This window comes from Bactrocera tryoni, unplaced genomic scaffold, assembly GCF_016617805.1.
Source record: "Bactrocera tryoni isolate S06 unplaced genomic scaffold, CSIRO_BtryS06_freeze2 scaffold_105, whole genome shotgun sequence".
Taxonomy (NCBI): domain Eukaryota; kingdom Metazoa; phylum Arthropoda; class Insecta; order Diptera; family Tephritidae; genus Bactrocera; species Bactrocera tryoni.
In genome coordinates this window covers 1-72,089 of record NW_024395819.1, presented here as the reverse complement: position 1 = coordinate 72,089, position 72,089 = coordinate 1, and the positions used below count along the sequence as shown (strand labels likewise).

The 72,089-nt window shown below is 37.5% G+C and overlaps 3 protein-coding genes across 3 annotated transcripts; 2 read left to right on the top strand and 1 right to left on the bottom strand.

The window, feature by feature from the left end:
• Positions 1-29,575: 29,575 nt before the first annotated feature.
• On the bottom strand, positions 29,576-61,850 carry LOC120779417 (nucleoporin nup211-like). The gene is made up of 5 exons (XM_040111617.1): positions 60,840-61,850; positions 37,660-38,926; positions 37,341-37,587; positions 34,376-34,489; positions 29,576-29,944 (listed from the first exon to the last, which is right to left on the bottom strand). Exons 2-5 carry the CDS (start codon positions 38,448-38,450, stop codon positions 29,576-29,578), a joined length of 1,521 nt encoding a protein of 506 aa, XP_039967551.1. The 5' UTR covers positions 38,451-38,926; positions 60,840-61,850.
• LOC120779415 lies at positions 35,236-37,190 on the top strand. The gene is made up of 2 exons (XM_040111615.1): positions 35,236-35,483; positions 35,603-37,190. Exons 1-2 carry the CDS (start codon positions 35,236-35,238, stop codon positions 37,188-37,190), a joined length of 1,836 nt encoding a protein of 611 aa, XP_039967549.1.
• Positions 61,851-70,185: 8,335 nt separating the features above from the next.
• Positions 70,186-72,054, top strand: LOC120779416 (T-complex protein 1 subunit eta; the record flags this gene model as incomplete). Its single annotated transcript, XM_040111616.1, has 4 exons — positions 70,186-70,307; positions 70,715-70,975; positions 71,032-71,851; positions 71,920-72,054. Coding segments are annotated over exons 1-4 (1,219 nt in total), but the record flags the coding sequence as incomplete, so codon positions are not given.
• Positions 72,055-72,089: the final 35 nt, after the last annotated feature.

The window sequence follows — 72,089 nt, the reverse complement described above, 5'->3', positions numbered from 1 at the left end:
GGTCCGACATCGCAGCCGATTGGACTTTGCACCACGACAACGCCTTGGCTCACACTGGCTTTCTTGTGAACAGCTACCTAACCTACAGCCCAGATGTGACGCCCAGACTTTTTTTGGTTTCCTTGCCTGAAAAGGCCGATGAAAGGTAAGCATTTTGAGACGACAGAGAGGATCCAAGCAGCATGCATCTCAGCTCTAAAGTCTATTCTGGAGAATGCCTCCCGTGACGCCTTCATTGCTTGAAAACCACGCTGGCAGCGCTGCATCGACGCGGAAGAATCCTGTTTTGAAATTTTTAAGGAATTGTACCGAATTTGTAAGCTAAATTTAATCTATCACCTAGTAAATAAACAAGTTTACCATACAAGCACTTGATTCCGATGTTAAGACAGCTATACGATTAAGTTATTGTTCTTATAAGTTCTTGAGGAAAGAGTGGCGTGTGCATAATTTCTGATTGATAACTCAAAAATTAAGGAGGTCACGCAAGTGGTGAAAGTTCTCTGAGCGCCGTTTACTTGGGAATGGCCAGAAACGATTATTTTACATATGTCTCAAGCAGCTCACGACTTACGATCTTAGACCAAGTATCCTCTGGGTAGCCAAAGAACATCCGTTTGAAGGCGAGCTAAGTGAGAAGGCGACATACCATCCACAGGGTTGTGCGCTGGGTTTGGAACCCGCCATCCCCCCAATCAAAAGGAAATAACAGTCTTCGCTGTTGTTAACTCGACTATAACTGCCTAAGCGGTGTCTACACCAATAAAGAAGAAGTTCAAGTAAATACATACAGACGAACGGATAGATTTACGGACATGGTTTAGCCGACGCAGCTCGTCGCGCTGCTAATTTAGATAAATATACATATGTATTTTATAGGATCTCTGACATTTCCTAGTGGGTATTACAAAGTTCGTGGGCAAATAAATATACCTTCTTCAAGATATAAAAAATTAAAAACCTTCGATATACTTTACAAAATAGTAGCACACTCAGTAGCCGCATTTTAATATGCACTCTAAATCGATCTGCTCCGAGTATTGATGCTACCTATACATTAAATAATGTACCAGACAATGCAGTTCAATGGAGTTTGAACGCCACTTAATGTCACAGTTCAGCACCTCTGCCGGGGAGGAAGAGTGAGTGAGAGCGAGAGTTTGACTTCAAGTAAATCTCATAATTATTTTCACTTTCCGTTACCAGCAGAAATTGCTTTTACAGCGAAAGTATTGCATTAATTCTAGCCTTTGTCTTGGCGGCGCTGTTTTCTTGCTTCATCACAACAACAATGATAGATTTACTTTTTCCATTTCGTTTTTATTGCCGTCTCTTCTAAGTAACTTTTGAACTGCTGCATCGTGGCTGCGACTGCAATTAAGCATAATTACAAGCTTACGACGACGTCCACAAATCGAAGCGGCAAGCAATAGCTCGCATTTGCTGCTTGCAACCAAGCGTTGCAACTTTTACTTTTCGTTCATTTTAATACGTTGTTGAGAAATGCAAGCAAAAGCAACGTTAATGAAAACTCGAAGAGAAAAAATATTATAAAAACAACTTGCTTTGCTGGAGGGCAGCGCAGCGTACGCTAAATTGCGCCGAAAATAATCAATGCTGAAGCAATTTGGCCGTACAATGTCAATAAATCTGTGCAACATTGTAACTCGTGCGGCAGCGGCAATAAAGTAAAGTGCGCGGCCGCACAGCAATCAAGTAAAATGCGCAGCCGCACAGCCAACGCGGTGCCGTCATCGTTGTTCGCACGCTTCACTGTTGAACTTGTGCCGCGGCCAGCAATTTTTTGTTGTTGCGAATATTCGACTATTGGTGCGAATGTAGCATAAATGGCGACTTTGAGTCTCACATTCGTTCAGCGGCCGATGCGGGATTCAACTGAAGCGCTTGTAAAATTGTTGAGTTGCAGAGCGGTGCTGCCTTCCAAGAGACTTGGCAGTTGAGTAGCGGAATCTGCGCTTTTGCTTAGTAAAAATTGCATAATAATGTTTTTTTTATATATGAATGCTGGCATTATGCATAAATTTGTTGTTGTTTTAATATTTTGAAAACAAAATAGTGGATTTCAACATTTTCAATTAAAATTATTAGTTTCAACTTTTTCTTTGACATCTTAAATATTTATAGTATTAGCAGGGTAAGAGCCCCTCTTTAGAAAATTCACAAGTTCTTCTAAAATCAGACAGACACAAAATTCATTTACCCGTTTATATAGAGGGTTTCTGTTGTAGGTTGTGGATTTTTCAATGGAAACAACATAAATTTCAATGGAAGAAACATAAACATAAAAATTTGTGCAAAATGAGATTACAAAACGAATTAAGGGGCCTTATGTACGCAGTTGAAAATTTCAAAAAATTTATTTATTTTATTTTCTTAATCTACATATATTTAGGAATACACACAGAAAATTTCATATCGTTCCGATAAATATTTTCGAAGTTACACGCAAATTTGAAAAGATGTCTCAGAATGCTTGGACCCCTTAAAGGACACAGCAAGTGTGAAATTAAAAAAAAAGCAAAAAAAACGTTAACTTCGGCTGCACCGAAGCTGATATACCTTTCACAGGTGCATTTCTCTTTGTTCAGTTTATATGGAAGCTATATCCTATAGTAATTCGATTTGAACAATTTTTTCGGATATTATGTTATTACCTTAAGCAGTAATCCATGTCAAATTTCGTGAAGATACTACGTCAAATGCGAAAATTTTCCATACAAGAAATTGTTTCCGATCGTTCAGTTTGTATGGCAGCTATATTATAGTAAGTCGATCTGAACAGTTTCTTCGGAGATTACATTGTTGCAGAAACAGTTTTTGAGTTACAGCCTTCTAAACTGTAAGCGCACAGTTCAATGCAACCCATGAGATTAGCTTTATAGACCAGCATAAATAATTTTTGAAAAAAGGAATTCATATGTAGTAGATTGTTACCCATCCGAAACAAAATAATAAATAATAACGAAATAACAAACTTTATAGGAAAAACAATTTACAGTCGGGAAAAGAAAGATAAGGGGCGTGACTGAATTTTTAGGGGTTAGGAATTGTTTTTCTCGATTTGCGGTCAAAACGAGCTCTGTAGAAAAAAAATATATGACAATGTTGTACATAATAAGAAGTTGTATAACTTTTCTGAACGCACTTTTTACACATAACCTAAAAATTTATGTAAAAAACTCAAATAACCCTGTTTTTGTGTTTTTTATTTTTATTTTTTACAAAAAAAACTTTTCGTCTTTTCTTTAGCGTAATTTGATGGAAACTTGCATTCTTATGTCCCACACATATTGCATATTGAAATCCTACTTTTCAATAAAAATAAATCTCAAGTCAAAATATCAATTTTTTTAAAGGTCAGATGGCTTTTGGAAGTCCATACTTTTTGGTGGTATACAAAATATTGGATAGTCGAAAAAATTTTTTCGTATTTTGTGTCATACTACATATATAGTGTTGGAAAGTTAACATTTTAAGTTTAATTTAACAAAAAAAAAATTCAGGGAAGTGGAAAAAAGTTACAGCTGTTCAAAAATGAGTGAAAATCATGAAGAAATTCGAAATGAAATTTTTGTATAAAAAACGGAAGAATGTCATGCAAGCCACCTATGAAATTTGTAAAGTTTACGGAGACGATGCTGTATCAGTTTGTGTAGCACAACAATGGTTCGCTCGCTTCCGTTCTGGAAATTCCGAAATTTCGATTTACACTGATGAAAGTTTTACACTGAGGGAATAATGCGTCTAGCGGAAAAATGGCAAAAAGTGGTCGACCAAATAAATATTTGTTATTTATTTATTAGTATAAATAAAAAAAATAAATTGAAGTTCGATTTGAAATACGAAAAGACTTTTTCGACGAACCAATACTGTAACAAAAATTATTTTTTTAGATTTCATCTACGAAGAACACCAGTACCAATGCAGCAGTCGAGCAGCTTTTTGAGCGCCATCGAAGATTGCGCGCAACTCGCAAATTATATAATATATATATAAATTAATTTAAATATATCGCTAAACTATAATTTAAAACAATTGTTTCACTAGCATCTTTCCCTCAAAAAAATCGGATTTTTTTTTCTTAGATGTGCTTAGACACCATTTCTCTCCACTTCCTTAAAATAACCGAATATGTGCGTGTATATATTATACTATATCCTTATGGCTACATTTGTATTAAAAAAAAACAATTTACCGTCAGCGCCTACTTTTTACTTTGTAATCTCCATACATTTCCCATGCATTTCCATGATATTACGAAAGACATTTCTTCACAGCCAATTTGAAAGGAAATTGCGAAGATTATGGCGAATGAGCAAAAACGTAAAACTCAACTGAAATTGAAATTGAAACTGAAAGGAAACAATCACTTTCGCGACGTCATAAAATAAAAATAAATGCCATATTTTAAATTTAAATAAATATGCTGCAGCAAAGGTAAAGTCAAAACTTGTTAAACGAGGACGTCCGAACGCGCAGCAAGCAATATCAAAAAGATATTATAATTATTTGTTTCGTTAGTGATTTGATGGCTTATATTGTATGGAAAATTATTAAAAAGTTTTATAAAATTATTGTTTATTTTATTTATTAAAAAAATTTTCAGTCAATAAATCATAGTCTGATGGACTAGTTCAAACTTTAGTGTATAAAAATAAAATTTCCGAAGATTTCATTCTAACACTCTCTCGCTCAGCAGCCACCAGTTACAGTGCCGTTAGTGTTCATTGCCTTTTAGTAGTGAAAAAATGCATTACCGAATTTCTATAACGAAAAATGTTCGACATATCAAGTTGGCACTGTATATTCGCGCACTTTACTACATCTGGTGCATACATACATGCGGCTTGAGTTATTTGCATTTGTTTATTTGTACGCACTTTGTTTTCCAAGAGCCAGACAATTACAGATTTTAAGTTCGCCATAAAATTCAAAATGTTATTTGCATAAAATTGCAATCTTTCAAACACTTACATACGTGCACGTACACTAGCCTTCACGTAAGCTTAAATATCTACTAGCACATATATACATACATATGTGCGAGTAAGTACATTTCTGCAGGTGCCGCGCACGCAAGCCACCGCCAAGCATAGGGAGCAACGTGCAACACGCTCGCAAAACGTGTAATTACTGTTAAAAATAGTTATTTATATATGTATATAAATACACATATATACATATATACATACATACATGCATACATTTATCCATACTTAAGGTATATGTACACATACTTGTGTGCTATATGCGGTCATACTTTCGCGAATTCGTTAGGAGTAGATCTGGTGCCCTGAGTTGTGGCACAAACGAATGGTTTTGGTTGTCTTTTCTTTTTACTATGAGAAAAAGAGGGACGGAAATGAGAGTGACTGAGCTAGACATAAAATGTGTTTATTCGAAAAATAGGTACAACCTACCGGAGAAATGAAATATTTTTTTTAGCTGACAGTTTTTTTGTCACCAATAAAACTTAAATATTCGTCTAGGCATATGGTGATTAACTGCAAGAGACTCGCTGTGGATAGACGCACATTTGTCATTTGAAAAGTCCCCTTTCTGCCATAGTAAAACACAGTTTTTTTGGAAAAAATAATTTTTTACATTTCCTTCAAGAGGTATACTCTAACCCCCAGCTTTTAGTTACAATATTTTTAGTATGATTGGTTCCTTTGAAATAGGCTTGGGTTTCGGGGTTCACCTCTTTGACGCAAATTTCTTCCCAGCGGGCGTTCTTTTGAGATCTGAAAACAGGAAATAGTCGCTAGGGCTCAGATCTGAAGAATACGATGAGTTCCGAACTACCGCGAAGCTCACTTCATAGTTTTCTGTCATCGTTTTAACTGACTTGTGACACGGTGCATTGCCTAGCTGAAACAGCACTTTCTTTTTCTTCAAATGCGCTTGTTTTTCGGCGATTTCTTCCTTCAAAATATCGACTTGTAATAGTCACTGTTGATGGTCCTACTTTTTTCAAGGTAGATAATAGAAATTATTGCATGCGCATTCCGAAATACCGACGCAATAACCTTGACTTTTGCGTTTTTCCACGCTTTGGAACGGGTTCATCGCGTGCCGTCCACTCAGTTGACTGTCGCTTTGACTTCGGAGTGAAATGATGGAGCCATGTTTCACCCCTTGTCTTATATCCACGCAAAAACTCGGATTTATTGCGCTTGATCAACGCCAAGCAGTGCTTCAAATCATCAACTCGTCGTTGTTTTTGGTCAAAAGTGGGCTCGCGCGGCATTCCTTTTGCACAGAGCATTCTCAAACCCAAATATACGTGAATGATATTATGTTTACATTCAATTGATAGCTTTTGTGTGTCTGCTATCTCGAGAAACTTCACTTTACGGTCATCGAAAATTATTTTGTGGACTTTCTTGATGTTTTCGTCGGTAGCAACTGCTCTTGGGCAACCACTGTATTCACCGTCTTCGGTGCTCATTTTACCACGTCCAAACTTAGCGTACCAACCATTGATGGGTCATTTTCCTAGAACAGTATCCGCAAACATGTCTTCAAACCAAGTTTTTACTTTAGCTGTATTTTTTCCCCTACAAAACGCAATATTTTATCAACACTCTAAATTTTATATATTAATTATTTTTTTCAAATTTTTTTTTTTCAAAAAATAAATAGTATTCTATAATAACAAAAATTTCTTCACTAAAAATTATATAATTCATAACTAATGATCCGACAGCTGTCAAATTTATACACGTCTTTTGAAGGTTAGGACTAACTTAAAATCATATGGATTTAATTCTAGTAGCGCCATCTATGTGTCAGGCCGGTTACTTTTCAGTTGCCTTGTTATCTATACACGAGTAGCTGCAGTTGTGTTTGTTGGTGTTACCAAACTTCACCAAACTAACAATTTGACAACTGACATAATCGCCGCCGCCTGAATGCCCCCCACCACCAAACAACTAGGTTATCGCATCAGACGCTGAAATTGTAGGCTATCTATTTTGCATTTATTAAGTCACAATTTTCACAGCAAACGTGCAAGAACAACAACAACAACGCAACAATGCAATAGCCTGATAACAACAACAAGAAAATCAAGATCGCGTTAGTGACACAACAACTTATTTACCATATGGACACCCGTGGCACAACTATAAGCATGCATATGCACATATATATTGTATATACATATGTAGTGTATATATGTAGATATATATATATGCCCACATCACACCACACAAAGCAGCAATGCAACGCTGCTAACGGTTGAGACTCCCACGGCATCACTTGTCAGCGCTTTGACTGCACAACTTAGCCTATGGCGCGAGCGCTAGCGTTGATATTGTTACAGTTAATGTTGTTTTTATTGCCTATTCGCCGCCTAAATTTAAACTCAATGCTTTTGTGCCGCTAATGACAGGCAACTAATTTGAATAAATTGCATGCGTGCGGGCAACGGGCTGGAACTCGCGTAAGTAGCACACACACACACGCGCACACTGCACTGATATGTGCATATGAAAGCTTTTATCGATGGCTGCGTGCTATTGCGGTTTATGTGCGTCTTGTACGATTGCATGGAAAAGTCATAGCCGCATTACGAGTTACGGATTTCGCATTTGACGCATATGCGTGCCGCGCATTACGAAACGGCGGCAAACCGGCAAGCGGTGGCCACTCGTGTAACCACTTCGCCAAAGCCACAAACAGTCACACACGCAAACACGCACACATATACTTCGCTTAAGCTGCATATCGGCTAACTGTTTCACACGCTGTTCACTCGATTTAGATCAACGACAAAATGACGTACAAAACAGCGCTCGAACCGTGCCATTCCAGCGCTGCGCTGACCAGACCAAATCGAGTATTGAACCTCTAATCGCCGCGCCATTGGCGGTTGCCTGCCACGGCGCCCGACAACTTGTCACATAAATTTGCATAGACATGCGTGTAGTGCCAGCAACAACAAACCGCACAAAGTACTGCAACAGCCGGCGGCTGACAGCAAATTCATTAAAGCAGCATTGCCAACACTCACCCCCATAGCTGGGCCACAAATACCTACCAACTGTGCACCAATTCGTGGTTAGAAGACAAGTCCCAAAACAGCCGAGGCACATATTTAACTTCAAGTACGAATATATCTGAACAGGCGCAAAAGGGGAGTGTACGAGTACATTGACATGAATAAATATACAAAATTTGACAACTCACTATTTGACATTTAGTAAACGTCAAGAATTGTCTCACCAAATGAAACGAAAATAAGAAACCGTCAAATATTTTTGCATGAAACTCAACGCATTTAAACTTTCAAGTTAAAATCAATTGTCATGCGTCCCTTCTCCCAGCAATACATCTAAGAAGTTGATTAATGACAACTTACAAGTGACAGCGGTTTAGCCTATGTTCTATAAAAACAGCTTTCGCTGCCTGTTTGCTGACAACAGCCGTAGAAAATCAAAGCTAAAACGGGAAAGTGTGCACCGCAAAAAGGTGCTAAGTAAGTTTTTATGGTTTAACTTTGCATTGCATGCGGGAATTCATATTTCCCTCATGTGTTCGTGCTATTCACTTTTATTTTACAGTGCGAACTCAAAATGCGAACCAACAGGTAAAAAAAAGAAAAAAGTACAAACAAGTTCTGTTTTAAACAATGCGCCCTGTAAAACTCGATTCCACACAACTCCATGCGCTACGCGTAGCTGTTTGTGTGTCAAACTTACGAATTTCGTCATACGCCACTCCGGGCAGGGGCCAGCAAGGCACTTTTGCAGGTCAAGTGCAACTATTTTTGGTGAAAAAGCTGCGCTCATGACTTTTACTATGCGCTGTGGATTAGTCAACAAGAGCAATGAACTTTAGTGACTTGCGACTCCAGCTGATAATCATATAAAATTTAAACTGTTGCTACTTACGAACTCACTTAGTAGAAATATGAGAGAATATGCACTTTACTAGCCGAAGTTCAATTAAAACTGAGCTGCTTACCTGCTAATGGGTTTTCAATAAGGACGCTACAAAAGTAGACAGATAGGGACAGGAAATGACACCATATTTTTTCCCGCTCTTTTGACATTTCTCTTCAATTAGGACTGCCATTTCATAATGGAAAAATACACGATCCAACATCGAGTCAAAATTATTAAAATTAACTACAGAAATTCGGAGTCAATGACCTGTTTTGGGAGCGCTACGACCAATTTATGAACGTTATAATCGTCCTATCAGGTCAGCAATTGAGCGTCTAGTGGAAACATTTGAATCCACCGGCACAGTACAAAATGTCAACATGCCAGTAAGACAAAGAAGTGCCAATATTGTCGAGAATACTGCTGCCGCTAGCGCATATATTAAAGAAGACCCAAATCAGTCTCTGACATCTCTCTGGCATCTCTGTGATGTCGTTGTGGCGAATTTTGCGAATTTTGCGAAAAGATCTTGGCCTACATCCTTACAACATCAAATTGACGCAAGATCTGAAGCCACTTGAACACCAGAGTCGTCGTATGTTCGTGAATTGGGCTGAGCAACAACTTGAAAATGATCCGGATTTTCATCGAAAAATCTTCTTCAGCGATGAGGCTCATTTATGGCTGAACAAAAATATTCGTTATTGATCAGGCAGCAATCCACACGTACTCCATGACGCCACCACTGTATTTCGAAAAAATAACGGTTTGGAGCGGTTTATGAGCCGGCGGCGTCTTTGGGCCGTACTTCTTCCGTGATAATCAAGACCGGAACGTTACTGTGACTGGAAATCGCTAGAGCTCAATGATAACCGATTATTTTTGTCCCAAATTGGATGATATGGATTTGGACAATATGTGATTCCAACAGGACGAGGCCACAAACCACACAGCGAATGTAACAATCGATTTATTGAAAACCAAGTTTGGTGAATGTGTTATTTCACAAAATGGCTCAGTCAATTGGCTGTTTCGGTCGTATGATTTGACGCTGTGAGATTATTTTCTGTGGGGCTACGCAAAGTCTATGATATATGCCAACAAGCCAGTGACGATTGTTGAACTTCGCACTAATCTCGAACGTGAAATTGCAGCAGTATCGGCCAATTTATGCTTGAAGGTCGTCGAAAATTGAGTTCAGCGTCTGGACTTCTGCAAGCGTGCCCGTGATGGCCATGCAAAAGAAATCGAGTTCCATATATAATGGCAACGAATGTACTTTCACAGGAATAAAGAATATCTTCGATGTCTGAACCGCTTTTGTAGCACTCTTATTGAAAAACTCATTAGTAGAGTTAGTTGTACTGATTGAACCAAGCAGCTACCCTTTAGAAGGCTGCAACTCGAAAACTATTTCAAATATCGAGATATCGAGTGTATTAATAGTATGTTAATTTTGAAGCTGTAACCTTTAAAAATATGAAAAAAATATTTTATTTTGGCAAAATTTGTTGTTAAAGCACCAACTCTGTTTAAAATCAAGAAGTACCGGTTACATTAACTTGTATTTTAACTGAGTCTATAGCCTTTGTTGCTTGTCAGAGCTAGACATTTTGGTAAGTTAAACTCAAGAGGGTGCCTAATCTTCAACCATCAGCGAGTATTCTAATAGCGCCACAAATAGATAATTGGTGATAATATTATAAAGGAAAAAGACTTGATTGTTTGTTTGAATTGAAACTACTTGATAAATTAAAAAAAAAAAATGTTTCAGAAAAGTTAGGGATCCTTACTAAAATGTCAATAATTATAAAAAATAAACTAAAAATTTCTTAAGTCTTGTGCGAAATTTCATTGAATAAATAATATTAAAAATTCGGTATTCGCATCTCATCGTCTATATGCGGTTCTCTGCACCCAAAAGGGATAGCAAATGGGGTGATCTGCTAGACAATAATAAAAATTAGATATGATTTTGAAACTTGTTTGCATTTTTATAACAATTTACTCATACTTCATAATAATTTCAGTAATTATTTTCCTTAAAAGTCTTAAGCAATTGGTAAATTAAGTTTGCCATACTTAATACTGCTCAACGTACCAATATGGCTAGCAAATAAAAAAATCGAGAGTGTGTAGCAACCCAAGGAATTTAAAGCGGCGCTCATTCTTTAAAAAGCCACGCATATTGTGAAGGTAATAAATAATTGTAGCTAGGTACCATACATTTATACGTCCCTCACTTCATATGCGCTTGAATCATCGACCAAAAGTGAATTGCGCCAGTGTCAAAGCCCCGACCGGCACATATTTGGGAAACCGCCACAAACCGAAAACAATTGAATACTTGGCAACGCGTTATGCCTTAAAGGAAGCAAAGTTTTTGCAAAACCAATTTAAATTCGGAACACATTTGTGCTTCTCAAATTTAATTATGAGAAAATATTTCAGCACATAACGCACACTAACTACAAAAGAGACACAACTTATACTCAAAATAATTATAAGAGAGGCAAAACTCATACTTACTAATGCTAATATAATAAACACAAAAAGGTCACAGCTCGAAAAATGGCAAATGTTCAGGAGGTAGAGCTAGCATTTAACTCAAAAGTAGACCTAAGAGAACCTGATTTTCCAGTTAAGGGGTTGAATGGGTTTACGGGTTTAAAAAAAACGACTTTTTGTGTTGCCTTATTAAATTCTACAACACCTCTAGAATATTGTCCTAAATTTTCAAGTTGATCCGAGTAATAGTTTTAAAGATACAGCCTTGAGAACTTGTGCACTTGTTTCCCACTTTTATTGTCACTCAAACTTTTAAACGTGTTTTTCCCGAAACTATGTTTTTGAATTCGGTTGGCAAGATTTCTCGACAACTACTCAACCGATCTTAATGAAATTTTACACGGTTCTTTGAGATACAATTCTTAAGTTTTGGCTAAAGAATTTTTTTTTCGATTACAACTATTTGAAAAAAAATTTCGTAAAATTTGGCAAAATTTTTCCTGAAATTTTTAATTTTTTTTTGTAAAAATGTCAGCCAAACATTCAATTTTCAGTTTTTTTCCTTTGTTCAAGTTCGAAGTTAAAACTTTAACTAAAACGCGTATTTTTCACTTTAGATGATCCTGTAAGGAGTTACCCTGCCAATGTGGGCGCATCTTTTTTTCGAGGTGTCACCGGATATGGCATCGCAATGGCGCCGAGTTTCAAATATTTTTTTCCAAAAATTTCAAAACTTCTTTGTTAATAGTGCATGTTTGTAACAATAAAAAAAACTAATAAAATATTTAACTTTTTATATGAAAAAAATTGTTGAAAAAGGCTGTTGTTTACCCGAGTAAAACCATGTAACCCCTTAACTAAGATAGTGAAGACAATGAAATTTCTTCCGTAGTAAGATAAATGTATTACGAAGTAATATATTGAAAAAAAAGTTATTTCAAAAATGTTTGAGTTTCGATTTTTTTGTGTTTGGTGTGCGATAACTGAAAATTAAAAATGACAAAACACAGAAACGGAGCTCAGCCAATGACAAACGGTGAAATTGCGAAATGTAAAAATAAAACTTAGTGCGAAATTAGTTGAAAAAATATATAAAAATCGCAAGCAATAAACAAAAATGAGCAGGCTAGCCTTGAGCGCCAAAGGTAAGCGGCATTGTTGTGAGCTCAACTCGAGATATAAGCGCATCAATACTAATAACAGCGGCATTCTAAGGCTAATTTTACATTAGCGCAGGCCGCGAATGCAGCAGAGAAAGCAAAAGTGAAATTTCTTAGGGAAACGCATAGTGAAGTTGAGAAATATAATTGTTTTCATACGCTTTTCATGAAATCATGAAATCGCATAGATTCAATCACATTTGAGTCGCGCTGTCAAGCGACAAGCATACATACATACAAACGTACATATGTATTTACATTTCATATTTTCACTTTTTTTGTGCGCGTGAAGTCTGTGGCATTTCCACAAATAATCCCAGGCGATTGTCTTTTAATCCCCTCGAAATCGAAAGCGTTTACAAAGTCAACATTCATAGCTGCATTCATAAGCACACACACACATGCACAAACTTTGTAATGCATGCATGTGTGTGCGCTTGTTTGTTGCTCATGAAATTCACACATACCTGCGGCGCCAGCAAATGCTACACACAGCCATCAAAAGGTATGAGTGAAGTGTGATGGCATGGATCAAGCGTTTAAGCCGCGACAAAAGCCCTGGCAAAAACTAAAAACCAGGTGACAGCAATGTTGAACTTGCAACAGTTGTAACGCGTGTGCGACGCTTGCATTCAATTCAATTAAACGAGCGTTTACGTTTGGCTTACACACATGGCTCAAGCCGCACTTGCCACAAGCTCCACAAGTTGATGTTATAATTATTTATTAGTATTTCCCATTGGCTATTGTTGTTGTACGCTAAGTACGTGATAATAATTTAAACTTTTTTACACGATTTTTTTTTGCAGTTATATTTTGTTGAAATTTGTGCATAATGAAAGCGAAATTTTGTGCGCCTGCATACAGTCCTACATATGTATGTGTGGCAAGTGTTGCGGCATGAAACGCACCGGCAGGGCAGCGAAGACGCCACCAAACGCTGCAAGCCAACGCGTCACACATAATTGCAATACAAACATATGTACAATAAATAAATATATAATTGTTATTGTAGGTATGAATGCATGTGTGTTGCTGCCTTAAGTGTGTGCGTGCGCATAAGTTTTTCCATTTGTGACATATGTATGAAAAGCGCAACAACAAAAGCGCTAAAAAATCTATTACGATGAGAATGCATTATGCTCGCCACGGCAGCACAATGAAAAATGAAAGTCGTTCGGGATTTAGCACTGCGCATGCGCAGCAACAGCGCTCAAGGCGCACATAGCTGAATATATGTATGTACATATGAATGTTAGTAGGCACATATGTAGGCATATATGTATGTATGTATGCATCTAAACAACAATGAAAGTGCACTTGAGTCTGCGACTGGAGAGTACTTGTGCCATATGAATGGCTGCGCACTTACATATCTCGACACCGATGTTACCAGAGTTAGGCAGCCGCCAAGTACCGACTTGAAAGAAAGTTTGAATTGCCTGCCGAAAGTGCTAAGGAAAACAATGTGAAATTTGAAAATTTTATGATATATGCGATAAATAGTACATAACGTCACCTAAAATGCAAAATAACATAACATCACTTTTCATAAGTTTACAGGCGAAGGCAAAACGTTTTAATAAAAAACACTCGTATTGAAACAAGATTTGAGTTATGGTTATATGTGTATTTGTTATCGTACACTCATATTGAAAAAAATGTGAGTTTATTGGTTATAAAATGGTTATATTTTTGGTTATGAACTGGTTATATTTTTGGTTATAAAATGGTTATATATTGGTTATTTTATTTGACAGTGATTTTCGATTTTTTTTTTTGATTATGCGTTATTTTACCTTTTAGGTGATGATATACATACACTACGATTATATGTATGTACATACATAGTATGTATTTATATAGTAATTTTGACAAAACATGCTTTTGGAAGGACACAACATAATCTTACTTATATAGTTTTTCTATAGGAATTGACGGACAATATCAGAACACGGAACAAGAAAAAATGCTAACTTCGACCAATAAGGCTATTATACCCTTCACAGCGTTATTTATTATACCATAGCAGAAAAGGGCATTAAAAGATCTTTATCGTCATTTTGATCGATTAGTTTGTATGGCAGCTATACGCTATAATGAGCCGATCCGAACAAATTGTTCAGAGATTGTAGAGTTGCTTTATATATTAATTTATGCCAAAGTTCATGAAGATTTATTGTCAAATAAAAAAAATTTCCATACAAGCGCTTGATTTTGATAGAACAGTTTGTATGACAGCTATATGCTATAGTGGTCCGTTATTGGTAGTTCCGACAAATAAGCAGCCTCTTAGGGAGAAAATAACATATGCGAAATTTGAGATCGATATCTCAAAAACAAAAAAGAGAGCCAACAGATTATTTAAGCAAAAACTTGAATTTGGTTGGAAACTTTAACTAGACACTCCAGAATAGAATCTATCTAGAATCTCGCATGGAAACTAGAGAAAAAATTGCTTTGGATTCATGTGAGAGTATAAGCAAACGTGAAATATTTTCATTGCTTTAAATCTACTGGAGATTTTCTTATATAATTGGTACCTACTTACATACTTATGTACCATAATGTATGCACACTTGTGTGGTCTGCTTTATTGGAGAACCTATAAGTATTAGTTATTCAAAAAAAAATATCGTAAAAATATTTATAATTACCTCACATAAATCTCTTCTTCAAAGTTACAGTTATAATTTAGTAACTGATTACTTGACATTATTCAATAGAGTGAATAAGCAATTGTCTATTTCATTTTGGGGACTTTTTAGGTTAGGCTACAGTTAGCTATTAGAGCACAAATATGCTTGTGGAATGTATACAGCGGTGAATCAAAATATTTTCACACACATACATATGTATATATACATGTCAGTATAGTGAACCGAAACACAATAAAAGCGAATATGAATTCGGTGTTGCGCATACGCGTTGACCGTTGTGCGCATTGACGTATGAATAACTATTGAATTTGTTGGTTTTGTTTGTTTACCTTTACGCATAGACAATTTACAGCTACACATCTTGTTAGCCCATTGTGGGTTAAGCTGCATTTGGGCCAATTCACAAGCGGGTACAATGTTGCTTGGAGAACGAAACAGCAAAACAAACGACAGCTGTGGACAAATAGCCGATTTTGCAGGCTTTATTGTACATATACATACACATAAAGGGTGTTTTTTTGAGGTAGAGACTTATTTAGCGGGATTTCTGTCAAACTACTTAGTTGTCAAAGTAGACATACATACATTTTTGATATTTTCTTTCGTCAAGTCAATTGTCAATCCTGTTCAAATCACTCTGTTTCAATAGTCGGAGCACAGCGTTCTGTCCTTATTTAGGAGGTAAGGCCGAGCAAGTTGAAAAAGTTGTGTAAACTTTGACCCCAAATGACCTTCGTAAGACGATGTCGCGATGGCCATAGGTAGAAAATTCTACTAACGCACTAAATATAATAGCATTTGCGAACTACTAACGGAAAGTATAGATAGTTTTTCCATTTCAGTTTTTCTTAAAAAATAAAGTTCTGTAGCTCCAAAAAATCACCTTATGTATATAAGGTGTTTCTAAAATAACTGCTTTGTTACGTGACGAAAACACTAAATGCGGAAAACTATTTTTCTAATTTAAATGAATGTAACTATAATTAATTGGAAATTTGCTTTATAGTGAAGCCATTCTTAACCATAATTTCCGCAATTTGTCTTACAATCAACAATGAAATTGGCGATTTCTCGCTTGATCAGCATTATTAACGCGATTGGTTCAAGAAAAGCGGGTCAACACTATTTGCTGACAGAAAATGCTACCGTCAAATGCAAGTACAGAGCGACCAAAAATGTACGTTTATGTACTATATATTTTTAATTTTAATTTTAATTTAATTTTTTTGTATTTATAATGAACTTTAATGAACCAAATATGTACTATTTTGGTCAACCACTTTTTCATCAGTACAAAACTTTTCTGGTTTCTCAGCGAAAAACTGCGAGAGGTAATTTTCACAGATTTCTCTTGAAGCCAACTTTACTCCATTAAGGAAGTTCTGCATTGACCGAGACAAATGGTAGTTCGATAGTGCAGGGTCAGGGGTATATGGTGGATGCATCAAAACTACCCAGTCAAGCTCAATAATATATATAATTTTTTTAATGAAAACTAAATATTTTTGTAAGGAAATGGTAACAAATGAGTTATTTGAAGTATTGCCCTTAGCTAGTTACAACTTTCCCGTCTTTTTGGCAAAGCTCTAATGCCATTACGGCAAAAATGTTCAACTCGGGATGCTATTCAAGATTCAAGCGATTTTCCGAGAACGCTTTGTGAGAGGAACTACTTCCCAGCCAGACCATGTGCCATCGAACGAAATAAACAATAATCGGACGGTGCAATATCTGGGGAATATGGGTGGTGGGTAGGATTTCCCAATAAGCGTTTTCAGGTAAGTTCAAACGGATTTTGGAAACGTGAGACCTAGCATTGTCATATAGCAGAACTAGTTTTTCGAACCTCCCCCTTGTATTGAGGCCGCTTTTCGCGCAGTGCCCGGCTCATTCCCACCAATTGAAGTCGATGTCATTCCCCATTGATGGTTTCATTTAGTTTCAGCGGAAAGCAATAAATATCGCCGGCCTGGTTCTACTCAAACACACAGCATAACTTTCGCAACGTGAATATTCGGCCGAGGCGACGAAGTTGGTTTTATTTTCCTTGGATTGCTGTGATGAATGCATACACTTTTTATTTAGCCGTAGGCACAATTTATCAAAGGTGAAAAGGCGACGCTTAACGTACCTGATTTTCAAATTATAAGGAACCCAAGTTCCTTGATTCTGAATCATTCCCAGCGCATTTAGTTTCTTTGATCCTCGAAACACTTCTCAAACTCGATTTGGCACTTTCAGCGATCTTTCAGATATCTTCTAAAACTACGGCCTTTCAAGTTTTCACTATTTTTGGGAATAGCAAAAAGTGCCGTAGAGACTTGGTCTAGCATATATAGAGGGAGTGGAATCAGGTATTATTTTTGGCCAAGCATTCATGAAGAAGCAACCAAGTTTGAGCTTTTAACAAAAGAAAAGTTCATAAAAACATGTCTAACCTTAACGGTCGCTGTAGACAAAGTAAGCAAAGACTACTACTGAAAAGTTTATCATACTTCATGAACATATTGCATAGAACATTTGTGATATAGTTGTCCCTTCGAATAGCATAACAAATTTTTTTTGACAGTTGGACACTCCAAACGCGCGAAATTTTAAACTTTAAAATTGACGTTTTTCTGTGAACACACCTCGTATTTGTTGGTTAGACATACCAGACAGGCAACGCTGGCCTCGTAAGTAACCCTTTAAATAGCGGTTTTTTGTTGTTGCTTCCATGTGTGCATAGTTTTGCTGATTTGCATAAACTTCGAATTATACATAAGTACATATATCTATAATATATATTTTTTGTACTTTTTCATTTCTGTGCCTTCGCTGATTGATATGCCCCACACACACCTGCAGACATATTTGTAGCCAACACAAATTAATTTTTCTCTATTCGTGGGTGTTTTCACGCAAAACGTTTTTAATACACATACACTTGCGCTTGGCCTTTTGACATTATGCGCCTTTACATACAAACATATATATATTTATTTACAGGTGTTCATTTTTCGCCACTTTTATTATTTATTTTTGTTTTATCGTTGCGATTTTGGCTGATTAGTTTGTTGCTTTTAATGACCACACTGCTGAGCAATGAAGAAAATGAAAGTTTTATGCCTTTAAGGTGTTGGCCACATTTCACTAGCAAACTTATTGTTTTTGCCTACCAAGGCGATTTGTTAATGTAACGCCATCAAAGCAGCAGCAATTAACGATGTTCATGCAAACTTGTGAATATGCAAATATTTATACAAAAGTTTACACGAAAGCAGCAAAGAGTGGAAAAAATTTACACGAAACTGGCAAAAATATTCAAAAGTTTACCCGAACCCAACAAAAGTAACCTAAACTTTACCCGAAACCAGCACAAATATCCAAAAGTTTATCCGAAATCTGCAACGATAACCAAAAGTTTACCCGAAACCAACAAAAGTAACCAAAAGTTTACCCAAAACCAACAAAAGTAACCAAAGCTTCATCCGAAACCAGCAAAAATATCAAAAATTTACCAGAAACCAGGAAAAATATCCAAAAGTTTACCCGAAACCAGCAACGATAACCAAAAGTTTACAGGAAACCAACAAAAGTAACCAAAAGTTTACCCAAAACCAGCACAAATATCTAAAAGCTTACCCGAAACCAGCAGAGTTTAGCAGAACGAAGTTACGATTTGGTAATGATGCATGCCACAGTGGCATATATAACTAGTTTGGATGACTTAATGTGCAGAAAATTGACAAACTCACGGATGAAAATATATGCACACAAAGTTCGATTTTTTGTTAATTTCCGATATTTTCGTTAACACTTAATTTAAAATTGGTTTTTGGAAAGATAAAAGGAAAATTTCTCGTGTTTCCGAAAGCGATTAGTATTTGTACTCACACATATTTCCAACACCAAAGGCAGCAAAGTGTGTAATAGCACTTCCACTCACCTTGATATCCGACCGATGGTCAGCCAAGTCCATGTGTAAGTACAACATTTCTACGGACGCAAAAAAACAGAGACACCGTGACACCGGCGCCGCACAAGTGAAATCGATGTGACTACGATATGCTCCAGATCCAGCGCAACAAAATATGGTCGCTCATTTCAAAGGCAGAAAACGGCGAAGACAAACCGACTGAATTCTCAGCTAATAAATACAACCGGGCACTGGTCGCTTTTTGTGGCCAGCGTTGCTGGTGTCTGCAGTCGTTGCACCTGCGCTGGGCGACACATTTACATGCGCTGCTGCGCTGTTGTTGTTGGTGTTGTGCTTCAAGTGGGTTAGCGGCGGCGCTGTGTTAAGTTATTGATGACAAGCGTGTTGAAGATGATGACTTTGTTGACAACAATTTGCATGCGAATTTTTTTGCGCTTTTTTTCAGCACTTATGCCAAGTGGCGACTGGAGCGCTGTTGGTGTTGCAGATGCGCCCAATATGTTTTGAGTTGTTGCTGCTGTTGCTGTTGCTGTTAGTGTTAATGACAGTGAGACTATTGGTGACAGCGTGCATGCTATTGCGCTTATGATATTTTTTGTAAACTTTTTGTTGGTTTTATTATTTCGTTTTTTGTGCAGTTAGCTGTAAGTGCTGTTATAAATTTAGTGTTAAGTGCAGAGAGAGATTGCAAGTGCGATTCGTAGCGGGCACAGCCACATGCAAAGCTGCGCGCATAATTTTTATAAGTGCGTATGTATGTATGTTTGCATGCGGTGGCGCATTGGCAGCGTTCTTTTGGGAACGTCGCGTAATTTTAGCTAAAAATAAATAACTTTACAAGCGTGCAATATTTTAGTCGCGGCAGCACGTAGACTTTCTAGGACTGCGTGGCAGCGGCTAAAATATACCCCTAATAATAATCATACACCGGCAGACGCAAGCAGATACACATACACATTACCACTACACACCTAATTATAACATTTGCCACCGGCTTTTCAAATATCATTAATAACTTAAATGCTTTTCTCTGACCTCAATGGGTGCGTATTTCGCAGAAGTTGCGTTTGCTTGCAAAATTTTGTAATTTTTTTAATCAAAGATTTTTTACAAACTTTTTTTTGAAACTTGGGTGCAGGTTTGATATTACTGTGCTGCGTTTTACTTACTTAGTTGTTGCGATTATTGGTTTAGTTGAGGTTGTTGTCTAAGTACAGATTTGGAACTTTAATTTATTTCACTTTTCACTGTTTTTTTTTTTTTTTGTTTTTTACATGTTTCAACACGCCGGTGGACTAACGCTGCAGTGGAGAAATTTCGATTATTTTGTGTAATAAATATTTCTAGGCATAAAATTTTATTTTTTTCACAATTAATTACATATGCTCTTATGCAATGCCTCACTTAGGTTAGGTTAGATAAGGTTAGGTCATACGTAAAACCTCACTTAGGTTAGGTTAGATAAGGTTGTCTCACTGAAATGTCGTCAAAAATATGTGTGTGCATATTATGAGTGGTATCATATCATATATTAGAGAATACAGAGATGTATAAATTTTCCAGAATATGCAATTTAAAAGATTAAATTTAAAGCGAAAAAATAACCGAAACGAACATTTCTGTTACAGTAAGCGACAACTGAATAGCAAATTATACTTTACGAGAGCATATCGTCTACCTACCGCAGACTATGGAGTATATTATCGAACACTATCAATCCTTAGCATAGTAGATGGAACAATAAAAATCAGGAAGTTGCCGAAAGAACAGTTATTTATATTATTTTTCGATTTTTAAAGCTTAAATGCATTGAATATCTTGAAAAATAATATGTTTACTATATTTTTTATTTATTTACGCCTGTTTCTAACTGAATTTTGTACCAAAATTTATTTTCAAAACAAGGAAAAATCTTAACTTTGGCTGCATTGCAGCTGAAATACCCTACATAGCTGCATATTTTGTCATAAAAAGGTATAAAAATATGTTTATCTTGTTTTTCAACGTTCAGTTTGTATGGCAGCTTTATGCTATAGACGTCTGATCAGAAGAATTTCTTCGGAGATTATAAAGCTCTCTTAGACAATAATCTGTGCAAAATTTCGGTAAGATAAATTCTGAAATAAAAAAGTTTTTCGTAAAAAGACTTGATTTTGAACGCTAGTTTATATGAGAATTATATGCCATAGTGCTGTGAACTGAGCAAAATATTCGGAAATTGTGGCGTTGCGCTTGAAAATAGCCTATGCGAAATTTCATGCAGATATCTTTTCAAATAAAAAAGTTTTCCATACAAAGACTAGATTTTGAACTATCAGTTTGTATGGCAGCTATAGCTTATAGTTGCTCGATCTCAAAAATTTGTTCAGAGTTTATAGCATTGCTTTGAGTAATATTCTGTGCAAAATTTCGAAAAGATATCTAGTCAAATAAAAAAGTTTTCCATACAAAGACTTGATTTTAAACTATCAAGTTATCAGTTTGTATGGCAACTATAGCTTATAGGGGGGCGATACTGGCAGTTCCAAGGAATAAGCAGCTTCTTGAGCACAAAATAACAAAGAACAAAGTTGCAAAGTTTGAGATCAAACACTATGCGACCAGTTTGTTTATGCACCAAACCAAACCAAACAAAACCGAAGCCGCTCAACTAGTTTCCCACACACTCGTCATGTGCACTGCCTACAACAAACAAGTGTTTCATTTGAATCATTTTGAGACGCAAAATTCTCTATACAATTCAAATTCAGCATTGCCATTTTGCAGCAAATATGCAGTTAATACGCAATTACTCATAGATACTTCGGAAAATGTGCTCGCTTGCGTGCGTTTCTTCCGGTCACTCACTTCACGCAAAGGCCATTCCACTACACAACTAGGCGTAATCATAGTATTTATGGAAAACAAATCATCTCAGGTAAATTCAGAATTCTAAAAAAAAAACAAATTTTGCTGAACAAAAACAAACAATGGCCAATTGAAAGCAAAAGCGTCATTCATCACGCATCAGTCTCGTAGCGTGTATTTATTTTATTTTCGAACAACTATTTTGCATATCAATCACCACAATAAATATTATTTGAGTTGCATATCTATGTAGTAAAAAATAATTTTGAGATCATTTTTCATTTTTGAGACTAACAAATAAAAAACATACAATAGTTGCTTTGTTCTTTTTTGTGTGCAATTGGTGGCAGTGACTTCACGCAACGCTGCCGCTCCTACTCATCCCATTTGCATGTCACAGAATGTTTTGTTGTCAATATTTGTGTTGATGCTTTGGAAATTCACACAACAATAGAAGCACTCTGCAACTCCGCAACACACTGCGGGGTATTGAAGGTGAGTTTTGAAATGAAAACTCAATTACGTAATCGTAAATTAGATTAAGCAGAATATAAATGTAAATTATTAAACCTAACCTTAACTTGGTATTTGCACATATAGAATTCATCATGCATCATATATGTATGCACATTAGGGTGAGTTAAAAATAATTTATTTTTTTTCGCTTGATATTTTGAGGAGTAGGTCCTTAGACAGCTTTACGCAATATAGATTATAGAATTCATCATGCACCATATGTATGTATATGCGCATTAGGGTGGGTCAAAAATAAATTAATATTTTTTCGCTTGATATTTTGAAGGAGTAGGTTCTTAGACAGCTTTACGCAATATAGATTATAGAATTCATTATGCACCATATATGCACATTAGGGTAGGTCAAAAAAAATTTTTCGCTTGATACTTTGAATAAATAGGTTCTTACACATTTCGGAAATCGCGCCGAGTATGAGCTCTATAATTCATCATGCACCATACTACATGCACATTAGGGTGGGTCAAAAAAATATTTTTTTGCTTGATACTTTAAAGAAATAAGTTCTTAGATACCTTTACGCAAATCGCGCCAAGTATAAGCTCTTAATTGTAACGGTAAAATTCTCCCCTTAAAGTTTTAAATTTTTTCTTATCATGAGTTGGGAGAATTCATATATCGCTTTCAACTACTTGAAAAAATATCTCGTTTTTTGAATGTGATAGGAAATTGTATGCTCTATAAATGGTTTTTCGAAATTTTTCGACTAAGTTAAATGTTTACGTAATATACATCGTCAAAAGTCAACGAAAAAAGTAATAAGGAAACCAAAATAAAGTAAAATAAGAAACCGTTTTGAAGAGCAGTAAGCTTCCTGCTTAACTGTGAGTTTTGCAATTTAAAATTATTTCTTTTTTCATTGAGTTATAAAACTAAAAAGAACAAAATTTGCCTTAAATCAATCAAATTTGCACCGTTAATATCTTTGAAAAAGTTAGACTTACGAAAAAACTGTTAGCGGTCATTTTGTAGAGCATTCAATTTCCTACAAAACCTATCAAAGAGGAAAAATATTGCTGCTTATTATAGGAGAATTCGAAAATCACAAAGATTTCGAACTTCGATTTTCGAAATTTTATTTGCGCCATTTCGAACAATATTTTCATGCTACCGAAGGAAAAAAAATAAAAGTTTTTTTTCGTCCCAGCCTAATATTCTTATATACACAAGCATGATGACGTCTCGCATCTAAATCCAGCAAGTTTAGCAAGTGTCAATTAAAACAAACTTTATGAAAAACGACCCTCTTCAGTAGTGCATATATTGGGAAACCGTGGCTCACCCGCAGCACTCAATTGCACACTCGCATATAATGCGGTTAGAAGTGCGATTTGATAGCAAAGATTCGCAGCTCAGTGTGAATCACCGTCAACTCTGAGCCGAGTTCTGTGTGAGAGCTAATAAAAGTTGTACGAATATGTGCTCATTTAGCATTGTATTTGTAAATGTCTAATAATTTAAGCCTAGTTGCTTCACTGGAGTTCTATTTTTCGCAAAACTTGCACATTTGCTGGTGTCAGCGCATTCACAAAGGGCGTCCATGCGACGAACTTGGTAAAGCTATTTAGTAATAAGTGCTCGCACTTAATTATGACTGTGTGAATTTTCAAATTGAGATTTCAAATAGAATCATTCTGTGCCAACACACACCTGTAGTACACCGCTGGAGTGACTAATTTTCTCGCATGCGCTAAATGCTAATTAATATTGGTAATTGTCTGGAAAATAGACATGACGCACTTCGCGCATCTAATTTAGCGATGCTGAGAGTGAAAAGCATGAGGCTTTGTACTCCGACTAAAGTGAGAGCATCTCATATTCATAACCCTGACAAATGAGCACGAGCCCTATGAGACTGTGTTTGATGCCTTCTAAAATATTGAAAAAATTTGCTCAGTAGGAGCTTATTCATTTTTCTATTTTCAAGTTTTCATTTGTAGAAAAGCAAATCTTTCAGCTAATTCGACTGCTTTTTAAGCGAAGAAAACTCATCCAAAACCAATGTCGGCATAAAAAAGTACGCCAGCAGATCCTGCGCAGTCTAAGCGCTATGAGCGAAAGGTAAAGAAGGAAACGCATGCTTTGAATTTCAATGCGATTCAGCGTCAAGGAGCACAGACACACTCACAAATAACAGAAAATACATAAGTGCCATGCATATTGGCTCTGCAAAGGGTCAGGTGCTACAAACACAGGAAAACATAAATCTTACACAAGAGGCTCCAATCACAAACAAAAAAGTGAATGACAAGGCGCAGGCGTGTGAAAGAAAACGATGAAAAGAGAGCACATCAACGAGTTCGACCTTAGCGCTCTACAATTTTAATTTGATTTGGAATCGTGTTTCGTATTCACTGATATACTATTGTGTAGTCGAAAAAGTCTTTTCGTTTTTTGTCAATAGATAATATAAAATGCCAAAGTTGCGTTTCGTATGTTTTCCCTTAAGTAGACAACGCTGTTAAATCAAAATAAGGAAAACGAATGTTGTCTTCATTAACCACTTTCTACATGTGAAGCCTGACAAACGGTGTTTGACCGATTTTAACGCACTTGGCGCGCGTTGTGCTCCGGGATGTGGCGGCGCAACGAAATGGCTTTGGGGGTGTCGAATTACAGGTGTGAAGCATGAGCAACAAAAGCAGCAAGAACAACAATTGCGTATATTTGCAGCACTAAACAGAAAACCACACATATACATACATATATGCACATTAGAGCGGGTCGATTTTTTTACAATATCGCATATGCGGGAAATGTTCTACGGATGATGCTGAGCAACTCTGTCTAGGAGACCATGAGTCTAAAAACGATTACGAGCCAGCGAATTATATGTACATTAAAAAAATAAAATTAAAAAAAGAATTGTTTGAAAATTCTAACTGTATATAACCACTTAAGGCAAAGTTTAAAAAATCTGAAAGATCAGTTGTATGAAAGATATGTAATATAGTTATTCGATCTGATCGATTCCGACAAATGATCAATAGAACATAAAAATGCACCCGCGTATTAGATTTCCTATGGATATCTCAAAAACTGACGAACAAATTTTTATAATCCCCAAAAAACCTTATAAATCGCTCACTTTAAACCAGTTTAGACCCATAGCCTCTTAGTCAAAATTGTTCAGAATAATACGGAGCACATTTCCCGCCTATTCGATTTTTCCGTTTTTTGGCTGCCTGTAAATCAACCCGCTCTAATGCACCTACACATAATTATACACACATATTCGAGATTTCAGTCGACATTAACGCGGTAAATGCAGTTATTTAAAGAAATGGGTTGCACTGTTTTCTTCCTTTTTTATTTCTCTACTTTTTCTCTTGTTTTTGCATTATTCAATTACCGAATGACTTCTTTTATTTTCACTGCAATTTATTTTGTTGTTTGCAAACTTCATTAGTTCCACCGTTTTGCGGGCTTCATTGATAACCTGGCCAAGTGAGGCTTACATGAGGCGAGCAGATTGAATTACATAAGCACATACACACACTTCTTTAATATTTTTATTATAATAAATATACATACACATATATAAGTATTTGTAGCTGAAAACACTTTTCACTATTAATTTCACTGAAGTGTTTTACTGATTAATCAATTTCTGCAACTTGTCAGCAATTCTGTTTTTATAATACGAGAATTTTGTATATTCGATTTTTTTTTATAAAATTATGATTCACAAAACTTTCTTAGTTAGTATTTATTTATATTTATTTTTAGCGCATTTCACTTTTTTAATTAAGTACCTGTTATTATCACCTTAGTACTTAGTATTCACTTTTAACTTTGTTTTTTTTTTCTATTTCACACAATAAAATTATTTATTAATGCCGCTTAAATACAGTTAATATTATTAGAGAACACGTATCCGTTCAAGCATGCGCACCTGAACATCTCTCGTAGACAACTGACGCGCCGCCACAACGCAACCTGAGCTAGCCGCCAACCGCTGAGAGCGCTGTCAATGGCTGTTGCAGCCTAACGAGCAGACGGGTAACCGCAGCGGGTGTACGGTGGCTCAAACGTGTTTCTCTCTTTTCTTTCACTGTTTCCTCTGCTTAAGTCTTCCGCAGTCTACCGCTACCTGCAGCACTAACCGTTGCCCATATTGAGTATTGAGTTTACACTTGCTTTTTTGAGTCTCACAGCCTTCGGCAGGTCTCGCCAAGTTAAATAAACGAGGAAAAGTCGTCAAAAGTGCAATATGTGCAATGTGGGAAACCGGCTTTTTTATCAGTTCGCGCATAAAACATGTTCGATGCCACAAGTTCGATGCATTCTCTGGTTTCACTAATAGTATTAACGATGTAATTGGAGTTTTTGGCTTTTGACAGACCCGCAAGCTTGCCATTTACACCATCGTCGGGTTTACATTTACAAGAGATGCGGTGATTATTGTCTTCATTCTTCAATTGGTTGACTAAGCTTAGCCAGCAACGTGCTCACCTGTATTTGTTGTTGCTTTGGGCTTCCGCTTCATTGTGCGTAACACCGCATACATCGTTTGTCTCTTGTCGTGTGTTCATTCAGTAAATTGTATCAATACAAATCTCGTTATAGTTTTAGAACTTTTCGGCTTGTCACCACATACGCAGGCGGTCACATGCTTAATTTGGTCGTTGGTTCACCATTCGCCACTTCTCGTTTGTTCAATTATGTTTTATGTTGGGCTTGAATTTAACTGCTTCGTCACCTTTTGTTAGGTCAGTGTTCCCCGGTTGTGTTCCTGTTGCTGATTTCGTACAATGTGTGTACAAAAAACTGTACAACAATGTGCATGTGTGTGATTATTATTGTTCTTAAATATTTGCGTGACAACAAACATTTGTTGAGATGTTATTTTTTGGTACTTTAGAGTCTATTTTCTAGATTCATAATACACATAATATCCAACAATACATATATATTTTCATTTTAATACCCTGAACAGTGTACATCGTATCAGGGTATACTATAGTGAAATATTATTTTTTTTGACAAAATTCGTTTTTTTCTTCAACCTACATAGTTCCTTTCAGGGGCGATACAATGATCATAGTGACCCTTCAATTTTTCGATATCATTTTTGTAGTACGATTTCTTCTTTGCTTTAAAATAGACCTCAGTTTCGGCGATCACCTCTTTCGACGATTTCCATCGATTTCAGCGCGTTTACCGAAACTCAATAGTGGGCCTTACAGGCACTTTTCTGCTGGTTCCACGTCAATACCAATCGTCTATGGGCAGATGCATCAAACTATCATTTAATGTCTATAATCTGCGCCGTTAAACTCGCTGGTATTGGATAAAAAGAGGCAAAATTGGATCAACAGAAATAGCTTCTTGAAGCGTAGTCAGTGGCAATTAGGACCAGCCATAGTTTCTATACTAAGTCGGTAAACTAGGTAAAAATCATCTGGGTATCTCGAAAATAAAAATAAAAAAAAATAAAAAAAATCTGCACAAAAAGTCAGAAAAGGGATCAACACAAGGTTTGGGGTTTCCACCTTCAGAGAATTGATAACACGGTGATTGAGATGAAATAGTTTTCACGGATCCGGATGCCCCAACTTAAAATACAATGGACAACTGAGGTTGAAAAAATCAGGTATTTCACGAAATTTCTGAGTTATTGGATGAGGCTTAATTAGTCACGTCGGTCACTCCGGATCCCAGGGCCTAAATGCGAGCGCCTGAGGTCCGACGCTCATGCGTCTCCCTTTTGAATTAAAAAATTGAAAATGAGAGTTCTATACCCCCAAAAATACACTCAAAATTTATTTCGAAACATTTTTAATGTTCATCCATTTTTATAACCAATATAAAGAACGACTATTTTTTATCATAACGCTTCCAGCTAACCACATGAATCGCAATGGACATCGAGTAACCAATTAGATTTGAAATTTGCGTTGTTACACAAAACAGGAAGAAAGACAACAAAATATATATGAAGCAAAAAGACCATTATCAACAAAGAAGCTACGTAGGGTCGCCGCACCAATATGGTTGCCTGGAAGCAATGAAACACAGACGACCAGTTTAGGAGCATAATGAAATCATCTCTAAGGGGTGACATAAAACAATACGCCGCCCAGACTTCGGACGCAACTAACTTCTGACAAGCACTGACCGTCATTCACAATGCAGCCATTAACATCTTTACCAACTCCATCTCAGTGAATGACGTACTTCGAGTCAAACCACCACCGATTGCAGACAAAGTGCTCGAGTTGCCGCGAGAAACGAGAGTGGCTTTACCGCAGCTTCGTTCTGGTTACTATAGCAGGTTAAATTCCTACTTATCCGGAATAGACCCTAACATATCAAACATAAGTCCAGCGTGCAATGAGCCTCCGTATGACACCAGTCACTTCTTTGCATGCCCTGCTAACCCTACTCATCTGACACTCTTCTCGCTTTGATTGGACCCCTTCGAAACTGTACGTTTCCTGGGCCTACCGTTGGTTAACACCGATGATAACTTAGCAAATCCTTACCATTCTAACTGGGAATAGGTACCCGTTACAACAACAGTGGCCAGCGTTTACTAAATAATAAAGAAGGCCATAGCGTAAAATCGTAACCAAGCAAGGCGTGAAATGCAAATATCAACTTTGTCAATAGTTATGAGGTTTATAATGGAACATGCGTAACGGAATATTGGCAACAGCGGATTATCGCAGAAATGCAAATAATTATGTAAATTAAAGTGATTATGATTCGATTTGCTTCGGTTTCACCAGTTGACACATAAAAATTCTAAACACAATCTGGTTGAAAAAAAACTAAAAAGGTTCATTCAATTTGATTAGCATGAGATTTGTCATTTATTAAACTCTCCACTTCTTTCTTTGTTTACTGAACAATATACCATAGCTTTCACCGTTTCACAATTTTTATAGTAAACAGAATCTACATATGAGTGGTCAATATATATTTTGAAATTATAATTTCATTTTTAATTAATCAGTCAACCGGTGTTTATCGTAAATCTCTTGGTTTACTATGAGAAGTCAAAGTTATATCACCGCATATAATGCTATGTTAATATAACTGTCCATGACACGCTTGTGGAAAATCAAATTCAAATACTAAAAAATAGAAAATGTATTTTGTACTCACCTCATTTGGATGTTGAGCCTCTCCTGTGGCTATATCCTTGCTGTCCTCCGATTTTTTCGACAAAGCGGAAGCGGAAGCATTGGTTTCGTTTACGCTATTTTTTGTTGATTTATTTTTTATTTTATTGTTATTGTTATTTTTCTTTGGTTTCGTCGTTTTATTTGTCGTTTGTGAATTGGTCGTTGCATTTCTGCTTTTTACTTCAGACTGGCTCTGCGGCCGCGTCTGAAGCGTTTGAATTTCTTTCTTAAGTTGCCCAATATTACGTTCTTTGGTTTTTATTTCCTCCAGCTGAAAGAGTTTAAACACAAAGAAAATATTAAAATATCTTAGAAAATATAACAATTTCAAGTAAATTTATCGAATAAAACTTTTTTGTTTATAAGTTTATTATTTTCTGGAACGGACTGAGCTCCACAGCAAATGGCAATTGCATGACCTAAATGACGAAACGGAAGTCGTGGGAAAATTCTTGGTAGCAAAGTACTTATCCTCCTCTTTTTTATAACTATTGTATATCATATACTGAAAATCCGGACAACTAAGAAAGGACGAGCATCACACGCATAAAACGAAGGCAGGCAGGCAATCAGCTGAAGCATGTAAGACTCGCTGCCAACACCCAAGGTCAGCCGCGTTATTGGACTATGTTCACACGGAGACTCTTTTATCGCCCAAAACTTGCTTTTTGGTAGACGAGGACGACGAGAGAAGACGAAGAAATCGCGTCGCTCGTGCTTAAATGCCACGCTTTCCATGTTTCAGAAAAAGGAGAATAAAGACATGAATTATCTAATAACAATATTTTTTTTTTGTAAAATTCAAGAATTTGAGAATGCAAAAGATGGTCAACCTCAAGTTTCAAACTCATCGCGTGCACACGAGCGACTCCAACATAGAATTTGCATATAATGAGCGGCAAAAGAATCCTCGTGTGAACACAGTCTTTCGAAAATGAAACGATCGCGCTTACGTTTCGTGTTATTTAAATTTCGCTTGCGGCTAACACTTGTCTTAAACGTTGCCATAAATCAAATTGACGGTAGTCTGAATGAAGGCGCATAATGTACACACAAACTTACAAAGAAATGAACTGAAATCCTTTGAGTCTGCAAATGAGTATGAATTTACTGGCAAGTTTTAGCAGACGGACAGTAATCGATATTAGTTTTTAAAATTGATTGCAGACACTTGTACTTTTCAATGAAAAAATATTGTTTTTATATATAGCACTAGCTAACAGTAATGACTGTGATGTTAGAGGCTGTTTCTTGCTTTGGGTTGCTAAAACCGAAAATTATAGTAAAAATGTCCTATCACGTACGATTTTTGTGTTGCAGTCAAGAAGTGTTGGATTCTATAATATAACTGTAAGTGGTTGAAAATTTTGAACTCAAATTCGTAATCATAATATCTCAAATATGTACTGCACAGACCTCCTAGCAAATTAGTCACAAATTTTTCCTTTACTTTTGTTGTGTAGAGTAATCAAAAACCTTAAGTCTTTAGTAAAACTGAGTCAATGTTCTGGAACTATTTACTCTCATTTCCGGCAGTAAATTGCAACAACTCGCTATTCAACACTTCAATTCACAAAAAACGCCTGCAGCAACTCGTTTGTATTCCTCCCAACAATATTGAGAAATATTTGTTGCAACACGCTTAAGAATTAAGCAAAAGAGAAGTGCCGTAGAGTCATTTGTTTGTTGCATGCAACATTATTTACTTCATGACTTTTTATATCCTGCAAAGAGCATATAAAGTCATGCCATGAAGTTAGCAACACCCAGAAAGGAACGGCAATAATATAAATGATCAGCGTGACGAGCTGAGCCGATTTACCCATGTCGCTTGCCTGTCCATCTATACGTCTGTATATACACACGTTTTTGAGATATCGATCTGAAATTTTGCACACGTCTTTTTCTACCCAAAAAACTGCTCATTTGACGGAACCGCTGATATCGGATCACTTAAACATATAGCTATCATGCAAACTGAAGGATCAAAACTTTTTTATTTGACAAATCATCGATAATAGATTATTCCCCAGGCAATGGCACAATTTTCGAACAAATTATTCAGATGAGGCATCATATAGCTAAAAAATTTTGTATAACCTTTTGCTATAAAAAATGCGGCGGTCACTGATATTTTAGCTTCGGTGCAGCCGAACGTTCTATCTTATTTTGTTTTGGATTCTTTCACAATTCTCTTCACCACGCGTCACGTGCTCATTGGTTATATGACTCACTGGTGGACAGAGAATTTACACACTCCATTACTATTTATCAATAAATTCGTGAGTGACATTGTCGTAGGAAGATTATTCGTGTTTTATATTGATAAGCAGAAAATTAAAAAAAAAACTTCTTAAATTATTGGTAATCATTCAGCTTTTCGTGCTACCCAAAATAGTCAGAAATAAGGCAGTATGAGGCATATCTACGTCTGGTGAAAAAATTGGAAAATGCATTCTCTATTTGGAAACTATTTGTTTAATAACTATGTTTATTTGTGTGTTTTGTCAAGATATGCCTTAAACTTGATTATTATTGCATTGTTCCAATATTCTAAAGATGCGTTGGAAAGTTACTGTGCTTATGCGTCTTTTTCAGCATACTAGGTGTAATTCATTTAAAGTGTAAATAACAAAAAAAAAAACAAATTTTTACTCAAATATGTCGAGCTTTGTGGCTAAAATTTATTTTGCAAGAAGTTCTTCTTCATTATCTTAAAAGGAACCTCAGTCGAAAGCCATCGAATTTTGATTGAAGTTTATGGTGATCATACTCTAGCCAAGCGAATGTGCCAAAAGTGGTTTGCTTATTAAAATTGGTGGTTCTGGCTTGGAAAACGAAGAACGTCCTATGCGGAAAAAAATTGAGGAAGATGAGGAACTGAATGCATTACTCGATAAAGACACAACACAAGTAGAGCTTGCAGAATCTTTTGGAATCACTCAAGCAGCCATTTCAAAACTTTTAAAAGAAGCCAAAGAAATTGGTGTCATATGAGTTGAAAGACGATTGAAAGTCAGAAATATTGCTTGAACGCTGCAAAAAGCAGTTATCGCCGTAGTGCATCGGATTCTGACTGGTGATAAAAAATGGATCAATTACGACAAACCTAAATACAACAAATCAAATGTGAAACCTGGTCAACCAGTTAAATCAACGGCAAACCCGAGTATCCCTGACGCCAAGCTTTGGTGAGATTATAAGTGCTTGCTATATTATGAGCTCCAAAAACCGAGTGAAGTTCGAATACCCATTACCCGTCTGAAGAGCAACAAAGCCGCGCGGCTCGTTGGATTAATGGCCGAGCTATTCAAATACGGCGGCGGACAACTAATAAGAAGCATGCATCAGCTTCTTTGTAAAAAGTGGTCGGAAAAAAGAATGCCCGAAGATTGGAATTTAAGTGTGCTCTGCCCAATCCACAAATAGGGAAACCCCACAATCTGCACCAACTACCGTGGGATAAATCTCCTCAACATCGCGTATAAGGTTCTATCGAGCGTATTGTGTGAAAGATTAAAAACCACCGTCAACAAATTGATTGGACTTTATCACTGTGGCTTTAAGTCTGGAAAATCTACAACTGACGAGATATTCATCATGTGCTAAGTTTCGGAAAAGACCCGTGGAAAGAAGATCGACACACACCAGCTGCTTTTGACAGGACCAAAAGAAGTTGCCTTTATGCCGCAATGTGTGCATATGGTATTCCCGCAAAACTAATACCAAAAGCTCCGTCAGTATCGAGAAGGACCGCTCTGAACCGTTCGATACCAAAGGAAATTTCAAACAAGGCGACTCCCTACCATGCGACTTCTTTAATCTAATGCTGTAGGAAATAATTCGAGCTACAGAGCTTATTCGAGAAGGCACATTCTTTCATAAGACTGTACAGCTGCTGGCTTACGCCGATGATATTGATATCACTGGCCTCAACAATCGCGCCGTTAGTTCTTTCATCACAACAAACAGTCGTCACATTCGCGAGTTGGCTCCCACGTCACTGTTATAACTTCGAAGTCGTAGATAATTTCGTCTTAACACCAATATCAACGCCAGCCTCGATATTCAACGCAGAATAACTCTTGCCAACCGGTGCTACTTCGGACTGAGTAGGCTATTGGGAAGTAAATTCCTCTCACGACGAACAAAAACCAAATTTTATAAGTCATGCCGTTCTGCAGAGGCATAGACGTTAACTACTTCTGATGAGTCGACGTTACGAGTTTTCGAGAGAAAGGTTCTGCGAAATATTTATAGTCCTTTGCGCATCGGCAACGGCGAATATCGCATTCGATGAACGGATAAGCTGTATGAGATATGCGACACTATTGACATAGTTCAGCAATTTAAGAGACAGCGTCTACGCTGGCTAGGTGATGTCGTCCGAATGGATAAAAACGCTCCGGCTCTGAAAGTATTCGACGCAGTACCCGCCGGTGGTAGCAGGGAAAGAGGAAAACCTACACTCCGTTGGAGAGATTTGATGGAGATGGACCTGGCTGCACTTAGAAATGACTGACGCGCTGTTTTGAACTCGGCTATAACCGAAATTTTCGACTAATCACTAGGTAATATTTTTCTAACTGGAAAGCAGTGGCTGGGAAGTTGTACCTTTGTGTGCTTAAATTTACTAGTACACATACATACATAGGGTGTCCCGAATTGAAATCCTTAAACGTGCCTCTTTATTTTGACTTACCAGACGTGATATTTCAGTTTTGGCAGATTTTGTTAATTGAGTCAATCGGATTTCGTAGGTATCTCTCAATGTGCGCATATCAGCTGCTTTACGTCTATCAGCATCGCCATTGATCTGTAATTAACAGCGATGTGCAAAGTGTCAAAAACTGCCTTGTGACATGTCAAATATGGACATTCAAGCGCAAAAACAACAACACCGAGTGGTGACGGACAAATGTTAGTTGGCACAGAAGCGCTAAATGCAGATAATAGATCACACGAACGGAATGGTTTAAAAAAACGGAGCAGCGTTTAATTATAATTCATGCAGGTTAATTATAATTTATAGCGGGCATAAATTGCAGAGTAAAAATAGAATTTCGAAAAATTTGTATAATTATTATACGCAGATAAACACACAAACACCAACAGGGTAGCTATATACATACATACATATGTTGCTGTGGATGTTAAAAATCGGATTGCACGATCTACTTTATGCCACCCCCTAATTAATGTTAAGTAACGCACTGTTGCATGCCACACTATTTGCCATGCGAGGACACCTTAACGAATGTTTGTTCTAAACGCCTGCCATTGTTGCAACACCGGCACTAAAATAAATAATAGCACCGTCAACTGTCAAATGCACAATAAATGGATTACATTAATGAAATTAATCATGGCATTAGCTTTGGTCAATTCCAATACGCCAAATGCATACGGCGCTCGCATATATTTTTATGCTTTTGTATTTGTGAAAAATATTCCATTCCATAATCTACTATTGGCCAGCTGTCTGCCATTCATCTATAAAAAGAATTGACCACCAACTGAGTGCCAACAGTTGTTTCGCATATTTCCGCTAGTCCAGGCGCGATGACACTTTCGCCTTTGTACTGTATCTTCGGCATCGCTGCGCTTTGGAGGCTTGGCGCGACGACATGGTTGGGCAGCTTTGTACCAGCGAATAGCAGCACCAATATTGCGCTGATTGAGAGTACGAGCAAGATTTTATGTAGTTTTCATACGAAAGTCGTCTATGTATATTTCGAAAACGGTACCTCTTCCGGTTATTCGGGTGATATATTACGGTATTTAAGTGATTGCGGTACTTCATACATTACATTAAGGTGTGTACTAAAATAAAAATGTTGATCTCAGTGGCCAAACTCAGGGGTTTATTATTTATTTAATAATTTTTCTTTTTTTTTTATTTCGTTTTCGGTAGAAATCATGTTAAAACCGCACCGCTGGAGCTTATCAAAAACGATGGCATACTACTGTATCTGGTAATGATCTTACATGACGCCTCACAACGCGTCGACCTTGGCATTCTACGCAAAAAATCCGCAGCCAAACACCTCTCTCATGTCATCATGCTCATTATGAATTCGGATACAGTGACAGAGAGTTGGTTGCGTCGCACCTTCGCGATCTTTTGGAAAATTTGGTTTCTCAACATTGTGATCATGTTCAGAAGAGATAGTGTACTGCAAATCTACAGATACAATCCGTTCGCCGATGAATTTCTCATACATATACAACTGTATAATGAGAGATTGCCGAGCAAGGAGCAACTTTTTCCTACGAAATTGCCAGATATGGGCGGCAGACCTTTACACGTGTGCCTGTATCACGATGAGGTGCGTGCGATTTTCGAAGATGAACGCGATGACCAAAATGTTATTGGAAGTGATGCGCTGATGTCGCAGTTCGTTGCGCAACGGTTGAACGCTACGCGTGTCATACGCCGAGTTAGTAGGTTCGGTAACTTCACATTAAAAGCAGATATTTGTTTCCAAGAAATCACAAAGGAGTTAGATGATGTGGCGTTTAATGTACGTTTTCTGGCAGCGCCAAGCTTCTCACAACAAGCCGAATATACGATCGTTCACAGTCGGGATAGTTTATGCGCTTTGGTGCCGAAGGCGAAAATAGCGACGACATTCTGGAATCTGTTTCGTTCGTTCACTATTCCCGTTTGGCTGACGATTTTGCTGTCGATACCACTCGCTTATATCTTTTGTAATTTGGTACACCTCCGCCTGAACCAATCCGAATTCGATCTACTGCAACTATATGCCATCACCTTGACAATGCCATTAACACGTATACCTACACGCACTTCGCTGCGCATTTTCCTATTCTTCTGGCTGTTCTACGGTATGCTAATTTGCAATACCTTTAAAGGCAATCTGACAAGCAGCCTGGTTTTTCGCACATATCTCGATGATGTGAATACCTTGAAGGATTTGGCTGAGTCACCATATAATTTGCTAGCATATAGCAGATATACGAAACATTTGGATAATTTTCTGAATGACAGTGAGCCAAACGAAGCCATTATCAAGCGTAAAGTGGTTGTTGTGCCGGACAAGGAACTTGTGACTGGCATAAAGAGGAATAACCTCTCGTGCGCCTATGTTCAAAAGTATCACTTTGCTGCATTCTATGCGAATGCGCGCATTCACTATTCTCGCGGCAGACCGTTATTCCACGTGATGTCCGCTTGCTTGGTACCGTTTCACGCCGTCTACATCGTGCCATATGGGTCGCCTTATTTGGGTTTCATCAACAAACTAATACGCAGCTCGCACGAGTTCGGTTACGCTGAGCACTGGGAAAGCCTCATGAATGCGGCCTTTATAGAGTCGGGAAAGAAAAGTATACGCGATGTACGGAATGATGACGATCCAGTTGTGCTTAAATTGGGACATTTTCAGGCAGCTTTCGGTATATTATGGGTTGGGCTCACAATAGCATCAATTGCATTTGTGTGGGAAATGTTGGAACAACCAAACTTTAAGCGGATTCTTAGAAATTTATATTAGAAGAATGCCTGGCAGCACAAATATGCAAAGACTTCGAAGCATTTTTACGAATTTTCGAAATCAATCAGAAAAGACAAAAACAAATATAAGAACGTTCCACATTTCATGCAGTTAATTGGCGCAGCCATGCAAGCTTGGCATTTTACTCACCATTTTCTTCTCTTCTAAGGCTCTATTCGCTTCTTTCAGCGCGTTAACTTCATTTGTCAGTCTTTGTACTTCATAGTTGGTTGTGATGCCAGCTACGGAAGCATTTGTTAAGTTTTCATTGGCTGCATCTGTCGCCTTTTTGGCGCCGATCAGCGGCAAAGTGGTGTTCTTTTTCAAATTTTCGAGAGAATTTTGTAGTCTCTTCACTTCATTTCGCCATTTTCTTGTCTCTGCTTCATTTTGTGCACTACAATTAACGAAATATCAAGCAAATAGTTAACAAAAAACGCAATCCACAAACAAAATGTATGGTACTTACCGCAACACACGAACAGCGCCGCGCTCAGTTGTCAAGCTCGACTTCAGCTCGTTGATCTCCAGCCTCAGCTGCTCGGTAAGCGCATTCAGCTTTTGTATCGTCTGTACATTTTCCTGCAGTTTCCGCTTGAGACGCGGTGGTGGCACTGTTGTGCCTGCGACTCCTGCAGCAGTGTTCGTGCTCGTCGCCTGCGCCGTCACGGCGCTGTTCGCATTCATCTGTTTATGTGTCGCACTGTTCGTGTTTGTGGGGGAAGGCGATGGCTTCGCACCGCCCCAGCGTTCGGCGCGTTGTGCCACACCAGCACTAACATAAGTGCGTGTGGCTGATTGTGGCACTGGCGTCGGCAGTTCGGTGATGTGCAGCTTGCCGCGGCAATTCAGCTGAATTCCCTCGATGCGTGTGCGCTTCTCTTGATTTACCGAGTCGCTGACGGACGTCAATGAAGTGGATAACTTCTTCTTACGCTTCAGTTTATTCTTCACTTCCTGCCACTCGCCGGCGCTGCCATCGTCACCATCTTGTGTATAGCTTATGAGCTGTGGTGCGTCCGCACCGCCCATTTTGGAGCTCAGTTCTTTGTATTTATCTTGTCGTTGCTTGACCAGCTGGTAGCTTTCGCTCAGTGTGCTGGCCAACTTCGTTAGGATTTGCACATTTTTAGGATGCGCGCTACTACAAGCGCCATCGCCGGGCAACTGGCGTGTCGCTTGCGCATTTGTAGCCTTTTTTCTGTCGTTCTTTTCAACTAACACGCTGCTAGAGGTCGTTTTGCTATATTTATCTGCCATAATTTCGTAACTACTTTTGTATATAATTAAATCTATTAAATTCTAAGATTGTGGTAAGTCCGACCATTCGAAAGGTTCTCAATGATTCTTCTTTTGAATTTTTGATTCAAATCACTGCTGCTTCTGTTCAAGCGATCAAACGTCAAGTGCTTAAATATATACCATATGTTTCACTCTGCAGTAGGTGAGTGCGCGTGTAAGCGTTTCTAACCACCAATCGAGTTAGATATTTCAATAATAAGTATATAAATATTAATCAAATGCTTTACAGTTGGGTGCTTAGAGTTACAGTCTGTTTTATTTTCCTCTTTAATATAAAAAAGAATTTTCAGCTAAGCAGCTCGCTCCGTTTCCTCTTTGTCTATCCGTTTGTGTAAACGCTGTATGTTTTCTTTGGTCTCAGTTCTACGATATATTTCAAATATCCTTATACAATTCTAAATGGCACTTCTTAGGATTCCTTAAACTCGTTTTATCTGCAAATAAGAAAAAATTGTATTAAGACCAGTGAATATGTGTGTATTTGTTGTTTAAATCAATAAAATTAACTGTTTATATGTTTACATAATTATTGAAAATATCATTTTGTGTGTTACTTTCACGTTTTCCGGTTTTCGGGTTAATTGATAAGCATTTTGCCTCATATTCATTTTTAAGTCGCCTAAAAATATGCAACGATATCAAGTGATCATTCTTTGGCTTTGCGATCAGTTTAATTATTAGTGGCTACATAACAAAGATGGGTCTTGTGGTGCTTAGAGCACACACTTTGCTCTGTGAAAATGGAAAATGTTCAAAAGTTAAGTATAAATAAATAAATTATTAACATTTGAAAAAACATATATACTTGTTCATACACTAGTATTTTGGAAAAATCATTATACTCCATTTTTTGATACGTTTGCCGGCTTGTTGCGCTAGTCAAGGATTGAATCCACCGAGAATCAGCTAAATTGTGCATAAAAGGCACAATAGACTTAAGGTCTCGATGCAATCCTCATGTAATAATCTAATCCAATGCCGTCTAATCTAATCTTACTGATCTAGCTAGTTCATCTGCTTCACATTTGCCAGCGTTATCACTATATTCTGGAACCCATTACAGTTTTATCGTAAGCTAGGATATGAAAACCACTAACAAATCAAGGCATCCTTTCACGAACTTTGACAAAACTTTAGGAGACGTCAGTGGTTTCAACGCCGCACATAGGAACATTTTCTTTCAAAAACCGGACAAAAGTTAGAATTACAAAATTTAACGATGCTACTCAAAATTGATTTTTAGTACCTAAGTAACCGTACTACAATTAACCGATTCAATGAACGACCTTCAGTCCGCTATATTGCCACACAAGTAGTGGGAAACCAGACTTCGTTCAGTACGTTTTTTGTGTTGCGTGAAGTGAATTCTGGAAAATATTTTTTAGGGACTCTGGACAAGATGATATGTATTTAATATTAATAATATAAAGATTAATATAGTTAATGTATTATTTTGTTTTTTTTTTTGGAAAAACTAAAAAAAAAATTTCAATTTTTTAGAAATTAGTGTTTTTGTTATAGTTTCGGGGGAGGTCGAGCTATAAATTATTTTTTTTACTAAACTACAGGGTTTCTACTTAACATATAAGCTTAAACAATTTCCCCGTCTTTTCCCCCTTTAAAAAAAGCGCGTTGAATTAGCAGTTAAATGAGTACTGCTTTATTTTTTTTTTAATTAAATACTGAAATCCTGCTTAATTATTCTATACGGACACATAACTCAGCACCCGACTTACCCATTTCAACAAAATTTGAAACGTAACATTCTTTTCGTATTCCAATGTCACTCTGTGAGCGAAATAGGACTACAACCACGCCTGCTTCCCTTAAAACATAATTTAAAATTCCCATTTGATTCTATCACTTTCCAGTACACAAATAAAGAATTAATTAATATAACGGAATAAAATTTTGCGGTAATAATTCCCTTAAAGTACCTAAACGAAATCGAGGGACTATTTTTTTGAGTATATGGCATATTAGTAGTATGTGGGATGAGCAAACATAGATAAAATCTGTTCGTCACTACCCCCTACTCAAATATATTCAACATAAAATGTTCGGTTCCACCTGAAATTAGCTCTTCCTTACTCGTTTTATTTTAATATATATTGCTTTATTATATTCAATCATGCATTTTTATTCAATTTCATTCATAAAATCACTTTAAATAATTTCCGGTTTAGGTTCCGGTCCGTTTTTTGAGGCCAAATGCTTTTATGTGCGCCGGTTGGCTATCCATATATAAATATGTATATGTATTCCTTGTTAGAACAACTCGACTTGCTTTGATTGGTGTGATATCCGCTTGGGCGACACTACAATGGTCTGGTAAAGGAAAAGCGATTTTGGTATATAATTTCGCTCAAAAGACCCCACCTGCCACTCGATTGTCTACTTTGGACCCATCCATATAGATGCTAATCCCTGCGTCACTGTCCACCTCACCTCTTTCCTTTTTCTCTTCTCTGGACGGGAAGGCAATATTAGAGATCGATTTTAGTTTCAGTTCTATAAGATTTCAAAAATCTGTGGTAGCGGGTAGAAACGGAAACTTACTAAGTATCATAGAATGCCTCTTATTGCTGGCGATTATTTGTGCGAATTCCCTCAACCTTAAAGCTGCCTTCGATGCCAGTTGCTTACAGAACAAATCTGTTCGCAGTAAGTGAAAAATAACGCTTAGTTCCTGACTAGGCGTTGTTCTAAGAGCTCCACTGACGCCTATAGTATATGCTCTTTGTATGCTTTCCATATGCTGTACCGCGTATTTCTTTTCCATTATTGGCCACCATGCAAATATACCGTATGTCATAATCGGTCATCCTTTTGCAAGTGTAAAATGATGTAGTTGCTTTCTTCACTCCAGCATCTAAGCTTGGTTTCCACGAAAATTTCCTGTCTAAAATTAGTCCAAGGTAACTTGTCATATATACGATTGCTAGCCTTTTAATAATGACGGTATGACTTCTGGAGTACTGAATATCCCAGTAAACAATATAAACTCTGTCTTGTTAGCTTTTAAGTTTAGTTCGCACGATACGACCTAACGGTTTAAGTCATTTAATATCGTTTGCATACGGTTAGCGTGGGTATTCAGGAATTTACCTCTAACCGAAACTTTGAGATTTTGTCTGAAATTTTGGCCACGCCATTTTCTCCTCAAGAACCTCCTCATTTGTCGAAAACACCGATTTTATATTACAAACCGAGCTATCAAAATGGAGTTCTTGTATAGAAAACTTTTTTTTCGACAAGATATCTACACGAAATTTGGCATAAACCATTATTTAAGTTATGGGCAATCTCCGAAAAAATGGCTCAGATTGGACCTTTACAGCATATACGTTAGCTGCAAAATAAGTGGTAAGACTTTGTTCATAATTTTAAAATTCTTAATTTATTCTTCAAAATTTATGTCGTCCTTCTCACAGTAATCCCCCTTGGTCACAATACTTTGTCCAATGCTTTTCCCATTCCTCGAAACAGTTGTTAAAGTCAATTCCCAGAATAGCCTTCAATGCGCGTAGAGATTTACGTTTAATATCTTCAATTGACTCAAAACGGTTTCCTCGGAGTTGTCGCTAGAGTTTGTTGAATAGCCAGAAGTCAAAATTCAGCGAAAAACTCACGAAGAGTGGCCCAGCTCTTCTTACGAATATCTTTGCGAAACGACGCATAGCACTTAAATACAAATAGTATTCCTTGTTGGCAGTTTGGTCGGTCGGAAGAAATTCGGAGTGCACCACACGTCCATAATCGAAGAACACTGTCAACGTAATGTTGATTTTTGACCTGCTTTGACGTGATTCTTCGGCATCGGCTCACCTTTGCCACGATATTCGGACGATTTTCCAGGTCGTAAGCATAGATTCAAGACTCACAGCCAGTTTCATGACATTCTGATAGTCGGAAAGCATTTTTGGTTTTTCCAACCAATCGTGCTTTCACTCTTCTTAGGCAAAAATGTTATTTCAAAATGTTTTTCACTGATCTTCCAAAATTCCAACGATGCCAGTAAGATCTCTGACTATTAATCGTCGATTCTCAAGCACCAATTCATTTATTTTATTGGCAAAGGCCATTTCCAACATTCCCACATGCATAACTTGCCACCGTTTAGGGCAGCGAAGCAAAAAGTCCACACCTGCTCTTGTGGGTATTCACTTTAACCCTTGTGACAACTGCAACTATTGCTTAACAATTCCTTCGCGGTTATGTATGTACTTTGGCTTTGTACGAGACCATTTCACACTTCAATTGTTTAACAGCACCCAAACACGCGCATATGTACATATATGTATGGTAATATTATGTCATTGAACATACCACAGCACACTTCGGATCACATAGTTTTCTATTCTGAGCGCTGTTTAGATGGCGCCTCGGTTGCATATCAACAAGTCAACGTCTGCCTTTGCGACAATGCGGCAAAGGGCAAAATTTCATTATTGATTTTCGCTTTGGTGCTGTACAAATACATGCATACATACATCTAGTCTAGTAGTATAAGTGTATATAAATAGAATTGTAGTAATTGTAGCTAAAACAATGTTGTTGTAAATTTTATTACCCTCGGGGTTCAACAATATGGAACTGTTATTAACTGCTCTGAAGCGGTGACAGACCGTTTGGCGTCTATAAATGACTTCATTAATAAATTATTTATGACAGTCATAAGAGCACATTAATGAAAGAGATGGCAAGCAGATATCCAATTACATTCAAATGGTCTTATAGTAATTTATGGAGCAGTAATTAGGAGTTAATATGGGAGTAACTCTAGTAAAGGTATAGCTTAGAGACAAAAACGTTTAATTAGTACAAAACCGCAAGTAGAATTAGCAATTGCTTTTCAGGGTATATTCCTTAGTGTTGTCAATAGCTTTAATTGCATAATTTGTGGAATATAATTAGAAAAAGTAATCAGTAAATGCAGTACGAAAGCTATAATTTCAACAGTCTATGTGTTCTTAAGAGATTTTGCAAGATTTCGGAAATCCCCTTACGGTTCAACGAACCTTCTCAAGCAAATCGCTACTATAAACATGTGTATAATTAATTCTAATTGTCGTTTGCCTAATTATTTAAACTAAATCTATTAAGAGCGTTGTTACAAAACTTTAACATGTACGTGAAGAACGCACAAAGAATACACAAAACACGTAAACGTTTTCAGCCCATTCACCTGGCATGAGACCGCGCGAAACAAGCTTTCATGAATCTGCACTTTCGTGGCCGTAAATATTTGTATATAACTGTATATAACGGTGTATGTCTTATGTGCCTCTATGGCATTAGCAAAGCCATTACACGCCCTTTGACACGCAATGCAACAGTGCCATGAAGGAAAGCCTTCGGTATTGATTATTGTTGCTTTTTTCGTGTTTTCACAAATTTACTTTATAAAATTCTGCACTGCACTGCACAGCCAGATGACTGCACATTTTAATAAATAAATAAATATATCATCACCTAAAATGCAAAATAACGTAACATAACTTTTCAAAAGTTTACAGGTGAACGAAAAATAATATATTAGAAACCAAACATATTGAAACAAAATTTCAGTTTTAGTTATAAAATAGTAATTTATTGGTTATATACTGGTTATATATTAGTTATAAATGGGTTATGCATTGGTTATAAATGGGTTATGTATTGGTTATAAATGGGTTATATGTATATTGGTTATATGTTGGTTATATATTGGTTATGAATGGGTTATTGGTTATATCGGAAACCAGAATCTGAAATTTTTAGTTTATTTTTTATTTTAATATTATTATTATTCACTAAAAACAGCATTTTTAGCAAAAAAATGTTTGCGGAAAATTTCCTACCGCCTATAAAAGAGTAACGCTTAGCTGTGCATCCACGCAAATACTGCAGTTCATACTCTGCTAATGAGGGAGCTTCGTAGAGCAAATGCTCTCTACAGCTAATTAAATGGGTGCAGGTGCATTTTAGCTGAGCAAAGTGATCAAGTATTTCAAATTTTTCCTTTTTTGTTTTTTTTTGTTTTATTTATGCGTCATTATTCATTTTAGTTGAACTTGGAAATGGCACAATATATTTTTCACAAAAAACAATCGGCAAAACAGTGAATTAATGTCGGAAAAGTTAAACTATTTTCATGTCACATAGAAATTTGTCCCCTTTACGCTCTTGTAATTTCTCTTTTGCACAAATCTACATAAGTCCATACATACAGTGATGTGCGTTAAAATAGAACTCTACGCCAATATCGAATCCTACTCACACTACTGCTGAAGTTTGTTTCAGCGATGATCCGAAAAATACATCAAACCGGTCCGCAAGACTGATTAATCCATAGTGGCCATACCTGATTCCAATTGAAAATTGTAATTGCTCTCAACTAGAGTCAAATATCTCGGTAATAAAATTTATATACGAGAGACTATTCGGAGATACTTTGAAAATTAGTTGCACTTACGTTGCTTAGTAGTTATAAAAAAATTACCAAAAATCACTCACAAAGCTTCCTCGCATCTTGGTAACAACAAACAAATAAAAAAGGGAAGAACCAGCACAAATACTAGCAACAATTTAAGCATGGACACCGAGCGCAGAATAACTCTTGCCACCAGATATCGACAGATATCTCTCTCGACGAACAAATATGGCTCTCCATAAGGTCTTTGAAACTCTCCGGGTGCGCGATATAGTATACCGAAGAAGATGAAACCACGAACTACGAAAATAAAATCCAACGAATGCTACTGTTTAGTCCATGTCGTTCGCATGCAAGACGATACTTCAGGAAAAAGCACCGTCATATCGAAGCCCTTAGGTTGACTATGAAAGTAAGAGTATCCACGCATTCAGTGGAAGGACCTAGTGCATAGGAACCTATCTTTAGTGGGGATGTAAAGGGTCTACCAACAAGAATAACCTGATGTTAAAACGAAATTAAACACTCGAATTTGGTCAAAATGGGTTATATTATTTTTGTTTTGTTTGTTATGCAGATAATTGTATGTCATTTATGATCTGAAATTAAGGTCCACCATGGCTCCATTCGCACATGTATCTTCACCCGTTTACGTCAATTTTCGAAGATTATATGCAGCATATCGGTTGAAATTTCGGCTATAAAGCGATAATGTTGTCTTCGAGCTCCTCGAGTGTTGCTGATTGATTGCCGTAAAACTTAATTATCGAGTCGCCAAACTTTGCACTAAATCTTTTCTTGTTTAGACGTGAAAAATGAGGCAGCGCACCATACTGTTGGAAATAAAGATCGATTTAAACAAATTCCAGGGAAAAAGGCGGTCAACAACGTGTTGTTGCTCGCTTGCTCGCTATTGAAGGGAACAACAGTTTACCACATTTCAAAAGAAATAAGACACCATCATGCCGGCATACCACTATCCGGATCAAACAATCAATTTTTGGGTATAGAATTGAGTTTTCTGAACCACACGAGAATTTGGCTCACCCTAATTAAATTCGCCCCAACTGAGATGATGATTGACGTTGAACCGACTGATTCGGTTCGGCCATAATACTACATTTTATAACTCGCACAGCTTATCGTTCCATCGAATGCAATATTCGACGTTGCCAAAGCGCAAAGGACCATAAATCTTCCGCAAAACATAATCTAGCAGAACGGGAATGAGTCATTATAGAATTTGGTCTTTGTTCGTCGAGAGAGTACTTTACTTCTCAATTGCCTACTCAGTCCGAAATATCACCTGTTGGCAATAGTTATTCTGCGTTGGATTTCGAGGTTGACATTGTTGTTGGTGTTAATAATGGTTCCAAAAAGGACAAAATTGTCTATGAATTCGAAGCTATGACTGTTAACAGTGACATCCTCCTGCGGGTACGGGGGGACCCCTCCGGGTTCGAGGGGAAACCGAATATACCCGCGGTAAGGCATGCCTGTCGTAAGAGGCGACTAAGATCCTGGCCACCAGTCCAGGGCTGTATGGAAGCTCAACTTGTCGTAGCTTCGGCTACAAGGTCAATACCAAAGGCTTTAACCTGGTACCACGGAGAGCAGTAGCCCCTGGAGTTCGCTCCAGTCTGCTCATTGGGTTTGGCCCTTTGTGGAGATTCGTGGTGGCTGTAGTTAAAACCCAAATCGCGGGAAGAACTGACTTTGTCAGTCGAATGTGGAGTTGCATTGCAACCGGGTGCCGGACCCAAAGTACGGCAGAGGTTTTAGATAGGCCTCGAGCCCTACCAAGGTGGTTAGTGTGTCCATGCCACACTGCCGATTGGTACTGAAAATCGTTACCCAGTTTTCAGGGCGCTGATCGACGCATTGTATTGATCCGTTGTGCTTTTGAGCACCGTGGAGTTAAGCTGTCGCCAGCAGGTTCCCACGTTAAACACTATCAGATTGTTGTTAACAGTGACGTGCGAGCCAAGCCGTGAGTGTGACGACTGTTTGTTTGATGACAGGAGATATTTCGTATTGCCCTCATTCACTACCAGACCCATTTGCTCCGCTAATATACTTATATACATATGTATATTAAATCAATAAATACATTTTTTAACTCACAGGGCAACGTGAGGTTTTTAGATTGCGCATAGGCTCTATACATACATACATATTCGGGAGATATGAAATATTCTGCAAGATCAACAGCAAATACCAAGGCCAACGTCAAATTAAAATGATTTCATCTGTCGGCTTTTCGCTAAAGGCAACAACAAATCTGCGTACAAAAACAGCAAATACGTAATAAATACATATATGTATATACTTTATATACATACATCGGGTCTATGTAGATGCTGTTGTAAAAATTTTGGCAATATTTGTCTGAGCTTTACCAATTGAGAGTGCAGATGGCAAACCACCCGCAATGAACTCCGTGCGATACACACAAAAACACAAAGAAAACGTCCGAGACACTTGAATGTCGGCAAGAAAAGTTTTTGCGCATTTTCCAGATACTTGCAGTTATACATTGTACTTGTATGTAACAACATATGTACATAGGCATGTGTTTGAATTTGTATGTGTAGGTAAACAGTGCGGCACTTGCACTTTTCAGTAAATATTTATTTATGCATAAATCTTGCTTTTAATTCGAAAATAAATAAAATATAATCTTCACACATAAATAGTCGCAAACATACATACACAGCATGCATGTATCCGTGGGCAGCCACGCATCAGCGAAAATAGAATGCCAACAAGAGAGCGCTTATGTTCAAGCAGCGAAATAATTTCGACCTTTCAATTAAATTAAATTAATATTCAAGTGTGAGCAGGAATTTAATACATATTTACATATAAGTACATATGCACCATATTCACATTTCTTTTCACTGAATACACATACATATACATGTACATATGTAGATTTATTTATGTACATATGTATGCATATGAAGTAAATTAGCCAAAGTGAAAAGTTTTGCATTTAATTTCTACATCTTTATGTCCGAGCACCCAACTGCACATTTTTCTATGTATTATACATATGTATGTGTATATGTACAATTGTGTGTAGATATTTAAGCCTAGGTGTGTGCTTTTCGCAATTACTTATACATTTATCTTTTCCACTTTTTGTAGTCCACTCCGGTGCGCACCCTTTTTCGGAATTGCGCTGGCTGATCTCATCCAATTCTTTCGTTTTCGTCCTTGAACTCCTCTCGCGGCTCTCCACAGAATGGAACTATAAAGCACATACATATGTATAGTATACTAAAATTATCGCATGCGATACACTTTGTTGAATATGTATGGAAACACATTAACCGGCATTTACTGCTCATAAATCGTGCCCGGCTACAAAAATGACTGGGCTGTGACACAAAATTTCAAAGCTGAATTGCACACAATTTGGGTTTTAAAACAGTAGATAAATACCGATATACTTGTAGTATATAAGGGTGATCCATTCAGACATTCCCTACTTTTTTAAAGAAAAAGCAGAGAAACTTCAACATAATGGGTGATCCAATGATCGTTAGTCGAATCGACCAACAAAGAAGGTCCAGGTTTAAAGAAAAAATACATAAACTTCAAATCTAATCCGAAATGTTTATTATCATCCAAAAGAGCATTCTTTGGTACTTATTTTTTGAAGATCTCCTCTTCCAAATGTGGGCGCGACTACATCTCAGATGGTCCATCCGTTGAGTCCAATTTTCGATGTCTCGCTCGAGCATTTCGACTGGTAACTGGCGAATGACACGTGAGCTGTTTTGCTCCAAGGCCTGAATCGAAGCGGGATTGTCCGCATAGACTTTAGACTTTACATATGCCCACAGGAAAAAGTCAAACGGTGTGATATCACACGACCTTGGTGGCCAATCGTCCGGCCCAAAACGTCAAATTATCTGCTCACCGAAGTGTTCTCTCAATAGATCCATTGATTGATGCAATGTGTAGGAAGTTGCGCCGTCTTGTTGAAACCAAAATAAAGAACCATGTAACCACTACCTGAAGCTAGCATGGCTGAGGGAAGCGGCCAGAATGCTTCCAAACATGTGGGTAAGAACGAAACTGGAGGTGGGAGACCGCAGTAGCATCTCATCGGTTCCCAAAGCGAAGGTTAACATTCTTCGCGTGGTGGACTCGAAACATGTTCTGCGGCTACTGCAACGACAGAATCCGGACGTGCCAGCTAGCGACTGGACGGTGTTAGTCGTGGCGAAATCTATCAACGAAGATGGAGGAAAAACCTCCAGATCAATAAGGCGGCAGAGGATATCTGTATGCAAGGTTTGGGAAGATGGAATGGGGCGTAGGAAGTCCGTTCCTCCGGACATGTTGGAGACGGGTGAAGTACAAAATGATGCCGGCATAGAAGTGATCATGGCTGCTTCACTGGTCCTACAGTAAATGGAGAAAGAACCCAGTCAGCGGTCTGATGGTTCAGAAGCAAGAGCTGAGGGTACCCCAAGTGAACCTCCACAAAAGTAAGATCGCCTCTGCCGAGCTTCTTCTCAATTTAAAGAAGGGCGGCTACGACGTGGCTTTAGTCAAGGAACTATGAATTGCATCGGGTAACGTGGTCTCTAGCCTGAAGTCACAAAACTACACAACGTACACCCCGACACTAACTAACAAGGTAAGATTAGCGATATTGGTGAAGAAAAACCTATTTTTCGATGTTGATTTGAGTCTTTCCACAGATGATCTGACAATGAAGGGTGCCAAGAATGACTCTTTACTTCTTGCATCCTGCCACACGATTGCGAGGTGCCAACGGCAGAGCTCCAAAGGTTGGCGGCTACATTCAGCATGTCGTTCTCTGACCATAGGTACATATACTTCTCTAGCAATACAAACAGATCCCAGTACAGGCAGATACTATTAAGCAAGAGACTCAGACCTTGCGTGTATAACTCACAAGAAGTCTGCCATATCAATATACCAACGCCCATTCATATGATGAGTACTTTTGCAATTAAACATGAAAACATGTTAACTACGGCTTTACAGTAGTATGTAAAATACCCTTGACAAATAAAAAAACTTATCCATACCAAAATTAGATTTTGATCGTATGGCAGCTATATGCTATAGTGGTCGGTTCTCAACAATTTGTTTGGAGATTGTAGCGTCGTCTTGGACACTAAACTCTACCGAGTAAAGTAAAGGTATCTTGTGAAATAAAAACGATTCCATACAAGGATCAGGATCAGGAACATAGATGCCATGTACAATAATGGTCCGATATCGGCTGGCGAAAAATTGCATAACGATATCTCAATAACCGAGCGACTAGCCGCGTATATACATACAGACGAACAAACAGTGGGTATTACAAACTTCGTGACAGCTTAATATGTATATACTGTGCAGGGTATAATAATATACGAACTTCTTTTCTACTTCGTTCTGACAAGCTCGAAATTGCCTCTTAGGTACACCGACTAAAGTACATATGAAGGTATAAAATCTTAAGTGCTTGTAGTATGCCATGCGCCTCCCTTCAAATGTAGCTTCCGCTGCAGCAGTCACACAGATCATTTATAAATTTACAAATAATATTATGAAAAATATATTAGCATTAAAAAAATAGGTAATATACTTGCTCTTATGAGCAATCATCATCATCTGAGCTGAGAGAGAGAAAAAAATACTCAAAAGTAACGCCTGATTCGCATCCAATATTTCTTCGCTTTGCGTGACAGTTCATGGAAAAAAGCATAGTGTATGTGAGAATGAACGCTTTAGTTCTCTCCTATAAAAATGGCGACAGCTACTTGACAAAGCAGAAAAAGATGAGAGTTGCCCAACAGGCTTCGCTTCGATGTGTAGTAATCCATACAAAAGCATGCAACGGACTTTTCTGTCAAAGTCGAAGCGAAGCAATAGTTCTATGTGAATCAGCCATAAGTCATCGATAGTCACAGCTAAATAAATCATCTAATTGAGTGTTCAGCGAACTAAGTATCTGCTGTCGGTAAAGTAATATAAACCAGATCAGTTTGATTATTTTCAGTTGCTCCAGACGCGCATTTTGCTCATCCATTATTATATTATATACATATGTATGTACATTTACTGCATATTGATTAGCTTATCGCCTTATATGTATGTATATTCGCATTTATTTAACTCTCGTACTTTTGCTATCTGTACTTTAATAAATAAAATTAAATCGCACATAATCTTACTTATATAAAAGATTTCATTAAAATTCCTGATCTTCACTGAAAGCTCATTGAACATCTAAGCGAATTTAATGGAACATAGTCAACAAAATTTTGAACGAATTTCTATGGAAGTAAGAAATTGCACAGATTTGTACGCTGTCTCTAACATATGGTATGTGCGAGTAAATATAATATAATAAATATGTATGTATCTTAGAGTCCCAAAAACATTATTCAATTGGCAAAATAGTAAAAATTTGATTCTCCCTGTCCAATCCGTTGTTGATCGAGACGTTTGGGCCAGTCACTAGATATGTATTCAGGGAGTATTATGTACCCGGACATCTGTTCAGTACAAATTAGAACAATTTAATCGCTAAAGAAATCTGCTAATCTACAGTGCCTACCAATAGGAATGATGTGATTCTGATACCTCGTGGTGGCTCTGTTTGATTTCAGATTTGTGTTAAATAATGTCGGTGTATTTTGTAAGGCTTGTCAATAAAATTCGAAATGGATTATAATCTCCACGACAGTGTGTCACCTTCCCGCTGCCGTTTAGGCCAGTGTTGAGGCCAATCCGGATCAATGAAGTTCATTTATGGCTTCGTTATTGGTATGAGTACAATTTTCGTGTGGTTCAGAAAACGCAATTGTATCCCCAAAAATCGAACGTTTGGCGCGGATTGTTGGGGGCGAGCGTTATAACATGATATTGACCGACCGGAATTCGATGAAATCAACGTGCACGATCTTTATTTTGAAGCAGATGCCTCATGTTTCACGTCTGAATATGGATACATTGCGTAAAAAGTTTGCCGACTCATCAATTTCATGAAATAGTCCAGTCAAAAGGCCGCCAAGACCATACGATTTAATGCCTCTAGATTATTTTATCTGAGGGTATGTTAAATCAAACATGGTTACGCCAATTAACCAGCAACGCTCTCGGAGATCGAAGACAACAATTTCGAAATTAATGCCGAAATTCTGCTGCTGTTTCAAGTCGGTAGATCTCAGTAGTGCGATGCGATTTTTACAATGAATAAAATAATCGAACAATGAATTATTCAAATTTTAAACTTTTTTTATTTCTATTCAAATTTCATGTGCGGAATCGTTGCGAATGTTCGAAAATACTTTCGGTGATTCAGTTTTATCAAAAACACAAGGCTACGAGTGGTAAAAAGCCTTCAAAGACGGTCAAGAGATCATTGAAGACATGCTTCGTTCTGGACGACCTTCGACCTCTTCAACTGATGAAAATATTAAAAAAGTGAAAGATATAGTCCTTGAAAATCATCAGGCAACTGTTAGTGAGGTGACAAGAGAGCTCGACATCTCTCGCGAGTCCGTTCGAATGATTTTGGTGGATATTTTGGGTGTGAAACGCGTTCTTGCTCGACTCGTCCCCCAAAAGCATTTTTTTTCAATAAGAGTGCCGTACACTGGTCTTTTTCGGACATGCTTGATCGTGCGAATTTCGATCCCACATTCATGGAGATCATTATAATTGCCGATGAGACATGGGTTTATGAGTTTGACCTACAAACAAGTCAACAATCATCGGAATGGAGGAAAAAAAAACTAGCCCAAACCAAAAAACCACACCAAAGCCGCTCAAAAATCAATTGTTTTTTTCGATATTCGTGGTTTTGTGCACCATAAGTTTGTTCCAGCGGAACAGTTGGTCAATACGGAGTTATATGTGGCCGTATTGAGGTGTTTGCGAGAGAACATTCATCGAAAACGGCCGAAATTGTGGAAAAACAATTCATGAGTTTTACACTATGATAATGCACAATCGCATCGAGCCATAATTGTGATCGAATTTAAAGCACAAAACCCAATGAATACTATCGATCAACCACCTTATTCACTAAATTGGGCTAGGTATGATTTTTGCTTGTTTCCCAAACTGATATTGCCGCTCCGAGGAACCCATTTCGAGTCGATTGAAGAGATAAAACAAAATTCACTAAAAAATCAAGGAGATAAAACAAAAGCTAAAGGTTATCCCAAAAAGTGCTTGTGAAACGTGTTTCGAGGACTAGAAAAATAGTTAGCATAAGTGTTTTCCATCTGCTGGGGATAACTTTATGGGCCACAAAATAAATATTGATGAATAATTAAATATTTTGTGTGTTTATTTACAATTTCTGGCTACTTTTGTATTTGAAGGAAGCCTTGGCTTATACCGATTATTTAAATATGTATTTTTGTTTTTGATATGGTAGACATTTTTTTGTGCAACTAAATCAACATTTCGTCTATTTTAAGCACGATTTACATAATTACAAGTGAGAATTACATATGTTTATTTTAGTGATGAATTGATATTTTTCCAGCCAGATTACCTATTACGCCAACCTAATCAGCCGAGTTGAGGTCGAAAGTTTCACAATATGAATTTTCTGTTTATTGTATAAATTTATAAGTTTAGCCTTTCTGCGTACATAGTTTTTACAAACAGAACTTCATTAATCCGATAAAGAAACAAATAAATATTCCTGCCTACGTAAGTAAATTTTCGTGTTGTAGTCTTTATATATATCTTTTAACGCCAGTATTTGAAGTTTTTCAAGGTTCTCAAGAGACTTAACATTTCAAAGTTAATAGTAAATATATGCGAAAGATCTAAACATAAAATACTTCTATACAGAGGGGAAAGCAAATCAAACTGCGCGGAAAAATAAATAAACAAAATGTAAATTCACTTACATAACAAGGGATTTGTAGCTGTAGGTGCAAGAATATGGTACATTGCGAGGAAATGTTGTGTTTCAAAAAGGCTGATTTCGAAATCTTTTGCTGGAAACTCATTAATTAACGTTTTTCAACAGCCTAAGCAGACAACTGGCTAGTTGTTGCCAAAGGGCAAAATTTTTGTGTTTTGGAAAAATTACAAAAATTACGACAAGCCATAAACAATTGGCATTTAATTGGTTTGGTTGAGAACATGGATGAGTTTTATGCGAGAAAGGCAAACATATTTTCGATTATTTACCATCGCTATTATGGCTGTTGACGGCTAATGCATGTAGCCAAAAGTAAAACTATAAACACATGCTTATAGTAAAATCACAATCTTTGGGGGGAACTAGAACAAGCGCTGCTACATTTTTGGATATTTCGAAAATACGATTTTCAAACAGAGACTCCCGCTTGACGCTTACGTTTTTGACAGAACGACTTCCTTGGGGAGAACGAGTGCGCCTGTATTTATATATGTACATATGCTACATATGTATGTATATCTGTATATATGCAGAACTTGCTGCTTGACACTGACAGTCATAACTCAAGTATTTAACGCCTCGCAACACCAAATTCAACACGTAAATATTTGTTTTAAAAATAGACAATGCGCTGTGCAGAAGGGAAAGCAAATGACTTTTAAGAATCGAATCTCCGAATCTCGGAGATTGTTAGAAAACCACTAGCGAGCACTTAAGCATCGTTGACCCAAATTTTCGCGCCTCCATAAAAATTTATAGCGCTATGCCAGTGACTTCGGCTACATACACATGTAGGCGATTCTGTATATGCTTGCAGTGGCATTAGAGAGATGAGTTCAAATGAATTCACAATTATACATATGTATGTATGTACAAATGAGCGAATATCTATTCTAATCATCTTCGAATGCTGTATGATTCTTTCATTTAGTTAAATTTTTTGTCTTCAGATGTTGTCAGCTGCTCACAGCCAAATAAATTCACTTTCGAAGTGACGAGGCGACAAGTTCGGATCTTCAAGAGGCTGTGTAGAGACAGCAGCGTCTTCTGTGAATCATGAAATTATTCGCTAACATACATTTATATATTATTTAAATATGTGTACGTAAACATTTTACTGTTATGTGCCTATTGAAAATTGCTCTTTGTAAAATTTGTGAATAGAAAATGTAAATTTTATTTGTTGTGTATTTGGAGGCGGCTTGTACAAACTTATTATAATTATACATATACATGTATATGTATGTCCATATATACGGTATGTGTGTACGCGTGTTGTAAACTGCAAGATTTTTAGAGCACATTCACCAGAAGCTCTCCTTCAAACCGTTAATGGAAATTATAATTGTAATGATATGTAGTTCATATGTTTATGTATATCTACGAACACATCGGTTCGATTAGTTTGAGTCTAAAAAACGTTAACTTGCATCGAAGCTATAATACCCTACACAAATACAAAGATTCCATAAACAAAGAAGATTTTGAACGGACAATTTGTATGTCAGCTATGTGCAATAGTCGGCCAATCTGAACAGTTTCTTCGGATATTATACTGTTGCTTTGGAAAATAATTCATGCCAAATTTCGTGTAAATACCTCGTCAACTGCAAAAGTTTTCCCTACAAGAACTTGACGCCGATCGTTCAGTTTGCATGGCAGCTATATGCTATAATAATCTGATATCAGCGATTCCACCTAATAAGCAGCTTCTTAGAAAAAAAAGGACGTGTGAAAAATTTCAGATGGATATCTCAAAAATTGAGAGACTTGTTCGCATATACCACATCACAGACGAACATTCTTAGAAAGCATGGCAACCAAGATGCTTCAACCTTAGCCTGAAGAAATCTGGACAGTGCAGAAGAAAGTGTTTAGATGTTTCAATCTCATCTTTCTTGCTACAACTTTAAAAAGTTTCGTACTCCAAAATCTTTAGTCTCACCCCGTGAGCGCCAATGGAATAATGTTCAGTTACCACACCTATCATTACGGACATGTGAAGTTTGTTAAGAGCTCCATGGATCTTTGGCGTTCCACTCTTGTTCGGAAGACTGCACAAGTGCTGGTTGTTGATCAACGCCTACTGAGCTCGCGCGAAGCCTATAGATCCAGCGCCAGTGAGTGCACGAAAACAGGGAAACACCTGCTCGTTCCCATCCTAATGGAATTTGGGTAAGTGTGCTCTTTCTAGCGAGCTCGTCGGCTTTACAGTTTCCGACGAGTTTAATTTGGAAGTAGTTTGTTACTACAGCTAATGAGGTCATGCAGCTCTTGACTAGCTTTGCGCTCACTGTCAGCGGCGCAGTGATCCAAGTTATCAGAGTTTTAAATGTCATTGTTGATGTTGCAGATATTGCAGTGCTGATGCTATTTGGTGTTACAAACTTCGTGACAAACTAAGAATACCCTGTTCAGGGAATATAAAGAAAGAAAAGATATTTCAAAATATTTTTCAGCCAAACTTTTGATCAGCCATCCATAAACTCATAAAATGGTTCATATTGAACTCAGTTCGATTCGAATGTGTAGGTGTTGCATAGCGTCACCGGCAACAACAACCTCATTACCGATATGTATATGAAGGCAAAACAAGTCAACTTAAGCTGTGAATAGTGACGGCGTCTGCTTTGTAAAGAAACTGTGCGGGCAGCACAAGCTCCGCTCCAAAAAAATATGAAAACATGCTTAAAGATTTCAAGCCTACATTGCTCTGAGTTATCAGTGTGACAATCACTGTGAGATATTGCTAAAACATAGTATTATATTATATATGAATTATGCTTTTCGCATTTACCTACACATTTTCGGAGTCTCAATTGTTTTGTGTCGTCACACTTGCTTGTTGTGCCCAAATAAGGCGTTCGGTCTTTCGTTAATGAAGCATTTTGCATATTCAATTAATTTTTCCTACGCTTCGCAACAGCATTCAATATGGTTTGGTAATTTGGGGAAGCTCAAATGCTGACAAAGCATACATATGTACATATGTACCACATAGACATAGAAGCTTTAGCGTCTGAGTAAATGTTCAATATGTCGAAAATTAGTGCTGAGTCTGGCGAAAAACATGAGCGCAAACTTCTGAACTCGCGCCGTTTGTCAAGCGAACATATTTTTTGTGGCAAAGGCAAAAATTTGAGTAAAGAAAAATTGAAACTAATTGACCTTATTCGAAGCGCCGGCGATGTAATGTCAAGCGAACTGGCGAATTCACTTAATTAGTTCGGTTCACACCATCAGCAAAAATATTAAAAATAAATACAAATATTTGTACTTATATATAATTCAAAATATAATTAAAAGCATATGAACATACAGAGATCTATAGTATATATATAACATATATGAATATGTATAATTCATATATTATCTAAGAAAACTGTTGCATATTTGCATATACTGAAATCGGCACTTTGTCTAAACGTTTCGCCAGAAAAATTATCACACCATTTGTCTGCTGCATCACCTCCAAGTGCCAGCAGCCGTTAGCGCCTCCAATGCGCGCCGCTGCATGCACAGTGTTTGTCTTTTGTCATTTCACACGCCGCTCTCGTCGTTCGCTACTTGTAATCTTGCTACAATGCTGCAGATGTTGCACATGCGGATGCAAGACACTTAGCGCTGTATCGAAGCCCAAAGTGTTAGAAAATATATTGAACAAATATACAAACGATGGTTTGAAAGTTTTAGCGGCACATTGGTACGACCGTTGAAAAATTTGTTGACACAGTAGACCATAGATTGAATGTGCCATATTTTAGGTCTAGTAAAACGAAAAAATTCCATTATTTTTCCAATAAACGGCATGGTTTTCTGCAACACGTATTGTATAGCGTTAGAAAGATAAGATTTTAGGCTAAAAAAAACTTCTCAGAGGGTTTTTTGGTTGCTTTACTCAGCATTGTTAAAGAATGGATCGAAGATGGACACCGGTGAAAAGCTGAAAATGTGAATAATGTTTATGGTCTTAATACTATAATAGCCAATCTCGGTTAATTTTGGCTTCGTCGATCAAAGACGCACTCGTGACGCTGACGTACTCTGGATAGCCAATTGTCGAAAGCTGTGATAAAAATAATGAAAATCGTCGAGTCCTATCATCATGGAAGCATTATTTCGATTACCATGGTGAATAACCATTACACAAAAAACCATTTGATTGAAACCGCTAAAATTAAGCTGAATCCGCAAAGACGCTACCACATTATTTTACGTTAAACAAGCCATGAACCAAATTTCCATCTGCAAATCACTGCTGAATCGCAACAAACTCGATGCATATCTGAAGCGGATAGTTACCGGTGAAGAAAAGTGAATAACATATGACACGTCAACTGAAAACGGCCGTAATCGAAACGCGGTGAAGCCGCTCAGTTGGTGGCCTGGTCACGATTGACGGTCAAGAAGTTTTTGCTATGTGTTTAATGAGATGGACATGGTATCATGTATGTACTGTGAGCTGTTGTCCTGCGGCCACACTCTTATTTCGGACCTGTACCTTCAGCAATTGGTCCGTCGAAAGGAAACAATCGTCCGGAAATGGCCAAGTTTAGCCAATAGAAAAAAACTGGTGTACCATCAGGACAACGCTAGGCCACACCCATCGAATGTGGCTTGCCAGAAGCTTAGTGAGCTTAGGTGAGAGGTTTTTATGCATCCACCTTGTGATATAGTCCAGAGCTTGAACCTTGCATACTAGCTGTTCTCGTCGATAACGAATGATTGTACTCAAGAGAAAGTTGTAAAAGTCGACACTCCCAGTTTTTAGCAGATAAGAACGAGGGTTGCTATAAGAATGGCTTTATTTAGGTAGCGATTAACGTTTAATGTCTTCAGTTGACTCAAAACGGTTTCCCCGGAGCGGTCATTTGGGTTTACTGATGCAGTATGTGACGGTGCATTAACGTGGTGTAAAAGACAAGAGTTGCCGGCCCATAATTCCGGTCTCTTTTTACGAATAGCTTCGCGCAAAACGACGCATAACACTCAAATAGTATTCCTCGTTGAGAGTTTGGTTGGTCGGATGGAATTCGCAGTGCACCACACCTCGACAATCGATGAAAACTGTTAACATAACCTTGATTTTTGATCTGCTTTGAGATTGTTGTTTTTGGCTTTGACTCACGTTTGCCACAATATTCGGTTGATTGATCGTCTATTTCCGGTTCGCAAGCATAGATCCAAGACTCATCACTAGTAATACGTTGCAATAACATCCTGATAGCCGGAAAGCATTATTTCCCAGACGTTAACGCCACGCTGTTTTGGAAAAAATTGAGCGATTTTGGAACCAAACGTGCTTTCACTTTTCTTAGGCCTGATCGATCTTTCAAAATGGTTTTCACTGTTCCACCCGATATTCCAACGACGCCAGTAAGATCTCTGACTGTTAATCGTCGCTTCTCAAGCACTAATTCTTTTGTTTTATTGATATATTGATAACAGTTGATGTTGAAGTCCATCCTGACCGTGGTTCGGTCGTCAACGCGTTCTCGACGCTCTTTGAATAATAGTTACCAAACAAAAACATTTGCTCGCGACAAACAATTATTGCTGAAGGCCTTTCCCAACATTCTAAACGTTTCGGCACTAGAAATTAGATGCCGCAAACAAAATTTAATGGAACTTCTTTGTTGAATAATTTCACTCATAGTAAAAATCGCCGAATGCATTTTATATACTTACTTCCAAAAGACTAGCCCATACTAAACACTAATGACTATTTTGATGTGACATTTGCTACAGATGTCACTGACAGTCATACCAACCCAGAAAAAAATATTTTGACGAATGGGGTTGCGCGCGAAGTTTAAATTGAAAAGTCTTACTTTTTTTGCCCACAGTAGTACCTATAATTTTTTGATCAATCGGAATAATAAGTGAAATTCATAAGACATTAAAAATCTGCCTATATTCCATATGTACATAAATAAATAACAATTTTTTGGGATGCCACTACTGTCTTTGAAACGTTTCATGATAGTAAAATATTTACAAATGAGTTGAAAAGCTTTACGAACTTACTAAAATGCTCCTGTAAATGGTTTATTGTCAAAATGGTTTCAGACTAGTTTAACATAATCAGATCTTTGTTATTAGGCAGTGATATTTTTAGCGCAGAATTTTCTTGATTTTTCCATTTCTGTATGACTAGAGTAGCTACGAGCTCAGAAAGGCTTTGCTTTCCATTATTTGTAAACTTTCTCATGCCTTAGAGTCTCCAAATGCCAACGATTAGTTATGAAAGCCAGTCAATATATGCTAATATATTTAAAAAAATGAGCAAATGTTAGCAATTCGCGGAAAAACATCTTAGGCTGCAAGTGTATGAATAATGCGTTATGCATGGTATACAAAAGAGATAATGGCCGTCCAGTGATTACAGTCATCGCCAAGCGTCAAAGGCGACGAGCTGCCAATAAATTTACAATTCACAGTTATTCGTGTCATACATAGTCGACAGCCATATATTTGCCTATATGCATGGCTATTTAAATAAAAATAAAAGTAGCTAAAATAAATGAGGAAGAGCACAAAATATCTTCAACCAATGGTGCGATGGCGTGGGCGTATGAGTAATTTCAGTTTTATTAAGATCATAAGCCAGCTCTCTTAAGCGATCATAACCTTCGGCACACTTCGTGCGCCATAAGCAGCGGGGGTTAATGATTTTCGGTGTGTAACAAGTGCAGTATATTCTAGTTTTTGTGACTGCACATGCATGAGATTGCATTGAATATGCCTCCATATGCCCCAAATGATTGGTCCTACTGTACGTTGAGCGGAATTTTCGCAATTTTTTTTTAATAATAAACGCAATACACTATGTGTGACACTATGCACAAAGTGCAGAATGCGCAGTGGTATGGTAGGGAGATTAATTGAATTGAATACACTGAAAGTAATTTGTGGTCTCGACATATATTGGGTAGTCGAAAAAGTCTTTTCGTATTTCTAATCAATCTTAAAAAGGAATAAAAAAGGTGTCTATATGACTACCTACCAAAACTTTTTGAATCCTTGGGCTAGTTATCGGTTTCAATGCAGCTCTACGTTGCTCGAGCTGCTGCAATTCACTCACTCTATATATGGTTAAGGCACTGTTTCAAGCTTCACTTTTTTTTAGTTCTTGACCTCTGCTTGTAGTGCACCTTTAATCACTTCAAGTTAGCGAGGTTTTTTTCGTGAAATATCTCCTTTCTTGCCGTATCGCTTTGTATCGCTTATGTCGCTAAGTTCGCAATTATTTATGTTGGAAGCAATTGGTGCAGTATTTTTTACAGTGTACGAAGAATGATACGCGCACAGGCGATTCTTCTAACTTTTTGATTCGTGTTAATAACGGAAGTGACGTCACTATATAAATTTACTCAATTAGTCGCAATGTTCTCAATATATATACTAACAGGATTCGAGTTTCATAAGCATTGATGTGAATATATATGTATGTATATATGTGGTGTGTAGTTTTCACTAATTAACTAAAGTATTATTTTTTCAATATATATATTTTGATTGTGTGTCCTTTATATTACAGTTATTCGTTTACTACACTTGCTAACTGTTTATTATAATTTTTATTCGAGCACTCACATATAAATAAATATATTTTTAGGACTGTATTTACACTTTTCTTTGTAGCGGTGTTCGTGAGAATTTTCTGATTTACTCGTATATTGACATTTACTACAAAAACCGTTAGGCGCAAATATGTATATTATGTCGTTTAAAGGCAAAGACTTAATGTTACTGTGTTCGTTTAGCTTATTGAACTGCTCTTCAATTCGTTGCAATTTATTAACAATTTCAACTGTTTAACTACGGATTTATTTTAGATTTTTGCTTTAGATTCGTCGTCTGTTCTTGCGCGTGAGATTCTACGTAGCCTAGCCGTAAATTTTTGTCCATTTTCCTTTACTTAAAATAAAGCTAATGGCGGAAATGCTAACGATTTTTTGTCGTAGAATTTTCCTTGGCCAATGTGAGATCTTTCGTTTCGGTCGGACACCGATTGACTAACGCAGCCGGTCGAGCTTTGCACGCTAGCTGCTTGGTGGCCGCAACTTTTCAGCGTCATCGCAAACGCTTTTGCTTGCCACCTTGTCCTCGCAGCGTTGCCCCGCGGCTCTACAGTCGTCAGTCAACGAATGGTTGTTGCTTTCATTTTGCTTTGCTAATTGCTAGCCGCACACGCAGTCGACGAGCGCGAAGCATATGAAACGATAAGCGAATCATTGAACGCAAAGCTCAAATAGTTGAAGTACTCACTATGCTTGGTGGTTGGTTGTGTATGTATGTATGTATGTGTGTATAGACAGACATCTGTGTGCATACGTTCTTACTATACAAAATCAAAGCTTTCTGGCATAACGCCGAAATGCTTACGCTTCCCTAGGCGAATGTCTGCAAATTTGCTCGCAACGTTGACCAGTTGGTCTATTCCCGATAATCACGAGCCCGGCGTTTGCTTCAATGCAGTATTTGAACCATATATTCAAATTTACAGTAAACATATGCATATAAATATAAGTATATATACATGTATATGTATATGTATGTACATATGTATATGTATATATCGGGTGATTTTTTAAGAGCTTGATAACTTTTTTTAAAAAAAAAACGCATAAAATTTGCAAAATCTCATCGGTTCTTTATTTGAAACGTTAGATTGGTTCATGACATTTACTTTTTGAAGATAATTTCATTTAAATGTTGACCGCGGCTGCGTCTTAGGTGGTCCATTCGGAAAGTCCAATTTTGGGCAACAAAAAATAGTCTAAAGGCGTTAAATCGCATGATCTTGGTGGCCAACTTACGGGTCCATTTCTTGAGATGAATTGTTCTCCGAAGTTTTCCCTCAAAATGGCCATAGAATCGCGAGCTGTGTGGCATGTAGCGCCATCTTGTTGAAACCACATGTCAACCAAGTTCAGTTCTTCCATTTTTGGCAACAAAGTTTGTTAGCATCTTGGTTGACATGTGGTTTCAACAAGATGGCGCTACATGCCACACAGCTCGCGATTCTATGGCCATTTTGAGGGAAAACTTCGGAGAACAATTCATCTCAAGAAATGGACCCGTAAGTTGGCCACCAAGATCATGCGATTTAACGCCTTTAGACTATTTTTTGTGGGGCTACGTCAAGTCTAAAGTCTACAGAAATAAGCCAGCAACTATTCCAGCTTTGGAAGACAACATTTCCGAAGAAATTCGGGCTATTCCGGCCGAAATGCTCGAAAAAGTTGCCCAAAATTGGACTTTCCGAATGGACCACCTAAGACGCAGCCGCGGTCAACATTTAAATGAAATTATCTTCAAAAAGTAAATGTCATGAACCAATCTAACGTTTCAAATAAAGAACCGATGAGATTTTGCAAATTTTATGCGTTTTTTTTTTAAAAAAAGTTATCAAGCTCTTAAAAAATCACCCGATACAAAAAAGCAGCACTAAACTGTTCAACGCAAATGGATTGTATTATTGCTATTTTCCTTGCATTTCCATAATGACCACGACAAACGAAGTTGTCGCTCGTGCATTGGCCGAGCTTTACAGTGAAATTTATTTCGTTTTTGCTTGTTTACTTTCGCGGTTTTGTATTCCTTCGAGTTTTTGTTTTGTTTATTCTAGTCGGAGGTGTGTTAACAATCGTTTACAATGTTTAGGCTTTTTTAGCGTTATTTATGGTTTGCATTTCATGCATCTCTTTCATTCGGAGAGCTGTTACCGCAATGTTGACGAAGTTTAAGGGAATTCTTTTCTTCAAATCGATTTTTTTTGTTGTTACATTTAATTCTTTAACATCTCTATAATATTTTCCTAACTGCTCAAGTTGATCCTGGTAAGAGTTTTGGCATGCAGTCGTGAAAAGATGCACGCACGAGGTCAGCCGTATAGAGAATTTAAACTCTAAACGCGTTTTTCTCGAAACTTTGTCGTTTGTCTAGAATTTTCTCGGAAAACTCAACCGATCTTAATGATATTTTGCAAAGTTATTCGAAATATAATTTACAAAATCTTGTACGAAGGATTTTTTTTTTTTTTGCAAAAAGTGAAAGTGTAACAGCTGGAGATGGCGAACCCGTTTCACCAATCGATGACGATGGAATAAATGTTTCATTGCTCGACTATGATTAGGTTCAAATAGCAATTAGCCGCCTGGAGAACAACAAAGTGGCAGGCCCCGATTGATTACCGGCCGAGCTATTCAAATTGGCCTCAACAACCGCGCTGTTAGTTCTGCTTTCTCCAAACTTGATAAGGAAGACCAGGCCCATATGGTTGTGAAGGAGGACAAAATGAAATATCCCTTGTCATCAAACAAACAGCCATCGCATTCGCGACTGGGCGCGCATGTCGCTGTTGACAGTCATTACTTTGAAGACAAAGATAATTTAGTATATCTTGGAACACCAACAGCAATGTCAGCCTTGAAATTCAACGCAAAATTACTCTTAAAAACAGCTGCTACTTTGGACTGAGTAGATAATTTAAAATTAAAGTCATCTCTCAAAGAACAAAGACCAAAGTCTACAAGTTCCTCGTCATTCCCGTCCTGTTATTGGTACAAGGGCATGGACAATGGCATCATCTGATGAGTCAGCCTTAGGAGTGTTCGAGAAAAAGGTTCTGCGGAAGATTTATGGTCCTTTGTGCATTGCCAACGTGAGTACCGCAGTCATTGGAACAATAAGCTGTACGAGTCATACGAGGACATAGACACAGTTCCGATGGCATAGACAACGGATGGAAGAGGACACTCCAGCTTTGAATGATTTCGATTTAGTACCCACCGGTCAAAGCAGGGGAAGTGGAAGAACTCCACTCCGTTGGATAAATCAGAATACCGCCAGCGGTCTTCGTGTCATTGCGTTTACTTAGTACCTCTCAGACAAAAAAAAAACGGTTATCGACATAAATCATAAAATGCAATAATAAACTTTGCTGCACCAACATGGTTTACTACATCCAGCAGAACGCATCTTCAAAAACTTAAGGCATATCAGATCATCGGTACTATACGGAATGTGACTTGATGTCGCCTGAAAGACACATTGAGCTCTTCTTCAAGTAGTTTTATACTGAGATGCTTTCGGAGAAATCATCCTTGCAAACGCCAACTCGGAGCTTAACTGTTTACGAGAAATCAATTTCATTTGATGACAGCTGCTGATCTTATTAAGTCTTCGCAGCCAACTTCACTCTAAACCACTTTACTGTTACATATTTGACCAGCTGATAGTGTAAGGTTTTTTTGTAAAAAAATTTCTTAAATTTTTTCCAGTAGTTTTTGTCAGTGTCCAATGTCAAAATCAGTTTGCAAAATGTGGTTCCGCCAACTTCGATCTTGAAGAAGCACCACTTCCTGGAAGAACGTTTGAAGGCGATTTGGACAAAATAAGGTCGTGGCAGTTCACAAGCACATGAAATGTCTAGGATTAATTTCGAAGCTTGATAAACCATACATATATGTATGTATCATGTGTTCTTCTCATGTTCTTACGGTAAGAGCAACGGAGATTTGCTTATCAAACGACAAAGAAGTGATCCATTTTTGAGGCACATTGTTACTGGCGACGAAAAGTAAGTTATTTACAAGAAAACAAAGCGCAAGATATTATATTCTAAAAAGGATGAACCAGCTCAAGCCACTTCGAAGGCCGAAGTCACTAACGAAGGTTATGTTGTCTGTTTGATGGGACATCAAAGGGATCTTTTATTTTGAGCTTTTGTCCAGCAATATCATGATTAATTCTGCAGTGTACTTTGATCAGCTGCACAAATTGAGTGAGGCGTCAAACAGTAGAAACCGAAATTGATCAATAGAAAAGGTGTAGTGTTCCAACAGGATAATGCCAGAACTCATACAAGTTTGATGACGCGCCAAATGCTTTTGCAGCTTGAATGGTCAACTGCATTCTTCAGACTTGGCACGTTTGTACTATTACCTGTGTTGGTCTCTGCAAAATTGTTTGCAAGCGAGTAGCTTCACCTCATAGCAGGACGTTGAAAATCTCTTCAACCAGTTTTTTGTCTGAAAGGCTCAAACTTTTATGAGCGAGGAATCAATCTTTTGCCCAAAAGATGGGAAAAGGTGTTGGATCAAAATGGAGAATATATAACAGTTTCATAAAATATTTTACACAATAAAAAAATTATGTTTGAATTGCACTAAAAATAAACGCAGTTTACTCAGTTAACGATCCAATAGCTGCCAACACTTTGCGCACATAAAACGCAACAACAATTCGGAACAATCAAACAATTTACGCATAAAAGCTTTAAAATCGTCTAAAAATCTAAGGCTATTGCACCAGCGCTGCGTCGTTGTTGGTAATTGTGAAAACACGGAACTGGGTTAAATGCCGGTGCAAACACAAAATGCAAAAACAAAAGCAATAAGAAAATACTCGAGCGAGTACAGGAGCGGAACTCCTATGGCGGACGAACGATATGAAAATATGCAAAAACATGTATTAGTGCGTTAGTGTGCGTGTGAATGCATACATCTGTATGTATGTATATTTGTGCCAAAAGACGGACCAACAGGCGATGTCTGGCAAGTGTCTTCAAAACTCAAAACTTTATACTAGAACTAGTCTATTATTTTTTTACAAACTGCCAGTAGTTCGGCATTATTCTAAGACATTTTTTCTATATATATTACTAGGAATAATATAACTTCATTTGCAAAACGAATTTGGCTTAAATCTAATTCTGGCTGTAAGCTAACATTAGCATACTTACATAAACTTTTTTTTTTTTGTCGCTACTTTTGGTGCAGAATTCGTGCTTATCGCGTTCACTTGTTGCTGGTTTGCAGTCTTTTTTCTCTCTCAAACTGTTTTACAGGCACTCATGTTCTTACTCGCTTATCATGCGATAATTTTCAATATTTGTGCCGTTATATAAACTACTTGCAACAGCATGGAATATGTCTATTTCGTACACAAATTGCACTGCTGCACGATTTTCACGCACACACACCGTTTCATTCACGCATTTTCAATGTAAAAAAAAATGTATGCCCCAAAGGCTTTAATGTTCCCGTCCTTACAGCTAAAGCACATTCGAAGCACTGAGACAACTTGTTCAAAAACTCAAAAACTCAGCCAATTCAAAACTTCATTTGACACTTATCACTAAACCCTTTGGACGTACGGGTTGTGTGTGCTGCAGCCAATTTTAGCACGAATTCATTCAGTCTGCCTGATTTCCTGCAAATATATCTTTAAAACTATTTTAAGGATGATTTGCATAGCTCAAGTCCTTTGTTTTCTTTGTTTTGGTTGCATCTAAATTTCCAATTCAATATTACGGAATTAGATTTAGAATTTTAGTTATCTGAAATGCTGCAGTTTTTGTTTTATTTTTTTTTTTACACTTGCAACTTTTTGCTTTTTCCTCTCCGTGCACTTTTCGCGTTTCTCGTTTCGTTTCTACTCATTCCCAATGACAACTGCCTCGTTCAAGTTGTGTGGGCAAACTGAAATCAAATTGAAGATGTCCATGTCCACCGTGTCATCTCCTCGCCCGCCGCTCTTCAATTCAACGCCGTGTATGTTATTCTGCTTCCCCAAACTGCGCTCCACAAAAAAATGCAACGCGTTCGAAATGAAAATATAAATGCGCGCACATACACACACGTACATACATACGTAATTATTTTGTACAAATTTCGTTCGAGCTGAAAAAAAGATGCGTGTGAATGTGTGCTCCTTGTGTATGCGTTTGCTCTTCCGTCTCGTTTATTTGTTCGTAGAAGAAATTGTTGCAGCTAAAAATAGTGTTACGCATACGACATGTTGAACGCATTCGCACGCAAGCAGCGTACTCTGCGTCTTGCTGTGAACCATAAACACATACGCACTGGCGGGCAAAGAAATACAGCGGCCCATTAAGGCCGCTGCTTCTGGCTCTTGTACTCATCGCCCGTTCAGTTCCACGAGGAAGAAAAACAAATACGAATGCTTATTTTTTTTTATTTAAGTACTACAATACAATATTCTTAATGTAAATAATATTTCCTATTCATTAAACATTTGCATTCTGTAAATGTTATGTTGTTTTTGATTCACAAAAAAAAACCTTTTTTCTGCCTTCCAAGTTAAAAAAAAAGTTATATCCACTTCACAACTTTTTTTCGGAGGTTTATCTGCAGATCAACTGTGAGATGAAGAGAATCCAAAATTTTTCATAATGAATCATCATTTAAAGTACATTCAATTCTGTAAATGAAACTTTTGAAAAATTTTGGACTCTCTTCATCTCACAATTGACCTCCAGGAAAAACTCCGAAAAAAAGATTTCAGACGGTGAGGACTATTTTCTGAAAAAATTATCTCAATTGACGTTTAGGGATAGGCAAAATTTTAATACCAAAAAGTTGCTACACAAGAATAGACGTTTTTTGTAAAAAATTAAACTTAAGATTTGCTCAAAAACTCCACATTTCTATCAAAAATCTTCTTACTTCGATCATTACCCGCATATACATATCTAAACAGGACGTGTGAAAATTCTTTTTTACCGACGTTGACGTTCGTCGTTCTTCCTTTTCGCTGTTTTGCGCCAAATTGGAGATTCCAAGTGTAGCCAGGTCCATCTCCACCTAGTCTTCTTCCTCCTCCGCTTTCACGGGCGGATACTGAAGCGAATGCCTTCTACCTGGAATGTTCTCTTCAATCTAGACAAGATGATGTAGCCAGCATAGCTACTGTCTCTTAATTCGCTGAACTACGTCACTGTCGTCGTATAACTCGCCGTTGCCCCGCTCAAAGGGCCATAAATCTTACGCAGAATCTTTATCTCGGAAAATCGTAAAATCGACTCATCAGTTGTTGTTATCGTCCATGCCATAATGATAGACTTATAGAGTTTAGTCTTTGTTCGTCCAAAGCAGCACCTGTTGGCAAGAGTGATTTTGCGTCTGATTTCAAGACTGATATTGTTGTTGGTGTGGATGCTGGTTCCAAGATAGACGAAATTATCTTTGACTTCAAAGTGATGACTGTGAACAGCGACGCGCGAGCCAAGTCACAAATGTGATGGCTGTTTGTTTGATGACATGAGATATTTCATCTTGTCCTCGTTCCCAACCAGACCCATATGCTTCGTTTCCTTATCCAGTCTGAAGAAAGCGGAACTAACGGAACGGTTGTTGAAGCCAATGATAACGTAATCAGAGTACGCCAGCAGCTGTACACTCTTATAAAATATTGTACCTTCGCTATTAAGCTCTGCTGCTAGTATTATTTTCTCTAGCAACAGATTGATACGATAGGGAGTCTCCTTGTTTGAAACCTCGTATGGTAACGAGCGGCTCGGAGAGGTCCCGCCCGATCCTGACTGAGTGATCGTCATCGTCAGCTGCTTTAAAATCGACAAAGAGGTTATTGTTGTCGATCTTCCTTTCACGGATCTTTTCCAAGATTTTACGCATAATAAAAATCTGGTCGATATTATATTTTCCAAAACCACATTCATAAGGTCCATTCAGTTTATTGGTGGTGGGGCTCTGCCGCTTTGCTGTTCTTCTCCAGGCGAGAGCGCAAGAGTAGGAATTACGTTTAGATATGACTTTAACAGCTTAAATCCAGCGGTGAGGATTTCGAAAGCTATCCTATGGACCGAGTTGGTTAGGACCATAGTCCTTTATTTGGGATTTATAAGGTGAGATATATCGACGACGTAGAGAAGGACAAAACGGACGTAGGGCTCTGTTATTACAATGCATCGGTTCACAACTTCGTTGTCACGACGGGCAACATTATCTCAATCAGAACTACGACAGTTGCCTTATCTACCGTATTATTTTATTTTAGCTCTTTATGACTACTTTTGGTTTCCAAAACGTGAAAAAGTCAATGATCGGACTGAAATGTAAGGTGAATAAGAGAACCATAGCCGCCAAAGAAGCATACTTTGCGGAACTACAAGAAACGGGCTTTCAGACAGGTTTAAGAGGTTAGAAGGCATCGCTCGGTCAAGTTTATCGAACTAAAAAGGAGATTATATTGAGAAATAATTCGATATTTTAAGAAAAGTTTCATTTATATTTTGTATCCGATCCACCCATTCGTATATTACATATCCTTTGTACATTGAAGCGTAATGGTCCGAAATGAATCATATCTTTCAATTAGAGGTGATCATCAAAAGTTATAATAGCTATTTGAACTATTGGAAAAATTAGTTTTTAATTAATTAAAAATAATCATAAAAATAATCAAATTTTTATTTGCAAATGCAACCATGCATATTTTGAAACCAATGGGTTGGTAGCTCTGGTCGCTGGCAAGCATGTATAGCTATCCCTTTCCCTCAACACACGCATTTTCAGCTGTCAAAAGTTTTGTTACTCATCACCATCGTTGAAATTATATTCGCCGCGTGAGAAAACCGCTGTTGCTAATTTAATAAATATATTTTAAACCATTCACTGTATTACCAAACAATTAATTAAATATGGTAAGTAAATGCATAAATTATTATGATGTGATGATTCGCAAAGATAGTGGGCGTAGTTGTCGATATATCTTGACAGTCGATCTGATGTATTTCATTTTTGTCACTTAGAAGATCAGGCATTCAAGCACATGACGCTTTTGTTTAAAATATTTTTTTTAACATTTCGTTTGATAATGTGGAATATTTTACAGTTTTTAAATGCTCACATTACTTACAATAATTAAAACATGTAAATACACATCTACTTAACATAACCTTCAAAGAATCTTCTCGCATGCACTATTTAGAGACAGCTGTGTGTGCTCTAGTATTGGTGTAATGCGGCGTGCTCGATGACAACACCCTGAAAAATATTTGATTCATGCAGCTGATTTTCTTTTATATTAACATTTTTTTAATTTTTGCAGCAACCACAAATTGTACTTTTAAAAGAAGGTACTGACACCTCTCAGGGCAGACCGCAACTCATATCCAACATCAATGCTTGTCAATCCATCGTGGACGCTGTGCGCACCACATTGGGACCGCGCGGCATGGACAAGCTAATTGTTGACGCTTCGGGGAAGGCGACAATTTCAAACGATGGTGCTACAATAATGAAGCTTTTGGACATTGTGCATCCTGCGGCTAAAACACTTGTCGACATAGCGAAATCACAAGATGCTGAAGTAGGAATATTATCATTTTTTAAATAACTTGGGATTAACCGTATTTATATTTATAGGTTGGTGATGGTACCACATCAGTTGTGCTTTTGGCAGGTGAAATTTTGAAGCAAGTTAAACCGTTTGTTGAAGAAGGTGTGCATGCTCGTATCATTATTAAAGCTATTCGTAAGGCGCTCCAATTGTGCATGACCAAGATCAATGAGATGGCTGTACATGTTGAGGCTCAATCAAAGGAGCAGCAACGTGCGTTATTAGAAAAGTGCGCTGCCACAGCTATGTCTTCAAAACTAATTCACCAGCAGAAGGATTTCTTCTCCAAAATGGTGGTAGACACCGTACTCTCCTTGGATGAGTTGTTACCCTTGAATATGATTGGCATCAAAAAGGTATCTGGTGGATCATTAGAGGAATCCGAACTTGTAGCTGGTGTTGCTTTTAAAAAGACATTCTCTTATGCTGGTTTCGAAATGGCACCGAAATCATATAAAAATTGCAACATAGCTCTATTGAACATAGAATTGGAACTAAAAGCCGAACGCGATAATGCCGAAGTGAGGGTGGATAATGTTAAAGAGTACCAGAAAGTCGTTGACGCCGAGTGGCAAATTTTATACAAAAAACTTGACAAAATTCACGCATCTGGTGCTAATGTTGTATTGTCCAAATTACCAATTGGTGACGTTGCTACACAGTATTTCGCAGATCGTGACATGTTCTGTGCAGGTCGTGTACCTGAAGAAGATTTGAAGCGTACAATGAAGGCTTGCGGCGGCGCTGTTATGACCACTGCCAACGATATAAACGCTTCTGTATTGGGTCATTGTGAATATTTTGAGGAACGTCAAATTGGTGGAGAACGTTTCAACTTTTTCCAAGGTGACACAAAATTTATTATATATATTTTTTTTTAAATTATCGACAATGTTTTCTTTTGCATTCAAAAGGTTGCCCAAATGCCAAAACATGCACATTGATTTTGCGTGGAGGCGCCGAACAATTCCTTGAGGAAACCGAACGCTCACTACATGACGCTATTATGATTGTGCGTCGTACAATTAAGCATGATTCTGTCGTTGCTGGTAAGTTCTAATAATATCCATATAGCTTTAAGTAA

Bases quoted from the DNA above. Each gene is read 5' to 3' on its own strand.
- LOC120779415 (XM_040111615.1), top strand. From the start codon at position 35,236: ATGACACTTTCGCCTTTGTACTGTATCTTCGGCATCGCTGCGCTTTGG. The intron at 35,484-35,602 runs ATTAAGGTGTGT...TCATGTTAAAAC, and splicing joins TGCGGTACTTCATACATTAC to CGCACCGCTGGAGCTTATCA.
- LOC120779417 (XM_040111617.1), bottom strand. From the start codon at position 38,450: ATGGCAGATAAATATAGCAAAACGACCTCTAGCAGCGTGTTAGTTGAA. The intron at 37,588-37,659 runs GTAAGTACCATA...CGTTAATTGTAG, and splicing joins GGCGCTGTTCGTGTGTTGCG to TGCACAAAATGAAGCAGAGA. The intron at 29,945-34,375 runs GTAAGTCAAAAT...AAACTCTTTCAG, and splicing joins AAACTGAAATATCACGTCTG to CTGGAGGAAATAAAAACCAA.